Raw genomic sequence first — 72,089 nt, forward strand, 5'->3', positions numbered from 1 at the left:
ATTAAAAAAAATATTTTAATTATATTAAATTGAACTTTTATTTGTTTTGAACAAAAAAGAGTTTATTTAATTGAAAACCTGTTCTTAAAAACAACCACTAAAAAACTATTATTTTAATTGTTGGTTTTTTAACTTTTGTATCAAACAAAACAAAGCATTACAGTAATTTTATTTATTTCGGCTTTGTACGTTTGATTAGCGTATATTATTTTATAAGATCTTGCTAACAAATTTAAAAATTACTAATTTTTAATGTGTATAAATTAGCCTGAAGGCAGTAATGTAGAAAAACTTGAACAACTACAAAGCAAGATTTTTTAAGCATCATAGTCTGTTATGCGTTAAGTATTGTAGAATTATTTGATAAGAGTTTTGTAAGGTGTCACAGATTTAATCGAGTTTTTTGATGTAAAATTTTTATGCAAAATCGATAAAATCTTTGAAAATAACTTGCTTAAAAATTAATAAAATAGTTTTAAATAATTCGTTTTTACCAAAAAATAGATTACATGTTTTTGCTAAGAAATGTTATATTTTTTACATTTTTAAATTTTTTTATGAAAAAAAAATCTATATCTATAAAAGCTTTGAAAAGAACAAATGAACAATTTAACTGTTTTGTTAAATATGTTATTAGTGACATTAATAATTCCTATGTTATTCATATGATGTTATTAGGTATTTATTTTTTATTGAAATATATACATTTAAACCCTCATTAAAAAAAAATAATTTAAATTAATCAGAACCTTAGTACAATACAATTTTTCTTTTTTTGGATCATCAATAATATTACTCCGTATTTAAATTATATATGCTAGTTTAATAAGAAGAGAATATTTGTTTCATATGTGTTGTTATATTTATAAAGAACAGATTTGCTATAACTTATGGAGACTAACAATGTTTTTTTCAGTAAATAAATATTTTTTTTTATATAAAAGTCTCAAATAAATATAAAACTTTTTTATAAATGTTTTTATTTAAAATAAAAGTGTTAAATATTATTTTATTTTGTATAAGTAGAACTTTTTTATTATTTTAGTACATTTTCTTTTCATGTCTAATAAAAATTACAATCGTTTAGTTTTTTACAAAAAAAAAAAGTATATGTGTAGACAAAACATTCATTTTATGATTTTTGACTTTACAAAACCATAAAAGTAGAAATTCTTATATTAAACAGTAGTTGTAAATCTTAAACTGACTTAAGTATAATTATTAATTGTTAAAAAAATAGGTTATGTTGCAATGTTTAATAAAGTTATCAAAATTTGTACAGTAATCAAGCCTTAAGAAGTTTAAATTTTATTTTCAAAAGTGTAAAAAAGACAACATTAAACAGAGTTGCCAAAAAACCTTGAATTTGACAATTTAGGCTAAAAAACCTAGAAAACTTTAATTTTTAACAATTTTAACATTAAAGTAGTAAAATTTCGACTTAACTCAAAAAATCTATGATATAGATAAAAAATAAAAATTCTAGTCATTATATTTTTTTTTATTGAAAATAGATTTAAAGCAGGGTTGCCAAAAAAATTTAAAACCTGGAATTTGACAATTTAGGCTAAAAAGCCTGGAAATTTAAACAATTCTTACATGTTAAGCAATAAAATTTCGATTTGACACAAAAATGTATCATATAGATAATAAAATTTTTTATCATCCTTTTTTTTTTTATTAAAAAACATATTTAAAGTAGCTTTACAGTATGTTTTCAATGTTTTTATACCATTTAAAACAGTTATTTACCTTTAACTTATGTTTAAGCTAAAAATAGACCTAAAAATGTGTACTTTTAACAAGGTTGCCACTTGTTATTTCAAAAAAATTTCCTGATTTTCCAAATTTCTTCCAGGTTTTTTAAAGTACACATTTTTAGGTCTATTTTTAGTTTACAGCTAAGTTAAAGGGAAGAAACTGTGTTAAATAGTATTAAAATATTGAAAAAATACTAAAAAGCTACTTTAAATATGTTTTTTAATAAAAAAAAATTGATGATGACAAAAACTTTTTATTTATATGGTAGATTTTTTGAGTCAAATCGAAATTTTACTACTAAACATGTGAAAGTTGTTAAAATTTCAGGTTTTTTAGTGATTTTGTTCGAAATTCAAGGTTTTTCCAGGTTTTTTTTTTATAATTTTTCAAACTCCAGGTTTTTTTTTTTGCCTAAATTGTCAAGTTCAAGGTTTTTCCTGGTAAAGTAGCAACCCTGTTTTAAAAACCTTGAGGAAGTTTTGAAAACCTGGTGAAAATTTTCCAAAAACATTTGGCAACCCTGATTAAAAAATAGAGTCATATACTTTTATGAAAATACCAATTAAATTTCATATAAGTTTTAAATACTTACTGACAAGTATGATTAACATAATACTTTCCATTTGTCTGCAAGCACAGACTAAAAATACATAGTTTAGATTAGAGAGTCTCAAAACTTAATTACATATAAAAGATTAATTAATTAAATTTTTTAATAATTTAATTGAACAAATGTTTTTAATCTACAATTACTTATAACAGAAAGAAATATTATTAAGTATATATTGTTATTGTACATAAATTCCGTTTATTTTTCTACAATTTTTTTATGTTTCCAAATTAAATAAAAAACTTAATCATAACTTAATGACATTAAAAACTGAGGAACTTTAATTTTTTATGAAAACTATTTTTTAGATGTTAGATAATACCGTCTGATTAATTTGTAAATTTGTTTATTACATAAAATCTATTTTGTTTGAACTTATCTTAGACTTATGGTTCTTGTACAAATTTGGCTTTTATCAGTTTTACATTAACAAGCTGATAAATGTGCAGATCTGGTTGTTAATAATACAAAGCTTTTATGACAAGAAGAATAATGACAGATAATAAGGAAGACACAATTGGAAGTAATGCTGATAATATACCTTTAATTTCACCAAAAAAAGACACCATGGCAAAGACAAACACTTCATTAGCTGCTAAATACTTGAAAGTAGTTGGTGCTGTTTCACTATATTGGACTGTTAGCATATGTATGGTCTTTCTTAATAAATTCCTTTTAAAGGTTTGTGTGTAATTAATTTTGTATATTTAAACATTACAGTAAATTATAAGCTAACATTTTGTTAATTAATATTAAGTATTTAGCACCTCTTTAAAAAATTGAAATTTAACTTTTTAGTTGCTTGGATAAAAATTCACTCATATTAATTCTTTGAATTAAAAAAGCTTCATAAAAACTTAAAGCAGTAAACTTTTTTTAAAGTTTTTTTTAAGTATTATATAAACTGTACTTTTTCTTGATGATAATGTGTAGTAACAATGATACATTTAATTAGGAAAATGTAATTATCCAAACTTTATTTCTAAGGCATAGTACAGTGTACTTTTTTGTAAAAATTTTTACCTTAAAGAGATGGATTTTCTCTTAGTAAAACTTAAAGTAATAAAATATTTAGAAAGTTTGAGGAATTTTTTAGTTTAAATAAAAATATAATGAGTTAAATGGAACACAAGATTTAAAGTTGATAGTTGCTTACAATTATATGTTCAAAGTTTAAATTAATATTTACTAAGAATTTTTTTTAAAACCCAATTAATTAAAAATATAGTTAACATTTACTGTTAGTTTGTTTTTATTTTAAGTCATGTTTTTTCAATTATTTCACTCAAAATTGTCTAAATAAACATATAAAGCATTGTTTTTTTTGTAATATTTAATATTTGTAAGAAATGTATTAATTAAAAAACTTTTATTTTAAACATATTTAAGAAATTTAAAAGACTACAATCAAAACAAAATAAGCTCCTTATGTAATGTACTGACTTTTACAAAAATAACAGAGTGAATCTTTAAATCTTAATGCTCCCTTGTTTGTGACTTGGTATCAATGTGTAGTTACAGTTGTACTGAGTATTGCTTGTGATTTCATATCAAGATCGTTAGTTTCAATATTTTTTTTGGTTTATAAATACTTATTTTAAAGTTTTTTACTATTAACATGTTTGTAATAGTATATTTGTTTGATCTTTTTTTAAATATTTTATTCACTAAAATTGTTTTTCAAATCTGGTTAAAATTAGTTAGTTTTAGAAATATTAAAATAGTTCTTTAGACCTGCCGACTTATGTACTATATGAGACAAAATATGTTTTAAGCATAACATTAGACTAGTATAAAAAAATTCAATTTTGTTTTTGTTGACTCAGACTAATTTACTTGTTTCAAAGTATGGCAACAATCATGCAAATTTAAAGTAGTTGTTTTTTACATAAGAAATAAAGTTTTAACTTTTCTAAGGTGATAGAATAATAATTAAATAAGTTAGAGTTTATTAATTTAGTAAAACGTTTATGATTAAGGTCTTACTTGAATAATTGAAGTCATAAAGTTTTGAATAATAACAATAAAAGTTTATTTTATAACGAAATAATGTTTGGATACTTATTCATCATGCTTTTAACAACTTTATAGTATTTTGTATAATATTAAAATGCCTAATTTAAAATACATCATAAATGTACATAAATTAGAAAAACACTTTAATTAAAAAAAGATACAGTTCTAGTAAGAGTAGTAAACTAAGTTGTACTATTATTAATAATACAAAGAAACAACTAATGTTCTTATTGTTAACTAAAGTTTCTACGCTTTAGCGTTTTATCAGAACAATACAAAGCAAACAGTTTTTTTTTTAAGAATCACAAAAAAACACATTATGATGTTTCAAATGAAACTGAATAATTTTAGTTAGCTGATCTTTAAAAATATCTTCTGTATAAGTTAACTTATGTTTTGTTTTGCCTTGTTTGTTCTTGTTTTTAGTTTTATTTTGTTGTTATTTTTGTTATTTATTGGTGTTTTTTGTTCTTTTAAAATACAAACTAATTATACTATTATATTATATTTTTATACTAAAATGAGCTTACTTTTACTATTAACTTATTTTATTTTATAGTAACCCAAATTTAGTAACATTTCCATCTACTAAATTTGACATGAAATTGTCTCGTGAAGCAATGAAGCTCAGTTTTGTATTTGTTGGAATGATAACATTTAACAATTTATGTTTGAGAGAAGTTGGAGTGGCATTCTACACTGTATCTAGATCACTTGTAACAATTTTTAGCCTTGTTTTCACCTACTTCATTTTAAGTAAGTATTTTTGGAGCTTATATCATCCTATTTATTAACTTTAGCTTTAAATGAGTTTGAACGGTTTATAAGTGATGTAATTAAAGTATTTTTATTTGTAGTTAACTAAATCATGTTTAGTTTAGTCTTAGTTAACATCACACTATGATATCCATCAAAATGTATAAACCATCATGTAAGCCAAATTATTTAAAAAACATTAGTTCTATGTTTAATTTATAGGTTTATTTATTAATACTTTTTCAGGTAGGATTAAGGGGCCTTTTGTGAGGTAAAAATGTTTTGAAACAAAGTTTTGTAATCTATTCTGAATATTTAAATTATTAATTACTCACAATTTCTTTGAATTCAATTAATATTTTATTATATAGTAAAAAATTAATACTAGTTATTTTTGAAATACATTGTTATAACTAAAGTGTTGTCACATGCAGGGTTGCCACTCGGTCAGGAAAAGTCAGGAAATCAGGAAAAGTCAGGAAAAATTTAAAAAAATGACAAAAGTCAGGAAAAGTCAGTAAAAAATGGGGGGTTTTGAAAAAAAGTCAGGAAAAGTCAGGAAATTTGTTTAAAAAAAAAAAAAGTCAGATTTTGTCAGTTTAAATTTACAAAATTTTTTGTTTTCCAAAGCCTTCAAATGGTAAAAATTAATTAAAAGTCCTTTAAAGTCAGAAAAAAATTGCAAAACTTTCCTATAAATTTACAAAAACATTTAATTATATTTCCAATGCCTTCATCTGGTATGAATTAGTATAATATCCTTTACAAAACTGCAAAAATTTTCTACTAACATATTGAACAAGTACCCTACTTGAACAAGCAGATTTTGTAAGCTTTTTAGTATTGATGATCTGTAGCAAGGACACTTTTATAGTGAAACTGTGATTATGCACAATGTTTATCTAGCATAATTTTAGAATCAAAGTGTTTTTTGTTTAAGTAAATTATTGAGTTCTTTATAACTAAGCAGTTAGTATAGTATATTATGTAACAAGTGTATACTTTACCTCTTTACAATTTTTTCAAAGTTGTTTAAATTTATAAAAAAAGGTTATAAGAGAGGTATATGCCAAGATTAAGTTTACTTATTATTTGTATTTTTTGTAGAGTAACTTAAGTTTTTAAAGTAAATAAGGGTATATTTATTTGTTACAAATTTTATACTAAATGATAAGAGGAAATATTTTATAAATGAAAGTAAAAATAAATAAGTGCCAAAATAAAAGAAATGAAGCCCACAAGTTGTGGCTTGATTTAGAGAAAAGATTCTCTTTAACAAGTGTAGGTGCAGCAGATGAGTGCGATTTAAATAAAATGAGGCAAATGATTTTACTGCAAACAAAATGAAGCGGAATGCAGTTCAGATGAAGGAAACCATTAAATTTTAATAGACGAAGAGGTTGAAGTGCTAATAAAAAAACGGAGAAAATAAATTTTAGTACATCATTTAAAAAAACAGTATTTGATTAAGTTCTTTATTGTTTTAATGTTTTAACTGTTAAAGTTCATTATTGTTTTAAGGTTTGAGTTGTGAAAGTTCCTTATTGATTTAAGGTTTTAATTGTAAAAGTTCCTTATATGTCGTTTTGTTTATTTAGATACATTTATGCTAGGAAATTCTAAAAAAATTGTGTTTTTTATTGTTTTAAGATTTTAGTTGTGAACGTTTGTTATTTATTCAAGGTTTTAATTGTAAAAGTTCCTTCTATGTCGTTTGTTTATCTAGATACATATATGCTAAAAAATTGTGTCTTTTTTCAGACAAGCTGTGTTTATGAGGTAATAATACAAGTATTTTGCTGATAGAGCTGTTTATTACAAACATCAATCATACACAGATGGTTTAAGTGATGTACTGGAAGTTCGATGATGGAATTCAGCAAAAAAACTGTTGTATTTAACCTGTATTAAAATTAGATTGAAAACTTTATATAGTTTCAAGTGTTAGAATATGTATTTTAGAATAAGTTTAATTTAAGAGTTTGATTTAGAAAAGTCAGGAAAATTTTGGTAAAAAGTCAGGAAAAAGTCAGGAAAAGTCAGGAAATTTTTCTCAGCTTGATCAGTGGCAACCATGCACATGTCATATCTTTCTGCGTGGTGAACAGTATATGACCCATAGACTGAAGTTGATGTTGTAACTATTTTATTTTAACTAATTAAGTAGATCGTTTAATAAAGGACAACGAACTTTTAAAACTGACCGAAGCCAAAAAATAAACACTATTCATACTTGACAAACTTAAGAGGTCTTAAGATAAGTAATTTTGGAAAAAAAAGCATAAAACTTGGCAAAAATACAACACGTGATTAGTTTTTTACTTATTAGTATTCATAAAGAGTTGATGAGTTAAATTTATATTTAATGTTTATGCTTTTTTTTTCTATACAAACTTCTATGGCTGTAGTTAAACATCTTATAAAGTTGTTGTCATTTCCACTTTAATATTTTTTTTCGATCATTTTGTCTATCTTCCGTTTGCAATTAATAAATAAGTCATGAACTTGTTGAGAAAACACAGCATAAAGCTACTAAAAGTGCAACATTTGAACTATTTAAGGAGTTTTTTTTACTTGTTCAAAGATAAAAAAAATCATTTGTTCTTTGTTAATTTCTGTTTGTATATTATCCATAATTTGTTAAGAATTTGGTTTCTTAACTTGCAACTGGGACTAGTATTTTATTAATTATTTAGTCCTCATTTTTTCCTGTTTTGCACATGTTCTGCATTCCTTGCACTTTTTAACACTTTTTTACACAGCACAGTTTCAAATTTGATGTAGTTTTCCTTATGATTAACTTATTTCAGATCTTTGTGTTGTTTTGTTTATATTTTTTATAAATTTTTATTTTTATTTGCGGAAAACGAAATTGAATACTGTTTAAAATAATTTTTGTGACTTGAATTAAGACATAGTATTAAATTAGAACAACGACTATGTTTTGTTCAGCTATTTATAAGTTTTTAATTTCAATTAATTGCAATTTATTTTACTTTCTGAATTAGTTTTATGCTTTTCTCACTAGTCTACATAAAAGAACCAAATCGTATTTGTTTTTACTGTTCACTCAATGTATAAAATAGTTAAGCTATATTAATTAAAAGCAGTAAAACATACTTTTATCTTACTACATATTTTCCTTAGATGCTTAGTTGCACTGAATTTTTATAGATAGTAGAACTAAAGTGTATAAATAAAAATTTTTAACAGATAAAACAACAACAATGAGAGCAGTTGCTTGCTGTTCAATTGTTCTTGGAGGGTTTTTGCTTGGAGTGAAGCAAGAAGCATTAGGTTTGTAAAATTTATAATTAGTTTTGATACCTTTTAAACTTTAGTTTTTAATATTTAAGTTAAAAACTGTTTAAGTGTTTTATTTTAAGTTTATAAAAAGAAGAAAGTTTAAATGACTTCAATAATACTATAGCAATATTTTTGTAAAATTTCATACAAAATAAGTAAAATGTAGTATATTTTAAAGAAATTAAAATTTACACAAGTATATTATAGTGCACATAGTGTGTTACCTTATAATTATACATGTATATTTATTACACTATGTGAAAAGTATTTTTTTCATATTAGTATTTGATTGATATAAATAATTTTTTTTAAGCATTTTGTGTAAACTCTACATTAATCTCATGTTGTTCATATGATTTAAAAATATCCGTGTTAAATAAAATTGTTTGTAGTATATTTCAAGCTAATTTTATTAGTTTCAAAATGTAGTTAAGTTTGGTTGAGTATAGTTTTGTATTAATATATACTTTTTGTATAAACTTGATAATTTTAAAAAATTAACTATTTTTACTACACTAGAGCTTTTAAGACTAATACTTAATCAACTATCAATGTATTAGAAATATAAATGTTTTAGTTTTAATAAAGTCTTTCAAACTATTTGTTTTTTACTACTTTAGATAAAATTAATTCTAAAAGAAAGTATGTTATATGTATGCTGTTTATTGAACGATAAAAAAAGCGCTCATAAAGTTTGGTCTAAGGACCTGGTTGACGAAAAAACTTTCGGTTATCTCTTCGTACACCATATGTTTTTGAAAATAGCTTTAAAAAGTAAAAAGTTTTTTTCAAAGTTTGTATTGAATTATAAAGCATTACAGTTATAAATTGTACGGGGCAAACGGTATAAGTTTATAAAAAGTTTTTATGAGAAAACTAGCTTTCAATTGAATATTAAGATAAACTTGTAAATATTAGTAATTAAAAAATATGAAAGAAGTCAACAATTTTGCTACTTATCATGTTACTTTGGCTAACTAAATCAGCTTAAGTTTTTTTAGGAATATATTTTAAAACTAGGTAGAGTTTGGCAATTTTAAAGTGTTTTTTAATATTACTTTTCATAAGCTCTTTATATTTATAAATTTTGTACTTCTACAAATTACTTTTATTGGAATTAATTTAAGTGTTTTAGCTAGTTTAGTTTATATCACTAAATTTTTGATCAGTTTATTTAGTTCAGATATTATATAACTTTTCACCACGCGGCTAACAATAGTTAAGTATTTGCAATTTTTATTTTACACTACAAGTGTGTTTAAGTTGTGTAGTATTCTCAGTTATTAGAATTGTTATTAGTTAAAACCAGATATTAAAGCTCATGATTTAGATTCAGTTTGACTAAGAATTTTAATAAAAACTTGTGGAACAAATGTAACAACTATGTGATGTTGTGTAAAAAAAGCGTATTTACCATAGATTAGCTTTGAAAATATTTATGACTTTCTTAAGAAATTTCAATAAAAATGAATGTGTTATATTCTGAAAAAATATTTATTTGATACTTGTTACTTGATATTATAAATTTAGAAAACTTTAAGATATTTTTTGTTACTTTAAATGTGTAAAATGATAAATAAGAAAATATTTCTTAGTATTTTAAAGTGCTTAAAAAACAGCAGTATTATTCTTCTCAACAGTTACATAACAAGTAAAACAATCAAATATTAACTTTATAATAATAAAATACTCTATAAAATTTTATTACAAAAACACATCTTTATTTAATCAAACAGACATTGATGAGGATAATAGCGCGAAATATATTCAGTTGTTAATATCAGTGTAATTTATATATTGTTTAAGCGATTATATACTTACTTAAAGGTTAAAAAAAGTAACTGCTGTATAATACTTAAACAACGTTGAGTTAAGCGTACTAAACGTCATGTTTATATTGAGTAATGTATATGTTATGTTTTCGATAAGTAATATAAATAAATGTCTTATTCTTTATTATTTAGATTTCTATATTTGTTTGCTTAATTTTTTGAAATATAACAGGAGATATGTCAATAATTGGGGTGGTCTACGGAGTTATAGCGTCTGCGTTGGTTGCATTAAATGCAATTTACATTAAAAAGGTCTTGCCAGCAATGGGAGATAGCGTATTGAAGATGGCTTATTATAACAACATTAATGCTTGTGTCATTTTTCTACCAATGATTTTTATTTGGGAGGTTTGTGTTTTTATTTAAATAGTTTAGTTCGTTACTATTATGGTAGAACAGTATTAAGCCTAATCGATTAATATTAATTAAAAAGTACCATCTAATTCAACAAGAGTTTTTCAAAATAAGGTAAATGTTGTGTTTTTCAACGATGCATTTTTTTAAGTGCACTTTTTGAAAATAACTATTAAACATCTGAATTTTAAGTTGGTAGGTCTTTTCATAATAAAAAAACATACACAGTGTTTTTTTTACAACACCATTATTTTTGTCCTCATACCCTTTTTAAACCTGAATTTTACCTTTATTAACAAATAATTCCTTTAAATTTGTAGCATATTCTTATATAAAATTGATAATTAAAAGAAGGCTTTATTTTTTTAGCCCAAAAATTGTAGGCAATAAAACTAATGTTTAATTTTTTTTAATCGATACATCAACTGATGGCTGTGTAAAATTTTAAGTTGAAACTCTATTACCAGATAATAGAATAGAATTATAAATATTTGAACTAATAAACATTAGATTTCCATATTATTTAATCTGATACTGTAGTTTGAGTACAAAGTGTGGAATACTCATTTTTTGATATATTTTAGCACTGAAATAAAATAAATGTGTTTCGTAAAGTGGGCGATTTTGGATATCATTGGAAAAACAACTATTCAGGTAAAAAGTAAATGGGTAATTTTACTAATAAAATGGGATATTGATATTGTTTTTTATTTAATTTAAAACTTCAAAAATGAGTTTGGAACCCCCTGATGTAAGTAGTAACTTGTCCTTATGGTAACCAAGTCTTTTTTGTTGTATTTTTATCAACTGATTTTTTATTTCATGACATTTTCTTTTTCCAAACTTCCTGTCAAGTAATAAAACAATGCTAGGATGTGGAACACAAATCATCGAGTTAAAACTTGTTGTTTGAAAGTAGATTTTAAACGCATAATTGAATTGTTTTATATAAACGTTAGTGTTGAAGGTTTGCATTATTAGTTTTACCCTTAAAGTTAATTTATTTAAATGATTTAGGTTAAAATTAAAACCTTATTTAAAATTAACTGTTAAAACGTTATTGTTTTGAGACTCTTTTTCACTAACTTAATTAAAAATATAGTTTTATTGCTTAAATTTATAACTCAAACGAAACCTTTTTTGATTGCAATAACACAATACAAGTAATATTGAGTTCAAGAAATAATAGTTTTTTCAACCAAACTAAAATCACAACTTCTAATATTATTAAAGTTTTAGTAATCTAATTATAATCTACCTTCCACAAATTACTATATTTTGTTTTTTAGAAACATTTAATTTTGAAAGTTTTCAGTCTTCTCTACAATAAAATATTATTTAATTAAAGAGTTAACATAAATAAACAAGCCTTACAATTAGTTCTAAAGTTGTGCGTGGGTGCAAAGTATTTTTCATAATTTTAATTCTACACAAAGCATTTGAATAATAATAAAAGTATATAAAATCTTATTTTACACGCTGTTCTTTGTTAGTTCTAAACTATTATTGTTTTCGTTTTATACCAATGAAGACTACTAAGTTATTTTAACATAATGTGTTTTTTTGATTTTAAACCACAATATGTAGGTAAAAAATTTATTGATTAACCGCATGCAGTTTTGTATAGTTTTTATATTCAGCTTTATTTTTAAAGATAAAGTAGAGGCAAATCTAGGTGTTTTACGGCTAAAAATAATTCAAAAGGCGCTTAATTTTTTGAATAACTAACTAATGTTTTATACAATAAATATTTAAATTTTAAATAAGTCAATTAAACATGTTTTTGTATAAATATACTGAAATTTTTGAATACGAAGCATATATTGAAGTAAAAACACTTAATTTTACAAAATTGAAGACTGTCATGATCATTTAAAAACTGCTTATTGTTACTAACATTATTTGAAAAAATAAATCAACATAGAATCAAAATTGTAAGATGTTAATAAATTTAATAAAATATGTTTTTTATTATACCATGTTTCCAAAAAAGTTAGTTTTTTAATGATAAATAGAATTGTTACAGTATTCTGATAGTTATCCAAGTGTGAGACAGACACTTGATGTCACGGTTGAGTTCTTATTATTATCCTTATTGTATATTTTTCAATAAAGAACGTTGTTTAACTTCTTTTTACGCTTTTCATGAATTTAGCATAACAAAAAACATATAAGTCAAAATTACTAAAACTTTTTTTTATATATCATAATACATTAGTTAGTAAATATTGGGTATGTACTGCTTAAAAAGTTTTATAGTTTTGAGAAAATTTAAAAAATGAGATATAATCTTTAAACTTTTATATTCTTGCCAAAAACTGTTTTTGATTTTTAAAGTATTTTTATGATTAGTTGTTGCTAAATGAGTCAGCATCTAGCCTTTTTTTTCTGCTGACTTGTTAATTTTGTTTTGGTTTAAAATTGTTAGTCATTTGAAATAAAAAAACTCTTTATAAAAAATTCAATAACAACAAAAAAATTAGATAATTGTAAATGTAGTTTTATTGATCAGTTTAACGTACAACTCGAATTATATAGTATTTTAAATAAATAGTTCAATAATCCATTACAACGTCATACAGCTTACAGAACTGATGACTTTCGACAAGCTGTTTACCTGGTATTTCTGGACTTCAATGACCGTAGCAGGGCTGATGGGATTCTGTATGGGGTACGTGGCTGGACTCCAAATCAAGATCACGGGTCCCGTCACTCACACAATCAGTGGAGTTGCCAAAGCTTGCTTCCAAACTGTTATCGCTGTTGTGTGGAATTCGGAGGTTATTTTTTTAATAAATCTAACATACAACAAAATGCTACCCTTTAGTTTAACTGCGAAAAAAGTTTTCTTAAATTAATTATACTTTGAAACCGACTACTTAATAAATATAGTTTTACTAATACTATAAGCCATATTCAATTAAGTATATATATATATATATATATAAATAATATGGTGCTTTGAAAATTAAAACTTAGCACTTTATTGGAACTAAATCTACTTTTCCTAGCTTATATATATTATAATATAAATTTGTAATAATCATGCATCTAGAACTTTTTTAAAATTTACACTATGATAAGAAAAGCTTAATTATGCAAGGATGATCTTACAAACAATTATTATTTGATAGTTTAGAAAACTTACTTTTAATGGCAGCTGATCATTTATTACCCACCTGCCAAGTAAAATTCGTTAGTTTTTAGTTTAAACTTTGACTCCATAAGTTACCACTCTTAACAATCGTACTCAGTTTCTACTACACGACTCAGGACCATGACCGGGTCATCTATTTTCTACTGAAAAAAATTGGTACGGGTCTGTTTTCCACGAAGTCAATTTTGCACGGTTGACTTATTTGAGTCATCGCTACAATCGTCAACCGCCGCCCACCAAGCCCACAGAAGGAAGTGATTGCCGACTAAGAGTTAGGAGTAACAGTAGTAGTAAACCACCGGGTTAGAAATAATCGGGTTAGATATGGTGTGGCTAGAAATGATTGTGGGTTAGAAATAATAGTAAACCACTTATAATACTTTTTTTTTTTGTAAAGTGTTTTTAATTTAATTTAAATTCTTTAAACTTAGCTTAAGTTATAACTACGTTATAAGTCTCAATCATCAAAGTTTTTTTACTTAGTTCTTCAAGTTATAGTTGCTATATAACAGTGGCGTGTCTAGACTTTTTTCAGTGGGGTAGCACATTTTATTTTGTTTAGTAAAAAGAATTGCTGAAAAAAATGTGCAACTTTTGTAATTATGAAATTTTTACATAGTTTATACATTTATTTCTACAAAAAAGTTTAAAAAATAAGTCATTAGCTTGCTTTTTTTCTATAAAAAAAACTTATAAAACTATTTCATTTCTGCAAAAAATATAAAATATATTTTACTTGATAGCAAAAAGTTAACAGCTGGAGTTAAATTTACTATTTTAAAACTAAACCATAATCCATAATTAAACCATAATCAATTGCTTTTTTATTACGTTTATTCCAGTTTTTTCAGGGATGCACAGAAAACCACTCAAAACTATAGTAGGGGCAATCTTTAAAAATATATTCATTTTGTTTAAACTTTTTCTTTCAAATAGCAGTTTGTTATTACAGTTTTAATTTTGATCATAGATCATTATTATACATCAACAATCATGTTAGCAAAAGTGTTATTATGAATATTACTTACTTTTTATAGATGTTATGGTGTTTAATTTACAAAGTAAGAAAGGTATTAGATGTTTAGGATGTTTAATATGTACTTAAAATATAAGCTTATAAATACTTTGTACTAATTTAAAAAGTAAATTTTTTGTAAATGTTCCAATTTACTATTGTTTGCAAATTTAAAGTTTACAAACTTAGCTGTTGGAAATATTTAACTTTAGATAAAGAAAATTGTAAACTTTTAAACCTTCTTAAATTCTAATAATTGTCTATGAGCCATTTATGTTTTATAAATCGGATTTTTTAATTGAAACATTTGTAAGCGGAAATCAAACTAAAATATAAGGCTTAATTGTATGAGTAAACAATTTGTACAGATTAAGACATCGTTGTGGTGGTTTGCAAATTTGATGGTTTTGGGAGGCACTTGTTCATACTCTCTTGTTAAAAGTTATGACATGAAAAAGCAACATCAAGACGAAACCAACAACAGCATTAAAGAACGTGCTTAATATTTTGTTTTTTATCTTTGCTTTATTTATATTTGTTTAGTTTTCATAAGCTATTTTAATATTTAATGCATTTTTAATCAAAAACTTGGAATATATATTTCACTTCTAAGTTTTGAAATTACGCTATTGTTCAACTTTATAGAAAACCTTTTAACTCTCTAGTCTGTCATGGTAAAGTACATTAAATTTTGATAGTTTTAAATATGCCTGAAATACCAGATTGTTGATGAAATTCTAAGATTTTTTCATAGGAAGCATGTTTAACATTATCAGTTCTAATCTAATTTAAAAAATGTTTATGGAGACGGATAAATATTGCAAAAGTTTACTTGTTTTTGATTCTGTAAAAAAAAAGCGTTTTGTGAAATATTGTGCAAATAATTTTCACTACATGCATAATTTAGTGAAATAAAAAGTTTTTTATACAGATACGACAAAAAGTAAGAATGACAAGGTGTTTAGAAAGAGTAGATTAAAAATATAAATTTGAACTTTAGAAAACATTTCTGTCTGTAACAATTTTTGTAAAAACTAAACTTTTTTTTAAAGTATAATGATATGTCGTACATATTAGTCGTATCTTAGTTAGTAATATCAATTTTATTCTTTATTTCACATAGTTATTTTTTGTCACATTACCTAAATTCTCTATGCATTCATTTAAATTCAAATTATTTTAAATTATACTAAGTGTTTTTTTCTTTTATCCACTTACAGTTTTATACCTGTAAAATACTTATTTGTTATTGTACTTTTTAATTATTTTTATGCAGCTACCACTATATAGTACACAACTTTGTCGTTATACATATAAATGAAAAAATTTAAAGAACTTGTTTGTATTCTCTTAAATTATAACTAAATGTAGTTCTTGTACAAACTGTATAAAAGTTTTATATGAACTATTTTTACATTGTTTAAACTTAGCACCAAACCAATAGCCTCTATTTAAACAAAAGCTCCTGTAGAAACTTCTTTAGAATCAAATGATTTTCTTTTTCTTGGAGTTAAAGCTATGAATGAATTTTTCTTGTTTAATTATTGGCTAACCAAATTTTATAAAACAAAGTAGTGGATAAATAACTCAAGACAGGATTTGTTTAGATTAAGATTTTTATGAACAAACTTTCACAGTACTCTTTCTTTATTAAACTAACATACTTGTTTTGCTAGGATCTCTATTAGCAAACGATTAAATTTAAGTCTTAAATATTTATTTTTATTAACTACTTTTTAATCCACGAACAATAGTGTAAACTCGTTATCAGTTTTTAGGTGTTATCTTTTTTAAGTAATATCTAGCTCATGTCCTATCTCTGTCTAACATTTTTTGGTTCGAAAGTTTTAATTATCTATCAAAAATCGTAAACAGTATTGTTCTTTAATAGACAGACATATAAAAGCTAAAGCAAATAACTAAGTTATGTTGGTAATATTCTTAAATTACTTACTAATTATTAAAATCAATGTAAAAATACAGTAAATACAACTTGCACGTTGTCATTATTGCATTAATCCTCATGTTTTTAAGAAATATACCTCCTCAGTCGTCAATTGAGCACAAGGCATTTATTTTGCCAGATTGTGTTTTGAGGTAAAGGAATTATAGCAGGCGATTTAATTACTGTGTTGTACATAGCATGTAAAAATGTTTAGAATAAGGATAAAATACTAAACATATGAGTTAAAACTTAAGTTAGCCGTTTAATTAGATTAGACCAGGGATCTGCAAACTGCGGCCCTCGAAGTGTAAATCTGCGTTCCGCGAGCATGTTTATTATTTAAATGGAATGCGGCCTGCGAAAAAATAAGCTGCGGCCCGCAAGCATGGAAATGTGGCCCTCGAACATGTAAATTTTGCCCGCTAAACAAAACTATATTTTAAATTAAAATAAATTACTTTTTCGGAAGAAAACAGTATTTTTATTAGTTTCATTTTTAAGTTCCTGGATATCATTTAAAAACCATTTATTTTCTTCCTTGCACAAGGTTAAATATGTGAAAAAAGACAGATAGTAGTTCTAGCAGTTTTTCTTTAAAGCTTAGATTTTGCTTTTTCTTTCAAACAACAACATATTGGAGTGTATACAAAAGCTTACGTACTTGGATCTGAAAGTTTCTTAGATTCAGTAAGTTGACAATGAAATAAGTATTTTTATTTAGTATAAAGGTTTTTATGTGTACAAACACTGTGCAAACATTACAGTGTTTTACTAACATGTCAATTCTTTATAATTTAGGTCTTTGGTTTGACATGTGATTAAAAAAATGTTTCTTTTAAAATTATTTTATCACTATATTGAAATTTGCAAAGAAATCAAAACTATTTACCACAACTAATATTTTTTTATTTGTAAGTTATTTTGTTTAAATGGCAAAGTATTTCAATCTCGGCTTTTTTACATTTTTTTTATCTTTTAAAAACACTGAATGGTTTGATGTAACTGATTGTAACTTTTTTGTTCCAAAAAGTTGCACCAAGAAAATTTAAAATAAATTTTAAAGCATTTAAGTGTTTTAAAAGAAAAACTTGCGCTATTTAAAATGAAATTAATAGTATAAATTTTGGTTATATTTTAGTTAACTTAACAAAATAACTTTAAATATGTGCTGTGCTATGTATTGAATATATACAAATTATTTTCAACTACTTAAAATAAAATAATAAATAAATTAATAATGCACTTTTTGCAATTTTTTTTGTATTTTTGAATATTTAATTTACTTTGGATGCTTAATTATATTGTTTTACTTATCTCTTTAATTGTTTTACTAACTGATTTTTTTTTCTCTTAAATATTTACTTTTATTCCGATAGTTGTTAAAACATATAAGTAGTTTTGGTATTACGAAATTCCGCTAGGAATTAATTCTTATTTCGCAAAAAATGAAGATACATACTGCTGACTTTAAACACTTTTGCCGTGTAAAATTAAAGTTCTGTGCAAAAGTGTTGCCGTGCAAAATTGAAGTTTGTGCTAAAGTAAACTTTGTGTAAAAGTAACGCCGTGCAAAATTGTAGTAGTGCAAAAGTACCACCTTCGTGCTAATGTAAAACTGTCCCCTCGGTGTAAACTTTACACTCTGCAAAAGTAGAGCACATGCTAAAGAGACGCCAACAAAATGACAACCTGTGTAATAGTGACCCACAGTGCTAAAGTGACGCAATGTAAATATGACACTACGTGCTAAAGTGACGCAGTGCTAAAAAGACGCACTCTGCTAAAAAGTCAACCCGTGCAAACGTGCGAGGAAACAGAGTTTTTATTGTTATTTTATAAAGACCATTAGTCAAAAACTAAATTTTAAAGTTACTACTAAGCTTTTGTTTAAAAGATTTTGGGTTGAAATTTAAGAAATAGGTTTTGAAAATTAGAAGAGGGATTACTGTTTGTTTTATCTTAGTGAAAATGAATCTCCGTGTAAACCTGAAACTTACTTACCTTATCTTACCAATTTTTGCAACAAGAATTTATACTACCATTTCTAAGGTAAAAATAGTCAATTTTTATTGAGTAATTTTTTAGTTTATAACAATAAACAATACTGTCTAAAACTTTATTAGCTGAAATGCTTTTAACAAATCGTACAAAAGTTTTTCTCTAAAACTAGATGATAACAAATAAAAGTTTCCAACATAATTGCTTTTATGACAACTAACGATTAATTTTAATCAAACTATGTAGTTAGAAATTTTATAAGTACAGTGCTTATTCACTTATCCAGACTTCACTTATCCGGATGCTCACTTATCCGGACACTTTCAGTCAGAGGAAAATTCAAAGAAGTTTTAACATTATTCAATAAAATTATTGTATTATATACAAATACTTAAGGTTAACGCTGTAAGAAAATTTTAAGTGGTTTTATGATTTCTACAATTTTGTTTGTTATTATGATGTAACAATACTACTAAAGACTACATTCTAAATTTGTTCTAAACCAGTTAATTTATCAAAAACCTTTGCATGTAAACGTTAAGTCAGTCAGTTTAGAAACCTCAAAAGCAATGCTATTAAAACATCACTTGTAGTTTTTTTTTTATGAAAACTTTTAGGGCTTTTTGATAGTGAATTAATTTTCTAAGTTGATTTTTGTTTTTATTTCATAAAAGTTCTGTTTAATTTTTAACTCAAACAATATTACAAAAACGTATATCGTTGCAGAGGGTTAGTAAGTCTGATGTTTTTCTACCTTAAGAAAAAATAAAAATTAAGCTTTTAATATTTATCATTTTAATATCTTTTTCACAATTACTATGTATTTGTATTTATTGTAACACTTTAATTATTTATTGTGCATTGTATAAGAACAGCATTTGTAATATTTTATGAATAATTAGTTTTTGTAGTTATCCGGATTTTTGGTTATCCGGCAAGTTTACAGAAAAATCTTGCCCAATGTGTCCGGATAAGTGAATAAGCACTGTACATATATTTAAAGAAATAATAATAAACCTGCTATCAGCCGAAATCAACTATGAATAATAAAATAAACTAATATTTTTATAATATTTTTTTTTTACTTATTTTAATATTTGTGTAAGCGTTTCATTTTAAGTTTCAATAAAACACGACAATGCACGTCTTAAGTAAGTGTTTAATTAAACTGAACAATTGTGTTAAGTAATATATATTTAATTTTTACACTAGTATTAGTAATAGATTAGATATAACACTTATTTTAAAACTTATCACTGAATCTGTTATGTTTAGGGCATAGGGGGGTAATCACCTTTTTCAGAATTTTGTCTTATTTAATTGAGTTGTATTGTAACTAAGCTCTGAGTTGATTTTTGCAGATTTTTAAAGCTCAAAATATTTTTGAAATAAAGCTGGTTGAAGTCGGAGAATAATCAAGACCCCCCAATACCTAAAATGACTTCTATATGGGATTTTCCTTACTTTTAAAAGTTTCAGGCTAAATTGATCTCAGTCAGGCTAAATGAAAAAAAATTTGCGCACGAACCCTGAGTGTTCTTAAAAACAATAATTAAAGGAAAATGATCCGAAGAATTTATGAGAAGATTTATTGAAAGATTTTTACGTGTTTGGAAGAAGAATGGAAAAGATTTTGAAAATAAAATTAAGCAAAGAGGGCAGAATGAAAACACCACAAAAGTAAGTTCTTAAAAAGTGTATTAAATATCAATAAATGCAGCTTCTAATATGTTATTATTTAACATTATTTATTATTTAAGAATATTTATGGTAAAAGATTGTCATTTGTTATAAATTTATTAACAGGTGTGTGATTCAAAAACATTTCCATCTGCTGAAATTTTAACTGAGCAAGTTTGTTAATTCTTTTAACCAATGTTTATAAAATTTTTAAAGTAGTTTTAAACCTTTATCTTAAATTTCTACACTTTAAACATAAATTTTTAGTACTTAACTAAAAATATAAAAGAATGTTTAAATATTTAGTAGTTGTATATATAAATATATATAGTTTTGTGTAGTTATGTTAAATATTTTTTTTCAATCTTTAATATTTAAAAAAAAATTTTATACCTTTGTTATGCTAACTTGATAAAACAGAGCTATTTGAAGACATTTAAAAAATTTAAAAACGGGTTAAATGTTATGACAAAGAATGTTCTTCTGGTGATACTTTGAATGAGCAAGTGAGTTTACATTTTGTAGTTTATTTTATTTTAAATTTCTAATCATTATAAATTTATAAACAGGTGAAATGTTATTCAAAAGAATGTTCTTCTAGTGATACTTTGGATGTGCAAGTAAGTGTACCTTTTTTAATTTATTTTATACTTATAATTGTTATAAATTATAAACAAAAATAGATTGATAGTCACAAAGAAGAAAAAAAAGCCATTAAAGCATTTGCAGTTTACAGAGTTTTTTAATTTTAAAGTTTAAATAACTCTTTTCAGAAAAATTTTAGAAGTTTGAACAAAGTTATCAATCATTTTTCATGGGACTTGTCAGTTGCAGAAATATCATCACTTTTTGATTGGAATCAGAAAACAGTACTATTAGGGTACTAACCTGATAGTAAAAAACTACTTTTCAAAAATTAACTCATACTGTGTACTGAAGTTTGACAGCAAATGGTTTAAAAAATTTTATTCAAGTAGTTAATTTTTACAGAGTTTTATGTCGAAGGGGTAAAAGTCTCAATCGAAAATTCCTTCTTGTGTTATTTTTTCAGTTTTTGATGCTATTTGTTACTTCTGAAAATAAATTAAGTGTCTTAAATTAAAATAAAAGTTACTGTTTAAAGCAGTTTTTTATCAATTGCTTTAAAAGTTTCTTTACATTTTAAGTCAACTTTATATCTACAAAAAATTATTACTGATGTTTATTTTTCTCTTTATTTTTACTAAACTATAGCTACTTAAATTTTGTTTAATTTAAAATTCATTGATTTTTAAATGCTCAACTTTGATTGGTTTTAATAATTAAGTAAAACAAACCTATTTCCAACTACATACAGTAGACTACCGCTTAAGTACGCACTTACCTAGTAAGACAAAAAAATATTCTAAATTTTCTTAGACTTATATTTTTTCTAAAGACTTGTTCCATAGAGTCATTTTCTGACGCTTTTCATTTTTCTAAATCTCTCTAATTTTTTCTAAAATTTCTAAATTTTTTTTATTCAAAAACTTTCAGAATATCTGCAAAAGAAAAGCTAATTTTAATGTGACATAATACAAAACTATTAAACACAAAGACTAGCTACAACTTTTATAAAGTCAAAATAAACATATAAAAAGAAGCAAAAACAACAAAAAACTAAAGTTAAAAAATATTTAATGAGCATCTTATCAGTGTGCACTTATACTATAAATGTTTCTACTGATAAAACTTTCTTACAAAAACAGTCCTGAAACGTTTTTCTTTCAAATAAAAAAATATCAATCACTTTTTAGCTAATGGAAAATTATAATAAATCTATTGACTAAACTAAACTTAGCTTGACTAGCATTATGTAGAAACTTTTTACTAAAAAAAAAATCATTTTAAAATATATTAAAACACTTTGCAAATTAGAATTATGTATCAAGTGTTATTTAAAATAAAAAGACTTGTTTATTTGGCTTAATTATTTGTTGGCTAGTTGTAATAAAGAAAACAAACAACTAAATTTCTTATTATACTATGTCGTCAAAAAGTACGCACTACCCGTGCTAAGTACGCACTTTTTGGTCGGGTTCAATTTGCGTACTTAAGCGGTAGTCTACTGTAACTTATAATTAATAAATTTCTTTTAAAAGCTTAGTTTTTAAATTTATTATAAAGCCGGATGGTAGTAAACTATTTGTAACATGTATTTTGATTTTTTTTTATCTCCGAAAAAAAGTACTTAAAAGCAAAAAGAATTTATACATACTATATGAACAACAATATTGTGTAATAAATTGAAAATTTTATAGGTTTCAGAAACATTTATTTCAACTTGCTTAGACGAAGACGCCAATACCTCTTTTAAACACCAGATTTGATTCTTTATTGAGAATTCTTTGAAACAAGATTTAACAGCGAAAAATGACTTTTTTTGTGACGTCATTTTTGAAAAAAAACACGTCAAAAATTAAAAATCAAAGACTGAATTGCAAAACTACAGACCTTAAGGAAGACGCCAATACCTCTTTTAAAGACCAACTTTGACTCTTTATTTGAGAATTCTCCGAAACTATAATTTAAAGACAAAAAATGACTTTTTTTTTGTGACGTCATTTTTGAAAAAAATACGTCAAAAATTAAAAATCAAAGACTGAATTGAAAATCTACAGACCTTTAGGAAGACGCCAATACCTCTTTTAAAGACCAACTTTGACTCTTTATTTGAGAATTCTCCGAAACTATTTTTTATGACGAAATATGTTTTTTTTTTTGTGACGTCATTTTTGAAAAAAAAAAAGTCAAAAACTAAAAATCAAAGACTGAATTGCAAAACTACAGACCTTAAGGAAGACGCCAATACCTCTTTTAAAGACCAACTTTGACTCTTTATTTGAGAATTCTCCGAAACTATTTTTTTATGACGAAAAATGACTTTTTTTTTGTGACATCATTTTTGAAAAAAAAAACGACAAAAATTAAAAATCAAAGACTGAATTGAAAAACTACAGACCTTTAGGAAGACGCCAATACCTCTTTTAAAGACCAACTTTGACTCTTTATATGAGAATTCTCCGAAACTATTTTTTATGACGAAATATGTTTTTTTTTTTCGTGACGTCATTTTTGAAAAAAAAACGTCAAAAATTAAAAATCAAAGACTGAATTGCAAAACTACAGACCTTAGGGAAGACGCCCATACCATTTTTTTAGACCAACTTTGACTCTTTATATGAGAGTTCTCCGAAACTATTTTTTTAAGACGAAAAATGACTTTTTTTTGTGACGTCATTTTTGAAAAAAAAAAACGTCAAAAATTAAAAATCAAAGACTGAATTGCAAAACTACAGACCTTAGGGAAGACGCCCATACCATTTTTTTAGACCAACTTTGACTCTTTATATGAGAATTCTCCGAAACAAAATTACATCGAATACTTGGCGAATACTACACTAAATGCTACAACGTCAAAAGCAGCAACATTTTTAACAAACTACGACTGCCAAAATTAAAGGGAAATTATTTTTGATTTCTTTCGAATGGAAAAACTTAAACACAGTTTAGTACTAAAACTTGAAACGAGTAATAAAAACTAGAAAATGAATTGCCATTTTACGACTAAAAAGATAAAACTCATATAAACAAATTTTTTAAACTTCAGCAACATTCTGATTTAAAAAATACAATCTACATTTTAGAACAATCATTCAGCACATTAAAACAATAAACTAGTAGATGTAAACACAGAGGAAAATTTGTTTTGTAAACTAAAAATCAGACGTTGTCGAAAACAACTTTTCTGCTGTTGTAATTCTAAATTCCAACGCGGTTCTTATTATACGTTTTTATGCTTAAAAAAAGTAATACTTGCGCTCTTTTGGCGACTTAATAGGTTGCAATTTTGAACTAAAATACTGCGTTCCCTGACGACTTACGTTAGTAGCAACATCTTCAAAAAATCATTGTGCACTTGACTTAAAATATCGAAATTTTGCGCCTCTATGCGACTTATGTTAGTTGCAACATATATCGTGCACTTAGAAGTAGAAATATAATGCTTTTTCGCAAATAAAACTGTGCACCTAAGCACTAAAAATACATAGATAAAAGTATAAGTACAAATAACCGCAAATAAATTAGTTTTTTTAGCAAAACATTCCTTACATCAAGCATCTCTTTAAATAAAACTCAATAAACCACTACTACACACTTGTAATATAATTGTAGACTTGCTTTAACAAAATACAATTTTTCTTACTACTATAATAGTAAAACTTCGCAAAATAAAGCATTATCGCAATTGATATTGTCAAGATTTTAAACTCGTAATATATCAAAAGCAAATAAGATTTCGTTTTTTTTACTTTTTCATCAGAAAGAAATTAACTCCTAATTAATAAACAATATTGCTTTAAAACTTTAGAAAAAAGTTTTTAGAAATCCTAGAAAATATTTTTATTTTTACAAAAAACTCCTTTGTTTATTCGCAAGATTGAAAATTAGAAAACTAAATATTATTTACATATTTTGAATGTTTTAAAACCCTTAAAACACAGTTTAATACTCAGAGAAAGCTATTTTAGAATATTTATATTTAAAGGTGTTCATTGTTCAACTACTTAAAAATAAAATCCAAAGATACTTAAAAGTAGTAATGAGTGATTAAAAAAGACTTAGAATAAATCAATAAATAAATACAATTTCAAAAACATGTTGATTCTAGGCTGCAGCAGCAATGTTGTATGTATAACATCTAGTGCTTAATTATCTTAAAAGTGATAAATATATAAATGCGCATGAATGGTTGCATCAGACTCTTAATTTTCTCTTAACTGTTCATAATACTAATTTTAACTTTTTCATAAATTTAGGCTCCAGGACCGTTTATTTTGATTATTTGCTTTTAGACAAGTTTATTATACATTTTCAATACAGAGTTTTAAGTAAACATCCTAACTTATTAACTTATGTTGAATATTTTTTTGTATGTTTTTGGAAATTTAGGACTTTACATTAAAAAAATTTGTTTTTAACTGCTCGTAATAGATTGTTAAAGCATGTGATTTACGACTCGATAACTCAAATGTTTTTTGGTATAAATTTTCGAGCGATAACCTTTTGTCGTTTAAAAAACAGTAATAAAAAAACTTTTATGTTTAAACAAACTACTAGGTTAAAATATCAAACATATTTAATATAACTGGCTAGTTTCTTACAAAAGCAGCTTAACTCTGTATTTTTAAAAACTAGAGTTAAAACACACATGACTTAATCTTACAACGAAATAACTCTGTATTAAATTAAATCTTTATTATTTTTTAATACAATTCCTGATAATAATTAATTAAACGTTTAACAAAAAATAATAAATTTTATTCATTACATAAATATGAAAAGTCGTGAAACGTAAAAAATAAAAGTTTTGAATCCTTTTGTTTTTATACTATAAATTAAATTTTAAAGCATTGTATCATATATAGTTTTGAATGTATCAAGCTACTATAGTTTGGAAAAAATATGATAAATATTTTGTTAAACTAATTACTATCAAAATTTTACAATTAAAAGTTATATTACTGAAGAAGTTTAGTTTTCTTATAAGTTTGTTATAATTTTGTTTTATAAAACTGAATGAAAGCTTAAAATAATTTCTTAAATTATCGAACAAAAAGTTTCTACTGTTTGGTTAAGCTTTTTAGTTTTGTTTGTTTAATAAACTATCAAGTGTATATATTTACAACGCTGTAAAAACTATTTAGTACAGTTGTTTTTAAAAATAATAAAAAAAGTTCAAAATAAAGTTATATTTTAAGGTTTACTTACTTACATATTTAATGCGCGTTAATTTTTAATTTAGTTTTTAAACATGTGCTTTGAATACTACATTTTCGAAATATTTACAATTCGAATTGAAAATGTGTTACTTTTGGAGTAAAGATAATAACTAAAAGAATAATTGGTTTAACGCCAACTTCTGTGTTGTTATACTCACTTTTCCCAATTTTGCTTACATGTTTACAAGTACTATAGAAAAACTTTCAAATTAAGGTTTTGAAAAGTTTGGTTTGAGCAGTAATAACGCTTATTGCAAAAATAAAAAGTTGAAAGACGTTCAGAGCAAATATAGATGAAAAAAAACGGTGCCAAAATGACGCACCGTGCCTAAGTGACGCACCGTGTCATTTTGTCGCTGTGCCAAACTGACGCACCGTGCCAAAGTTACGCAAAGTATCATTTTGTCGCTATGCCAAAGTGACGCACCGTGTCGTTTTGTCGCTGTGCCAAAGTGACCCTCTGTGTCAAAGTGACGCACCGTGCCAGAGTGACCCACCGTGTCATTTTGTCGCTGTGACAAAGTGACCCACCGTGTCATTTTGTCGCCGTGTCAAAGTGACCCACCGTGTCATTTTGTCGCCGTGTCAAAGTGACCCACTGTGCCAAAGTGACGCACCGTGTCATTCTGACACCCACCCGAAGATCTTGAGTAGAATTAGTTACGAGTGCAAATTCTCCAGCAAAAAGAAGATTAAGTAATATGAAGTTTTTCATCTTTCGTTTTGCTTTCAGACGTGCAGAAATAAGTTTGAACATTTTTTTTAGTAAAAATCTCAACTTATAAAATTCAATTCAGTAAAATAGATTATTTACGAATAGTGATGCACAGGAACCAAATACGACTTTTTTGCTAAGATTTAGACCCGGCCGGATCTTAATTTGAAAAAAATAATTTAAAGTTAGACCGCATCACTTGTTCAAAACATGTTTAGAAGCAGGTTTAGCTTCTAATATTATGTTCAGTTTTTAATAATTTACTGTGTCTTAGAAAAGACGTAAGTAAATGGTATACAAGTGGTGTGCGAGTGTCGACCTTTCGTACAAAAAAACCTTTTGGTTATCGAGTCAGAACAGTTTAACCAGAACAGTCACACCAGAACAGTTTAACGTCATGCCCAGGACCTATTATTGCTTAAAGTATTTCCAAAGACTTAGATATCAAACAAGTAAATTAAAAATTGTAAGAACACAAATCTGCATGCAGTATAGTTATATTAAATAGAATGAAGTAAACATAAAATTAATTTAACTGTATTTGATTTAAAAAAGAAGCTTTTCGTTTAAATAATTATTCTTATATCGAATAACATCAAAATTAATAAAGATTAGTTTAATTTTTTAAAGTGTAAATAAGCGTATTATCATATTTTGTTATGCAATGCATACGTTAAAACTTTTAAAGTCATAAAAAACTATAAAGCTTATTTAAAACCAGATAATGTAGTTTAAAACCCTAAAATTGCTTTTACTTTATTAATCCATTTACTTTCTAAAAAATAAAATTTTGAATAATTTCTTGTGATGTCTGTCTACAAAAGTAATTGAAAACGCTTCTTTTAAATATATTTTGACGCATTGTGTTTTTTGGTGTAATGTAGTTTAAGTCCTGCTCTAAAAATAATATCATCTATCTGTGATCCTACTTTTTAGTTAGGTCTATGAGAAAAAAATATTTCATGTTTGTGGAAAAAAATTTTAAATGAATAGTTTTAACAAAAAAAATTTTAGTCGCTGTAGACGTACAGGGTTTATATCTAAACATAAGTCTTGTATTGGTAAAAAAATCCCTTTCAAATGCAATCTAAAAATCCACGAACCATAACAACAGATGCATAAGATTTTGGTCGACCTTACCAGCGTTGTTTAAAAGTTATAGTAGTGCAAAATGAAACATTTTTTATTCGCAAACAAACAGAGTTGTTACCGGAGATAATAATTCTGTTTTAATAGCTAATATTGTGCTTCATTATGTAATAATGATGACTTATACAAGTCACAACAACCTTAAAAGCATTAAAACTTTATAAACGTTGTATTGATGGTTATATGTATTTTACCCAAACAACACAGATAATATCAAAGAAGAAATAAGAATTGTGTTTAAAAGTATGAATCCATTCTTTTACTTAGAGAAATTTTTCCCAAAGTAGAAATAAAAAATTTGAGTTTCTAGACATTAATAACATTATAGATAGTAAGGAAAAAGATTAGATGAAACTATCATTATAAATGATACAATGTAAAACTTACCGCTTACCATATTATTTATATCAATAGATGATCTTGTTAGTGTTATATGTTTTTTACATAGTTTTAAGCTATACATTGCAAAAAAACCTCGATACGCTAAATTTACAGTTTTAAAATTCTTGCTTCTTTGGTAATTTTTATTTCTTTATATATAAAAAACGGTATTGAAACCAAAAGCTTCATTTTTAGTTCAAACACAGTTAAAAATAATCCTTAAAGCTACTTTTTTTATGTTTTATAACTTTACTGCATGAAAATTTCTGTACATGTATCTATTATTTACTTACTTGCTGATGAAGTTTTTATAAGTATTTAATCAATGATTAATGAGTTTGTAATGGAAGTTTTGTTAAGTTTTTGGAGTAATAATTTTTATATATTTAAAAACTATAAAGACAAAAATATCAGAATGAACAGTTTACATACCAAAACGATTTACAAAATTAAAATATTTAAACACTATTTATTACTGTTTTTAACAACTCAGATAAACAGTATTAAACACGTGTTAACTGAAAATCTTCTTTGTTTGGTATAAATTATAAAAAATCCTAAAAACATTTGTACTCAATCATTAACATGTAAACCAACACGTAGTAAAATGATACTTTAACAGTGGTAACAATTAAAAATTTTAGTTTTATAACATTTTTTGATCTTAAAACACAACAAAGGTTTAGTCACAAATATAACAAAAAATAATTAGTTTATTCACATTCTAAGTTTGAACAAAAAATAGCATACGTTTTTTACTATAATAATACTTTTTATACTTTTTAGAATTCTAAATAATAAATTTTAGATTAAATTTTCAAAACAAAAAGGGAATTTTCTCTACTTGAACTTGCTAATAAAACTGTTGCACGTGTAGCTCTTCCTCGACTACAGAAGTTAGCTTAACAAGTGTATCACGAGGCGCAATACGGAGTTAGGTCTAAAAGTTATGATATAATGTTTTTATTACTATAGCTGCAAAAAAACGCGATGAACAGAACGTTCCTTTGTATTGATGCATTCATTAATCTTACTTAAGCTTCCTGTTATATAAGTAGAAAATGACTGTTTGCGATATATTAAAGACCGTATGACTGCTGACTGAGTCTCTATAACATTATGAAGTATTTCAATAAAACTTAAGGGCAACCATCCAACATGATATTAACTAACGTTTTTTGTTTTATTTTGAATCAAAAGTGAGGTAAAGCAAGGCTGCGTACTTATTCTAACACTTTTTGAAATGTTTTTTAGTTCTGTTTAAGCGCTCTTTTGGATTATTAGCCAAGGTACTTGAAGTCTTTCTTACATCAAGTGTTTTTGGTGAAGACATCGAAAATGTTAACAAAGTTTTTATTCCTCGACTCAAGTATTGCGTCAAATTTATTATTGAACAAAGGTATACGTTTTTGCAATTCTAAAGCTTTGGGCATGTTTGCTCGACTAACTAAAAGATCATAAGATATCTGAAAATTAAGTATTCGCACAAATTCTAACGCCTACTGTACATTTGTACTCGATAGCGAAACGTGGACTATGTCCATGTCGATTGTGCAAGATAAGAAAAAACAACACCTTTTAATTACGGTGCCTCAATCATATTTCAGAGTTAGACAGTCACAAAATATCATCAACAAGGTATGACTGGTATGTATTGATGGCCTTGCTGGCTTGATATTCTTTTAAAGCAAGTTGATTGTTGGCAGAAGTAACTGTGGTCGGTCAGAACTAATACTTAGAGATAGCTGCAGAAGCGACCTAAAAAATTTAAGTGTTGTCGATGATTAGTTAAAGTAGTTGGTGGATGACCGCAACAAATAGCGACTTTTTATCAACTAAAGACTTAAAGAAATAAAAACTGATTTTTCTAAAACAGGGTTGCTAGAGTATTAATGATGCTATGTCAACTAATTAAACACTGAATACTTATAAGCATGAAATATGTTTGTTTTAGACTAAGATTTCAATAAAAAATTATTTTAATATATAAAATTAAAATGGCTAATCTGCTTAGGAACCAGAATAGACTTAGAAATCAGTCTTATTTTCCTTAATTGTATTAATTACATATCTAAATTTGTTTTTTTTTCTTGATTTTTGTACATTAAAACTATTGTTTTTTGTTGGTAAAGCCTATTTTGTTTATTATTGTTAACTATTTTTAGCACAACGTGCATAGCTGATTTCGACTGATAGCTATCTAGTATCTAATATAGTTTTTTTAAAGTTACCAAATGAAAAGTTAAAATTTATCTTCGAAATTTTATCATTATACAGTTTATAGGAATAACTATTTCAAGTAAATCTTTATCTTTACTGATTTAACTACCATAGTTGAATTAATTAACTTTCTTAAATAAAAGATCTTTTTTATTCTCGCCTTTTTGTTTGTTTACCAATACTGAATACTAGTTATTTTCAAATCAAAAGTTGTATAATTCAATGTACTTATTTGAAAAAAAAGCTATCTAATTGCAAATGTGTCAGCAATTTTTTGTTAATACAGTGCTTATTCACTTACCCGGACGCTCACTTATCTGGACAGTTTCATTCTAAAAGAAAAATCAAATATATTTAAATATTAATCATTATTTTTCTTTGATACAAGTATTTAAACTTTCATGGTGTAAGTTTTTTTTGTGTATTATGAAATATTATAAATTCTGTAATTTAGTTTATTATTATGACGTAATAATACTACTAAAGTTCACATTTTAAATTTGTTCAAGACTAGAGATAGGTTTACATATTTTTCATTTTGATCAATTTGTTTCTGTTTTGAAAAATAAACTTAACTTATTTTTTCTCTTAAACAAAAAATTGTCTTTTTTTAAATTATAATTAAGAGCAGATGGAATTACAAATGATTAATTTTACTTGCTAGACCCTCAAAAACGCTTATTGTTGCAGAGGGTTACTAAGTATGAATATTTTCTTCCTTAGATAAAATAATTAATTTAATTGAGCTTTTATTATTTATATTTTGTTTTCTTTTACTCATAGTTGTAATTTGTTTTTACTTCAACGCTTCTATTGTTTATTGCAGCAGTTATACTATTATATGAAAAATATTGTTTTTTTGTACTTATTTGGAATTTTGGTTATCTGGAAATGTTTACAAAAAAGTCTTGCTTAACATGTCTGGATAAGACGTCACGGACAAGTCTTAACCAGGACAAGATGTTAAAAGGTATCCGTGGTGTGCTATTTGATAACCAAAAGGTTTTTTCCTGCACCAGGTCCTAGGACCAAACATTTTGAGAGTATTTTGTCATTCAATAAACTATATAAGTGAATAAGCACTGTACCTAACTATTTTAAAGTCTCACTTTACTCAAATACAATACCATTAATATTTATACTAACATCACACTTTTTTTAAAGTTCTGTTTAAAAAACTTGTCATAGAGTAGTTTGAAAAAAATATTATTTACTCTCTTTAATGACATAAATGTCATATACATGATCTGATCGGTAATCACTATGTTGGTAACTCAAGAAAAGATTTTGAACAATTAACTTTAATTTATATCACCTGCTTAAAAGCAATTCTGCTTAAAAAAGGGAACGGGTCAAGATTGCACAAAGACAATTTTCCACCATGGGTCAATTTTGCACAAGAATAAAAAAACAGAAAAATAAATTAAAATAATCAGAAACAAACTAAAAGATAAATTAATATTAAAAAAAAAGTTACTGACTAAGTTTAAGGGTTAGGGGTAACAGTGATAGTAATAATAAAAACAGAAAATCATTAATAAGTATTATTATTTAAAAAAAACAAGAGAAATGAATAAAAATAAATTAAAAAGAAAAAAAAGCTACCAACCAAGGGTAAGGGTTAGGGGTAACAGAAAAAAAAATAAATAAACAAAACTAATAAAAAAGTTAAAAAATAAATAAAAAATTCAACCCCTGCACAAATGTCTGCTTGTGAAAAATGTCTACTTGCCCAAAAGTGTCTTTGTGCAAAAGTGACCCTTTGTGCAAAAGTATCTTTGTTCAATTTTGTCCGCTCCTGCAAATTTGACACTTACCCACTTACAATATGTCATTAAAACTATAAGGCATCAAAAAGCTTTATAAGCAAAAAAGTTAGTTTACTAAACAAAAAATAAATTAGTTCCTATGTAAAACTTATGTGATAGTATGATTTATAAGTATTTTTTTATTTCATAAACAAACTTTACTTAAAACAGGGTGGCCATAAACTTAGAATAACATGGAATTTGACAATTTAGGCAAAAAAACCTGGAAATACCTAGAATATTAAACAATTTTTACATGTTAAGTAGTAAAATTTTGATTTAACATGAAGTCTCATATAGATAAAAGTTTTTTGTCAATTATCAACAATTTTTTTAGTTAAAAAATACATTTAAAGTAGCTTTACAGTATCTTTTCAATGTTGTATACTACTTAACAGTTTTTAACCTTAACCTTAAACTTAACTTTAAACTAGAAATAGACCAGAAAACATGTAATTTTAAAAACCTAGAAAAAATTAAGAAAAAGTGAAAGAAATTTCTCAAAAATCAATGGTGATTCTGTTCAAATTTGAGATACATTCCATTCTGTAAAATTTTTTTAGTACAAACTTATAGATAACAATTTTTTATTTTCAACTTTTTTATAATTTTAAAAGTTCACTATAAATACACCTAATTTTTGTTTTTTTTTTGTCTAAAGATCATTAATTTTAACAATACTTTCTTGAAAAAAGTTATAGCAGTTAGTTTATTTTATATAAAAAACATTCTTTCATAAAATGATTTATAATTAGTAATGAACTTTTAAACATAAGTAATGAGTAAAAGTTTAATTTAAAGAATACTTGATAAAAATTGAAGGAGAAGTAAGTTTTATGAAATAAATAATTTTTGTTTTAAGCTTGTACCTTCTAAAAGGAATTTTTTAAACTCACCAACTATGTTTCCATACACTTTAGAATTACTTTGAGTTTTGTTAAATTGTGATAGTGTTTATTCTACCTGGAATTTAATACTTTTTGAAAAAAATCAGGAATTTTGAACAGTTTTTACTTGTAAAACAATAAAGTTTTGATTAAATATGAAATAACTATTATATACAATAAAAAGTTTATACACTATTCAGAGTTTTATCAATTGTAAAAGATGTTTTAACTATCTTAACAGTATTCATTACTAATTTTTTATACAAAAGAGTAACATCAAAACTTGTACTTAAAACTCTCAATGAAAATCTAAAAACCTGGAAGAAATATATAAAGTTTAGTGGTTGTTTAGTAGGTGCTATAAAACTCTAAAATTAAAAAAAACATAGTGTCCATCATTACCTAACTCTGTACAATAAAAATTTTCACATAACTTGAAGTATTTGTATAGTTTATTTTTTAGATAAATTTTAAGTAAATTAAATATTAAACCTTTTATAATATGCTAAAAATTTCGAGTAGGGATAGTTATGAACTTTATTTTATGAAGAAAGCTGTGACTTAAACAGTACAGCATTTACAAATTAGATATTATAGCAGCTTTGTTTATGCTTAAAAAACCACTCAAGTAAAATGGTTTACTGTAAAGTAAAATTTTTTGCTTTGATGTAACTAATGGTAATCTTTTAAAACTAGCACCTACCAATTGTTATTACTTATATTTGCAGAGCTTAAAAATGTCTTCTATGATGAAGTTAAATCATAAATTGAAAGTTTCTTTTTTGAACAATAAAACAACTCAAAACTTTGTAAGGAGTTTTAGCTTGAGTCCCTGTGCTAATCAGAAGCCTAAAACTGGGATTTTACTATTAAATATGGGTGGACCAGAAAAAACTACTGGTGTTTACGATTTTTTGAAAAACTTATTTTCTGATCCAGATTTGATACCAATTCCATACAAAAAACAGCTAGCACCTCTTATTGCTAAAAGGAGAACTCCTAAAATTATCAAACAGTATTCTGAAATTGGAGGTGGTTCACCTATAAAAATGTGGACTGATTTGCAAGGTCAAGGTATGGTTGAAATTTTAGATAAACTTAGTCCAGAGACTGCTCCTCATAAGCATTACATAGGATTCAGATATGTCCCAACATTGACAGAGGATGCACTTGATATGATGAAAAATGATGGAGTTGAAAGAGCAATTGCTTTTACTCAGTACCCTCAATACAGGTAATTATTCTTACTCACTAGTTCAAAGAAATTAATAAAGAATAATTTTAAATTTGGCCATAAAATAGGTAAGACAAAGTAAATAAAACGATTTCAATTTTCTATGACCTTCAAGAGTCTCTTTAATAAGGTTGCCACACACTTTTGATGGTTTTTAGTAGATTCATTTTTTATTATGTTTAGTTAGTTTATAGTTTATTATTTAATTCTTGTTAATTAGAAAAAAGATTTCAATTTTAAGGTATAGCTATTCACCTACCACTAGCTTACTACTTTATTTTAAAATTTAACTTTTATATGAGTGCTGAAATTAAAAATTATAGTGATTACAACATAAACAATAAATGAGAAAAACTGAATTAAGTTATAAATAAAATACTCTAGCTCATTACATTCTAATAAAATTTTTGTTCAAAATATTTAAAAACTTGCTACAAAAAAAATCATAAATAAAATAGATTTAAAACTGAGTTTTGCTGTATAAAGATAAAAAGTAAACATGCCTTTTTCTAAATTAATTATAAATAAACATTTTAATGTTTTAAATATTAGGTTTTTACAGTTTTACTCTCTTTTTGACATCTTTTATAGCTTATCTTTTTTACGTTTATTAAATAATCTTTTATTTTATCTAGCATAGTGACAACCTTGCATCAAATAAAAAAATATTTTAAATGTATTTTGTTTATCAAAAATTAAGTTTAATTTTGATAAAGAAATGTTTAATAAGTGTTTTTTTCACTTAAAATTATATTTTAAAAACAACATTAAATTAGTTGTATAATTATTTAGCAACTTTATTGCTTTTTACTCTACATTTTAACTAAAGTAAACTTTTTACAGTTTGTGCTTAGTTAAGCAAAAATTTCTATAAAAGTTAAATATATAAGCAAAGTTTTTGTTGAAGTAGTTACATTTAAAACTGGTCTTTTTTAGTAATTTCGAGATTTTAAAATGATATATTTAGATTTAAATTTGATATTCGTATTCCAACTCATTATATAAAAATAAAATATGTTGTATAGAAGTAGCTAAGTAATATCTTGTACAATTAGATTTTTTTTGATATATTTAAAGCTATGGTTAAAAATTATTATTAAGGTAAAGTTGTATTTAATTAAGATACTTGTTTTACACATAACTAGAAATATTTTTACAAGCTGAATTCTAACATATATGTATATAAATAACATAATGTTCTCATAAAAAATTGAAATTCTTTAGAAAATCTAATTAAACTAAATATTTTAAGTATAACTTTTTATGCATCAGCTTATCAACACTCTTGTTTTTACATCTTTATATTGCAGCTGTTCAACTACTGGAAGTAGCTTAAACGCAATTGTCCGCCATTACAAGAAGCACCCAGAAGGTGCAAATTCTATGGATTGGAGTGTAATTGACAGATGGCCTGTTCATCACAGGCTTATTGAAGCTTTCGGTGAAAGAGTTTTAGATGGATTAAAAAAGTTTCCTGATGAAGTTAGAGATGAAGTAGTTATTTTGTTTTCAGCTCATTCACTCCCAATGTCTGTTGTCAACAGAGGTTTGTTAAGTACTAAAACTTTATGCAATGATGCTTAATATTTTTTTTTTGACACACTTGCTTTACAGATACATTTAGTCTAAATACTTCTACTTGGTTTACTAAGATTGTATTGCTAATGATATTAGTAGAGTCTAACTTTTTTTTACGTTAAAATTGACACTTGTTAAAAACCCTTTTTGAAGTGTTGACTTTAAGCTAATTTGTAAGAATTATATGAGTTCAATTAACATTGAGACATACATTTTTGTCTTCTACCACTTATAGCAATTTACCTCAATTTTATAGATTTTTTTTTATCAATGTTGAATAAAACTAGTAAAAAACAGATTTTTAATTTTTCTTTGAAATATAGATTTATATAAAAAATTATACAGTATTTGTCTTTTATTACACTGACATATGTTTCTGTGTGTTAAATGAGTCAACACACTTCAACTGAGCTCTGTAAAAAAAAAAAAAAATACTGTAGGAAAGAATAGAAGCTGAAGTAAATTTAAATATTACACTGACATTATAACAATTATCCTAACTTGTTCAACACACATAATTTTTTTTTAATAATTATAAATATTATATAGTTTTATAACAGTAGGATTTAACATTAAGTATTTATCTATTATTAACCTATAAAAACCTATAGCAATTATTTTTATTTTTAATGGACACATGTATGTACCTAATTTAGCTTCTATTCTTTCCTACAGTATTTATTTTTTTACAGAGCTCAGTTGAAGTGTGTTGACTCGTTTAACACACAGAAACATATGTCAGTGTAATGAAAGAAGGATATTGTATAATATGTTATTGTTATATATTCCAGTGAAGTTGTTTCACTAGGATCTTTTGTTTACAAACGCTTAAATTTATATCTGAATAGTTAGATTTGCATAAGGTATTTTAAAGCTAAAAAAGTTTTTATTAATTTTCAAGTAATACACTGGTTTCTCTTTTAAACGCCTTTTTAATGGTGTAACTAATTATATCTCGAAGTATTTAATTTAGTTCTTGCTTAAAAGTTTTTAATGATTGTTGATCTACAATAAGTTTAAAATTAAACAAACTCTTATTTGGGGTAGGGAGTACTTGGGTGATGTTTGATGGACTTATGAGTCCACATGATTTGGATGTGTTTTTGCTTCACTAAGAAGAATCTGAAAAAAAAAATTGCAAAAAAAGAAGTATGCCACCCAAAAAACTAATTTTGACCCCAAAAATCACATATTTTTCGATTTTTTAACTTAAACAGTAATAAAATCACTAATACCTGTCCTAGGCTTATAATTTATATCTTAAATGAAAGCTTATACTTATTGACATAGATTTAGAGACATATTAACTGCTTTTGATGTATTATGACGTCATAATCACCCTAAATGTGCAAACTTTGTCTGTAAAATGGTGCTTTTTGAAAATTAAAACGCATAGCTTGTTAGTGATTTTATAAAAAAAAATTATTATAAAACAGAACATTTTAGGTATACTAACTTACCTTTAAAAATTTTGGTTATGTGTTATGTAAATTAGTGGGATTTTTGATGTCATAGTTCATTTAGCTATAAGTGTTTAAAAATCCTTATATAATTATTCAATTAGCATTACAACAAATTAGGAAATATTAAAAAGTTATGATTTATTATAGGCAAGATAATGTTGTATGGCATTGAACATTAAGTTAACGATTGCAAAATAAAGACTCTTACGAAGTAATAAAGAACATTGCAAAATAAAATGAACATTGTACTGTATCATATAGTATTAACACTTAACATTATTGCAAAATGACTGATACTTTTAAAAGTTTTAGTAAAAAACGGCTGTCACATGATTGATATAATCTAATGGACTATCTGTTTGATATAGTTAGGTAAACATAATACTCTTAAAGATTAAAAAAAATTATCATTTAACTTTCTGTGTAAGACACCTGTTCTACTAAAAAATCTATTCAGATATTGTTTCTAGATGAAGAAGTAATAGATCTTTCATTAGAAACATTCTATTCCCCTTCAATTTTACAATCTATAATAAAATATATATGTAAGTTCAGCAAATCACGTTTAGGTGGGTGTTTCCACCTCAAATTATTTCCATCTTGAACTCTCTACTACTGCTTATTTTTTTTTTCCTTATACTTGAGTTTATATTAAGTACTTTTATTTGTTTATAGGTATGTTTTGTTTATTTTAGGACTTATAGGTACAAAAGCTTGATTAAGGCCATAGGGTGAGTTTTTTTATTATTAAAAAGTAACATTAGCTCTTATATAAAAGCTTTAAGTATAAACTACAAGCCAGTTTTTAAAGAATTTAAAATTTTATTTAACTTTTGAGATATTGTAATTTTTGTAAAAAAGTTCTGGTACCAACGTATAAACTGCAAATTTCTGTGGGTCAATTTTCTCAGAAATTATAAAAATCACTAAAAATATATTTTCTTCTTCATTTTTCAGTCAAAGACCTTAAACTTTTAGGAAACAATCCTTCAATAATAAAAGTAAATAAAAATTAAGTGAAATTAAATCTTGCAGGTATCAAAATATTAAAAAGTAAAAACATAGATAAAAAAACAAAATATTTTTTTTTTTCAAAATAAAAATAAAATCGTGCATTTATTCGATTTAAAAATTAATAATGAACTTTCTGTGAAATTTTGAAGAATATTGGTTAAAAATTGAAGGAGAAGAAAGATTTTTTTTTAGTGAAATAGTCTTTTATTATGTTTTTAGTTTGCACTCTCCATTAGGAACCTATTGAGCACACCAGCTTTTATTGCTTATATCTCAAAAGTTTTTTGAGTTTTTTTAAAGCGGTTAAAATGTATGATAGATCAGATAAAACTCTACAAAATAAGATCAACTTGTAAAAATCAACCCTATGGCCTTTACAGTATTTTTTTCAGTTTTTGGCTCATAATAAGTTTTTTTATAATTTTCTTATAAACTCAGACTACTTCCGGCTGGATTTTTTTCCTCAAAAAGTGACAATCCTTTTATATATTGCATTCGGTTTTAAAAACCAAATAGTGGAGCTAAATTTAAATATATACCTCTGATAAAATTGTTTGATAAAATTTTTAATTAAAAATAAGCTCTTTATTCTTTTTAAAAATATCAAATTTCTATACTAACTTTTATTTTTTTGACGTCTACAAGTTAAAGCACTTGAGACTTAAAAAAATTTGTTATAGTACCTGAAAGTACATATAAAAGTATACATGTAAAACATATACTTAGTTTTTATTGTTCTAGCTAGTCAATCTATCACCTATATTTGCCAAGTTTCAAGTAGATAACCAAAAGGCTAATAATATCTTGAGTATATATATCCTAAGTAAAAAAAAATGAGTTTGCTTTATTTTCTACTTATAAATTTTACTTTAATTTTTAGGAGACACATACCCAGCGGAAGTTGCTGCCACAGTGAACGGGGTGATGAATTATGTTAAATGGTCAAACCCTCATAGATTAGTTTGGCAGTCCAAAGTTGGTCCAATGCCGTGGTTGGGAGCCCAAACAGATGAGTCTATTGAGGGTTTAATCAAAAATGGGAAGAAAAACATTTTGTTGGTGCCAATTGCTTTTACGAGTGACCACATTGAAACACTTTATGAGCTTGACTTGGAATACATTGGTGATTTTGAAGACAAATGTGATAACATTCACAGAGCTGAATCATTAAACGATAGTCCAGTTTTTATACAAGCTATGGCAGAAGTTGTAAAGTCACATTTGGACGAAAATGAGAAATGCACTAAACAGCTTGAGTTGAGATGTCCGATGTGTGTAAATGAAACTTGTCATCAAATGAGGAAATTTTTTATTGAAGGAAAGATATAACACATACATTCAAAATTTTGTTAGCTTAATTTTATCTTAATCATTTCAGTTAGAAAATTCAGTAAGGAAATAATTTATTTTTGTATAACTTTGATTCATGGAATAGTTTGTATATGAAAATTTCCATTTAATTTTAAGCTTTAGTTAAACATTTATAGTTTTTTTTTGCTGATAGAATTGAATGAAATTTAGGTAAAGATACTTAAATACAAGACATTAAGATTTAATTTAAAAAGCTATTAAACACAAGTTAAATTGCATTATTTATAAAAACTTGTTTTTTTTAAAGTTTAATGACAAATCTTTGTAAAATTCAAAAAAAAAAACTTCAAATGGTTTTATCTTATCTGTTAACAAAAGATGATTTATACTAGTGCTTAGTAAACTAGCATAATTTAAAAGTTTAATAAGTTTATATTTTTAAACCACACAAAAACCAAGCTTATATAACATACATAGCTTTCAATATAATATGGTTTAGTATTGTAATAAAATTATTTTTTTAAAGACAACCAGTTGATATATTTGTGAATTTTTTATCAGTTAACAAATAAAATTCAAAAAAAATCGTTAAATTAAATTTTAAGCATTCTTATTCTTCATTTGTATAGGCAAAAATTTTGCATTTATTGCTACCATGATGAATAAAAAAGATATTACTTTAAGTTTTGTATTTTGCTTATATTGCATATACAGTCGATTTTTTTCGATTGAGTATTTTAGGTAAAAATAATTTATTTGTCAAACATTAAACTATATTTAATATATAATGAACTATTTTATTTTTTACAGACTGTTTTGTATAATTTAATAATGACACACAAAAGTTTTGCGAAACTCTAATACCCGTTTTTTTTTAAATACAAGCTTAAAAACTTAAAATGATCTACATAGACATTACGATTAAAATATATTAAATATTGGCTATTGAACAATTTAACTAGTTCTCTACTAATTTAAAAAAAAGTAATTTTTGATGTAAAATAGCTAATGTTGTAACCATTTTAAGTTAAAAAAGGTTATTTATAAGAGTTTACGAAAAAATATTTCTTTTTAAAATATTAAAATTAGTTAAAAATATTATAATTTGTTAGACATTAAGAATTAAAGCGAATATAGTGTACTCAACATATGTAAATAATTTAATTTAATCATCAAATTGAAACCTAAAGGTTACGTTCGTATCGTAAGTTTTAGTATTCATATTATACCTTTAAATAACTTCATAGTTTCTAAATTTTTTGTTAAAAAAGTGTTGAAAAAATTAAGGTTCAATTACCATTCGAATGATAAAGTTTTATTAAAAATGGTAAAACTTTTTTCACTTTTCTACATACTACTTCATTGCAGTCATATTATGAGCCTATCTTTGCCAATTGTCATAAATACATGGCCGTGGCCACAAGCTACTGATGCAGGTTTACTTCAATTTGATTTTTTTATTGTCCTAAATATGTTTTCCAAGTCTATTAGTGTGTAAATTACATTATAAGATATTTTTTATTAAAAACTAGGTGTTGTTTGTCACAGATAGAAACTAATAAATTTATGTACTTTAAAGCATTAAATGATGAAGTTTTTTATAAAATTCTTTATGACCGTTTTATTAATAATATTTATGGTTTGAACTTGGCTGAGAACTTATATCTCTTTATTATTGTTTCTTCTTTCTACCTATTACCTACTAATTGTTGTAATAATAAGATTTTGGCACATTACCAAAATATTAAACCATACAACTTTAAAAATTTCAAAAAAATTAACAAAATTTCCAAAGAAAATTAAAAGAAAACATGAAAGCTAAGTGAAATTTTATTTTCTTATGTAGTCCAAGGTCTAAATAATAGAATTAGTTTGATTAAGGTTATGAGAGCCTGATAAGCTCCGGTGATCCAGTTGAAGCAGTTGTCGATGGATGCACGAAATGTGAAGAGGATCAGTGCGATGGGACTGTCGGTTTCGGTGGATCCCCGGATGAAGATGGAGAAACTACTCTTGACGCAATGGTGATGAACGGGTTAGTTGTATATTTTAATTGATCACTGGAAAGTAGATCCTTTCTATAATTTTTAATTAGCTAACATTTTCCTTTAGATTATCCGCCATCTTACGGTTTTCTTTTTTATATAGTAAAATTAAGATGCTTAGTTATTTGAACGGTCGTTAGCTGCTTATGAAATTTTTAGTTTATTAATTTTGAAATTTCTTTTTGCTACAGAGTTTTTAAAAACATCATTAGATATCAAAATAATAAATAAAGTTTTTTATTCTTTTTAAAATACTTATAGAAAGTACATTGTAGTTAAATATATGAAACGTAATAATAGTTTTTAGTTATTATTAATATAAATTAAAAGCCTATTAATGTTTATTTCGTTAAGTTGGTGAGTACATTAACCATTTTTGTGTTAAGTTAAGCCAGTTAACTATTCAAAGCCAACAATAAAATTTTTACATTTGCAAATAATTGAACTTGACTATTTTTTTCTTAAGGATTTTAAGAATTTTCAAATAATCCAATATAAATTTAGATTTTTACATAAGTGTTGTATTTTAATTAGAACAACAATGGAGATAGGCAGTGTAGGAGGTATGCGTAGAATAAAGCAAGCAGTAAAAGTTGCCAAGCATGTACTGTATAACACCAAACACACCTTGCTGGTTGGTGATTCAGCTTCAAAGTTTGCTGTCGAAATGGGGTTCAAAGAAGAAAGTCTTTCTACCAGTACCTCATTAAAAGTGAGAAATTTCTTTATTTGTAGTTATTTTTAATTTGTTTACTTAAGATGACAGTATAACCACACACTCAGGCTAGTCTAATTTGTAAAACAACTCTAGCTAGTTTGAATTTATAATGATTATTTGAAAGTTTCATACTGACTCAGGCTATTTAGTTTTTTCTAAAATATTTTCAAGCTAGTTGAAATATACTATGAAAAAAATTACACTGTTTTTTTTTTATTAGATGAGATTTATAAATTTTATGCTTTGTGGGTAGCTTTACTTTAATAATATTATAATATTTTTATCGGACTGCTGAAATAAAAACATACGATGATAACATTTTTTTATGAGTTAAGGTCATAAATGAAGTTAGTGCTATACAATTGCTCTAGACTGTTATATTTAAGTTTAAACAGTTAACTATAGCTTTAGATTTAAACTTTTTTAGTACTTTTTCAGTCAATGGTTATAGTTATCAGTAATCTCTTATTTGAAACTAATTAAAGTTGTATAAAGATTAGTTTTTTTTTTAAACTTTCTATACACACATACTGTTTAAAGTTTTAATGTTTTGACTTTTTAAGTTTTTACAGAAAAATAATGTCAAACATTGTATTAAAAACCAGAGTTTGTAAGCATATAATTACAACTATGCTATAAATAATTTTGGAAATTTATATATAGAAGCCCTAGGTAAGAGTAAATTGTGCAAGGTATAAAATTTTTAAAGACTTAAATAATCTCCGGTTAGTTTTTAGTCATTTGCCTGGGTAAACTGCAACCCTGGTATGTTATAAAATGTCATTTATTAGTTTAAAGAAAAAAAGTAATTTACATCTTTAATAGTTTGAATGAGATTCTTTAAATTTAACCTTAAAAAATTATACAACTTCTGTTTATTTAAAACAAACTAAAGTTCTGTTGACTTTATAAGTTCTAAATGCTAGCTGTATAAACTATCAGAAATGGAACGATTGGAAGACTAATAATTGCCAACCAAATTTTAGAACTAGTGTAAAACCAGATCCTACCAAATCATGTGGCCCATACAAACCTGATTATAATGTAAATACTGAAGAAAGTAAACATTTAAGATGGAACCGACCAACTTTTGATCAAGGTAATCATGATACTATTGGAATGATTGCTGTTAACAATGATGGGCGAATTGCAGTTGGTACGTCAACAAATGGAGCTAACCACAAAATACCTGGGTTTAGTTTTTAATGTTACATTTTAGTTTTACTGTGTTTAAGTTAATCTACAAACAAAAATGTGTATTGTTGAAGACAGTCTTAATAAAAAAAATACGTTTTACCAAAAACAATTTCTACTTCTTTTAAAATAGCCCAGGTCTTAAGTCAGTTTATTAATGAAAACTAAATTAAAAATTACATTTTTTAGATAATAGTTGTTAATCATTGTAATGTAATTAATTTAATCTGATGTTTTTTACAGATGAACTAGAATTGCTATAAACTATAAAAATATTTAAAATAAAAATTAAAAAGTGCTGGAAATTACATTAGAATTATTTAGTTTTGCAATATCTTTTTTTTCATGGTAAAAAAACAAGCTTGTTTTAAGTAAAATTTATTTTTTGTTCGAGCTAAAAGTTTTCAGCTAATATTAAAGTATACATTTGTATCAACTATTTTTTGAACCTGTTTTGAAAGAGTTGTTTTAAATTTGTATAATCACTATTAAATAATCTTTTATGTCTTGTTTACATGTTTTTAAGCATTAGTCTCCACAACCAAATATATTGCTCAATGTTCACTGCTGTTTTCAGTTTTACCATTGTCTCTATACATATTCCTTATCAGTTGCATAGTTTTGATTTCTCTGATTTTTCCTTCAACATTTTCTGATTGTGAGACTGTTCGTGTTATAATTACACATGTTCAAACATATTAAACTAATTAAGACAAAATATAATAAAACTATTTCTGGTGCATAGTTTTATTAAAACATTTAAAACACACGTTTCATAATAAATAGTTTTTTGTAAAGTTGTTTCGACTAAGAATTTTGAACAAAAATATCTTAGTTGAGTTAAACTGAAATAAACACATTTAGATATTTTTAGAATATATAATGACGTGTTAATCGAGTGTACAATTTGAATATATAACTAACCAAGAGCTAAAAACAGGGGTCGGAAGGCTTTGTTTGTCGCGGACCGAATTTCAAAAATAAAAGTATATGCAGACCGCATTTGTGTTTTTAGTTTTTACTCTTCATAACAGACCTGAAACATCTAGTTTAAGTTTTAAACTACCCTAAGTACTTAAGACCTTTTTTTATTTTTTTTCTCTGCATTTTGAATCCCAGAATATCTAGTGTAAGATTTTTTGTTCTACTCTTTGCTTAAATATAAATTCAAATTAAACACTCGAATATTACATTATTTTATTATCTATAAATTTGTTGATGTTTTTTTTTCTCAGTTTACTTTTAGTAAGATATTTCTGTTAAAAAAGTCTTAGTCGAAAGATCTTTACAATGTCACTAAATGAATCTATAAAATAAGATTTATGAAGTATTGAAACTTTAATATGTTGAGTTTAATTACTAAGTAGAATTAGTTTTAGTTTTATAGTATATATTGAAATTTAAATACTTCTTTAAATACTTATGTGCTGAGAAAGTTGTTGCTTTTTATAAACCTTGTATATTGATAACAGAAGAGTTGGTGATTCTCCAATTGCTGGGGCTGGAGCTTATTGTGATGATGAAGTTGGTGGTGCGGTTGCCACTGGAGATGGTGACGTCATGATGAGATTTCTTCCTACCTATTTAGTTTGTAAATTTACCTTTTGTTGATAAAAAGATTCAATTAATTAAAGTCTGTTGGCTTACCGTATTTAGGATTAATAAATGGGTAAATTTTTTTTAGATTGGTTGTTGTATATTTTTCTCTGTTTAAAAAAAACTTGAAAAGTAAAAAACTAATCATAGGGATATGGTAAATTTGTAAGAGAGTGTTGAATATCTTTACCTAAATATTATCATAATTTGAATAACTCTCTAAAAACAAATCTTCTATTACTCTCTAAAAACAAATCTTCTTTTACTGATTTTTAGTAAGAAAAATTGAATTTTGTTAATGTTTTTAGCAATCTTGTAAACATTAAAATAGTTTCTAATGATAAATTGTACACAATTCTATATTAAAAAGTATTAATTAACATTTGTTGTTTTTAATAAAAATAATAAAACTTTTATAATTAACTTAAAGTATAAAAGTTTTAATTTTTGACTAAGTAGCTACAGAAGAAGAACTAAAAATAAGTAAACAAATTTGTTATACTTCGTTTACTTTTTTGTGTTAAATTTTAGTTTTTTAACTTTTACTTTTACTCAGTAACTGTCAGTTTTAAAAAGGTTTTTTACAATCGAAAAAATTAAATTATCTAGTAAAAAATCTAATGGTCTTAATTTAATAATACTTGTAAAACTACTTTGGAAATAAATTAAATATTTAAGGTTTTTAAAGTAGAAAAAGTTAATTTTTACTTCTAAAAGTCATGTACAGTTTCCTATTTTATAAGATTTGCTTACAAAAAACAAAGTTTTGTTTTTTAAAAGGAACGAAAGTTTTTTAGAACAAATTAAAAAAAAATTAAGTCAAATAAAGTATTTTATTTTAAGGAAAAATTCCAAAGCCATTAAATATTATGTTTTTGTTTTTTACCAAACCATGAAATTTAAATTAAGCTAATTTTAAGTTTTGCTGCTGCTTGAGGAAAAACACAGTTCAAACTTTTTTGATTACAAGTTCCATTATTAAAACTGACTTAAGAAGTACATTAAAATATATTCTAATTAATTATTATTTTATTATTATAGGATCGATTGTTGGAAAACAAACCAAGATCTCTATTTCATAGAAGGTTAACAAATATTTTTTTGTTTTCTCAAAAATTTATTCAGCAAACACCAAAAGAGCTCGTCAGTGCTGCAAATAAATAAATTTTATTAGAATAAATTTTTGAGAAAATGAAAATGTATTTCTATTTTATATTAACACTGATATGTTTTGTGTCGTATGAATTTTTATAAACTATACACTCGTATAATTTATGGTATTAAGTCTTTGTATAGTATAGGTATTCTATATAAAACATTTTTAAAGTTTTCTGTTGCTAATAAAAATTTACAATTGTAATAAAAGTAAAAATTTTTAGATAGAAAATTGGTAACGACACATTTTAAGATTAGCTTACAAGAAAAATATTTTATTAAATTTATTTATTTGCCATAAATCTTAGCCAAGTTACTAACCAGGGTAATTGATTAACATCAGTGCTTGTGATTTTCATGTAGAAAAAATATAATTTAACATTTAAAGGTTGTTGAAGAAATGCGTAGAGGTAAGACTCCCATTGAAGCTTGCAAAGTTGCAATAAACCGAATAACTACAAAGTATCCCGAATTTCAAGGAGCTGTAGTTGCTGTTAATAACAAAGGCGTTGTTGGTATGTATTATGTCGATAGTATAATACCAGTTTTTTAGTATTTATGAATTTATTTAATTTCGTTGTTCATTGATATTATTAAAGGTTTATAAAGTGTTTGTTTTTTTCCCTATTTTTATTCAACTTTTGTGTATATTTTTATGCGCGACTTATTTTTAATCAACAGGGTCTGCTTGTCACGGTTTTAGTTCATTTGATTATTGCGTGAGGCAAGGTTCAACAACACAAATTATTCCTGTAACTTGTACAAACAATAACACGGTTGACTTACAAACTTCTAATCTCTTATAGTTCTACGATTAGAATGTTTTTTTATTAATCAAACATTATATTATTTTTATTCTCAAAAAGTTTTTATAACTAAACCAATTTAAGTTTTTTTTTTTAATGATTCCATAAATAACTTTTCGAACAAATTATTATTAGTAAGATTTTAATTATTTACACTTGTCTAAGAGTTTTTATATATACTTCATTATTGTTTTTATATGATATAAAATTTGAAAATTAAGGAAAAAAAGCTTAAAAGTTATCTTTTTGAAAGTTGTTATCAATTAAATGAAAATGTAAATATAAAAGTTAATTTATATTTGAAACCTCTCAAATGATAGAAACATTAATTTTTGCTTTAAATTTATTTTATTCAACAATCTTTTATTTCATACCTCATAAAAATTTCTTTTTAGCATTTGTATGTTTTAAAATTAAATTATTCTTCTTAAAACTGTTCAAAAAGTTTAGTATTTAGTAGTAATACATTTGACTTCTGCTTTGATTTGTTGTAAAATTATTAGGAAAAGTATTTCAGGAATAAAATATTTTTTACTGTATATTATTATGTACGTATAAAATTCTTAACTTTTTTGCTCATTTTGGTTTTATTGATTGTTTTGTCTAATTATTGAAAATTTAATTTGCTTAGGTATTTTTTAAATTATGAAAATGATGTTTCGATCAGTTTTATCGTTGGCAAAGAGAACTACTTACAGTAAAACATTAAATTGTTTCCAAACGAACGTTTGTAAATTTTCAACGAGCCACAAGTTTCAAGCTGGGCCAGAGTTGCCGAAAAGTAGCCAAAATAAAGATGGGTCCGCCATGGACAGAGCTTTTGACTGGAGAAAAGTTTTAATTGCAGCTAGCATAGGAAGTATAGGTATATTAATGATGAAACACTATAAAAATAAAAGGCTCAAGAAAATCGACACGGAAATGATAAAGTGAGCTATGGTGTTTAAAATATAAATTTTATTTTTACTGTTGTTCAAATATCTTTTGTTCAAAAATATTTTATATAAGTTAGCTTAATTAATAAAATAAACTTATAGTTTTCTTTTAATTTATTAGTGTCAAAACGTAGTTATTTTATTTAAATAGAATTGTTCATAAAGAATAGCTCCTTATTTAAATTCATTAAATTAGTAATTAATTGTGAAGTAATATAGATGAGCTATATAATTTTACAGTTTAAATATTATAATAACAATTTGCGAGGTACTAGGTCTACTGAAACTGACGTATGTTTCTCTGTAAAACTAGTAACATAGCTTCACGGAATTTTTAAAGAAGCTTTCTAAGTACTCTTTTTAGCAATCATATGTTTTTTGACATTTTAACTTTTAAATAACATTCAATAAAGCACATAGTAAATATGTAAATTGTTAATGTAACATTTTGATGATAGTTAAACTTGAATTTTAACTTTTCTTCTATGTTGAAAATGGATAATCTTTTATATTGTAGATATATCTTTTTGACTTGTAGATTTTTTTTATTGTTTAACTTTTATATTGACTTATATATTTACATATACATTTTTATTTTAGTTGTAATTTTTATTTTTGATGTACTTTTTTTTCATCTTAAATGAGATTTAATTTTTAAATCACAATTTTTTTTATAACAGAAATAAACAGTATGTATATTTTAAAAATTGAACTGCTTTGCTTTTTCTTCTCACATTGAAAGGAAGAAATAGTTTTATACAAATATTTATATTAATTAATATTAATTAATTAAAAAGTTTGCACAAATATTATTTGCTAGTTCTATTTCAAAACCACTACTTTCCAGGTCTTACGGAACTCCAAAACTAGGTGGTGATTTTTCTTTAATAGATCACAATGGAAAGCCGTGCAGTAATAAGGACTTGCTTGGAAAATGGTTGCTTATTTACTTCGGATTCACAAATTGTCCCGACGTGTGTCCAGAAGAGCTCGAAAAGATGCTTACAGCTATTGACATTGTGAACAGGAAGAAAAATCTTCCGAATGTTCAACCGGTTTTTATCAGCATCGATCCAGACAGAGACGATCCTGCAGCTATCAAAGAATACTTGGCTGTAAGTTTTCTTAAACTGTTTGAAAACTGGATTTTTAAAATCGGATTTTTAGTTTAAATGTCTAAAGTTGTATTTTTTGAATCAAACTGTAGATGAATGGTAAACTTTTAATCTAACTAGTATTTGATGACCCCTTATACAGTTATGTAGCTCATTGTATATTATCTAACACTATTTTTACAGATCGTTCACTATTTAAAACTAAATAAATAATTAAATAAAGTACTTAACAAATCAAATAAGGAGTTATTATTCATTTCTAAAGTAAAACTTTGCACAATTACTAATTTAATTGCTTCTGTTTTAAATTATACGTTTTTTAAGGCTTTTAACCTAACTCGTAGATAACGGTTTATTCTATTTGATTCAAACTTTAAAAGTATCTTCTTTGAAATCATAGTTTAAACATAGCGTTCATATTTATTATGTTTTTTAAATTTCAATTAACAGGACTTTTCTGAAGACTTCATAGGTTTGACGGGTACAAAAGAACAGGTCGACGATGCGACTCGAGCGTTCAGAGTTTATTATTCGAAAGGGCCTCTGGATGAAGACGAGGACTACTTGGTTGACCATTCAATTATCATGTACCTAATTAACAGCAAAGGGGAGTATTGCGAGTATTTCGGACAATCAAAGTCGGCTGGAGAAGTTGCCAGCAAGATTACGACCATCATGAAAAAAAGTGGTCTCTGAAAGGATCATATAAGCTATATCCCAAAAATACTTTTCATTAAATTTTCGTTATATTGAAAAAATTATAAGAAGCAGCAAGTTTTAACGCAGGTGTCACCATCGAAGCTATGTAATAGTTTTGAGGCTTAATTAATAATTTTTAAAATAGGGAATTAATATTTAAATATAAAGGATCAATAAATTTCAAATTTGATAAAAATTCTGGTTGAAAAAATTAACTATCCATAGATATTAAAAATTAGTTTTATAATTTAATTGAAAAGACACCAAAACTTTTTTAAAGTGTTAATTTTCAAGGTGTTACATAGTGAAAATTTAATTTTCAAATTTTGTAGAAATGCGATATTATGCGTACTTTTATATTCAACACATTTGTTCATTTCTTTCTTATTGATCTATAACTTTTGATATATTTTTAAACATTTTAGTACAGTATAGCTGTAAATTTTAAGTTTTAAAAGTATTTAGATAAATTTTTAAAATATTTTTCAGAGATTTTTTCACGTCGCTTTATTGGTTTTGTAATCGAAGTTTTTTTTCAATTTAAACTACTTTTTACCATTTATATATACTAGGTAATTTTTTTATTTAAGTTATTTATTTTACATTTAAGTACCACAATTTTAAATAAACTAGCTGCAATTTTCTAGGACTGTCCTTAACCTTAATCAAGTTTTTTTTATCATGAAGTTTTAAACATATAAATGTTATTTAGCATTAAGTTTGAAATTAAAGATTTCTTGAAATTGTCTTTTGTATAGCTTTTAAGTTCTTAAGTGTAAATTTTTACAGTTTATTGTATTTCAAACTGAAATAGCTTAACTTAGGCTTGTTTTACAAATATTTTAGTTGATTTTTGAAAGTTTCTGTAGTTTGTAGGCTTTCATTTCCAGCAAAACATTTTATAAATAGGCAATATGTTCTCGTTCTCATAAGCTTATTTGTAGAACCATTCTACTTTAAATAAAATATAAATCAACATCACTACATAAAGCTCATAACACCTTACTTGGTAACTTAATTAAAAATATGTTAGTGAAAGGTCAGAAAGAATCAAAATACTTTATATTTAGTGTTATTTTTTTTTTTTGAATTCCTAAACTATAAATTTGTTGACCAATTTTAAAAGTTTAGGGACTTATTTATTGTAGTTACGAGTAAAAAATCACGTTTGAATATTTTTAACCACAACTACTTTGCAAAATTCATACTAACAAAAAATTTCCCCGATATGTAAAATATAAACTGATGTTGCACTGTGGAGCCAAATTGCTTTTAACTGGAAATAGGTAATAAAACTTGATATTGCTCAACTGTCAATTGAATAGTTCAGTTTTAATTTAAAAACATTCTGTTTAATCAAATGTAAAAAGATTTAAAGTAGTAGTTTTTTAAAATGATTTTTATATTAGTTTGTATATTAAAAATAGGCTTGTTTTGAATGAGGCAAGATATACTCCCATGTTATTATTTTTTAGTTGTTGCAGCTTGTAAATGTTAAATAAAAGTTTTGGTAATGAGAAACACCCGTTCTTCTGATACTTTTAATGAACATTTAAAAGATAAGTTTTACACGGTGTTTTAGAAGAATATGTCAACTAAAAATAATTTCTAAAAACTTAAATTTTGTACAAATTAAAAAAAAATTGAAGTACAAACCTTGTATGTCCAATTTGAGTTTAAATTATCGTATTCTATGGAAATTTATTTAAGAAACAACAAAAAAAAATTTTTGTAAAAATTAAACTAAATAAATCTTTGAAGTTTCTTTTTTTAACTAAGTAAAAAAAAAAGAAGTTTTTTCTCTTACCGCTAATGTTTTAAGTTGAAAAGCATCAAAGTTTGGTGTAGGTAAATGACCTTCAAGACGATTAGAGTCAGCAGGTAAAGCTTTAGTTGAAGACAACTTGTTAAAATTTTATTGAAGCAATAAATGCTGCAGAATCTTAGTTTTCTAGCCAAAAATATTCCAATAGAAAATCTAAAACGATAATTTTTTCAATTGCAGATCCGTTGTGTGTTGCTAACATTAAAAAAAAAAATTACATGCCAATATATAACATGACAAGGTGTTAAATTAAACAAGCAGATGTCATTAGAAAATTAAACCAACTGTTTTTCTACGCAAATACTTATTGATCTACCCACAGCGTAAAAAACTGATTCCGTAAAGTTGTTCATATTTTATGACCAGTGAAACTCCGTAAGTCAATTAAATATTGCGTTAAAGAATATAATATTCCATAAAATTTTAAACAATAAGATTATAAAAAATTCTCAGTATGTTTTGTCATTATGTATTAGGTATTTTCATAACTTTTACAAAACTGTTTTCTTTTTGAAACTGATTCATAACTATTAGGAATTAACGTAAAGTTTGCATTTTAGCCTTTCTTTTTCGAGTTGTTATACAATAAAGTGATAGACAATTGAAAAACTCTATGGGATTTGAAAAAGATTACATTATAAGACAGTATTATAAATAAACTATAAAAAACATTTATACGATATTTCTTTATAAAGAAAAAGTTAAAACACTTATAAGTTCTAAAAGCTGTTTTTAACAGTATTGTTTGACACTTATGCAAAATTTTATTTTCCCTTATGTGTACAAATTTTGATAATTTAAAGAAATTAATGTTTTTTACTTGATATTATGTTTTTCCTTTAAAAAAACAACAAATAAATATAGTAAAACTAATTCCCAAAAAAAACTATTTTTCACAAACAAAATTAGTGTTAATTTATAATGAGTGTGTTTCTGATTTCTTGATTGAACTGGAAATAACTTGTTAGCTAAGGGAAATGAGAGAATCAAATGAGAGATTGCGTGATCTACAGTCCAAAGTCCATCGGAAATTCTAGAAAAAGAATCGAAAAACTATAGATACGCCCAATCAGAGCGTGAAGCGGGCATTCCACCTCGAAACAAGCACGAAGCGACACTCTGCTTCTCGCAAATTTGAGCGTTATTCGCAATCTTGGAAAAGCTAGCTGATCTCCGGGAAAACCTTCTCTTGGCGCTCTAAACATAAGTCGCCATCTTGGAAAAGCTAGATGACCTCCGGGAAAACCTTTTTATTCAACAACGTCGACGGGGCGAACAACTAGATTTGAGTTGTTAGCGTGCCATACTCCTAAGCCTACGCATACTGTAGCAGACAACTTCTTTGGATCAATTTGAACATTGAACTCCACGCTTAAGCCCACACAGACTGTGGCGTCAACCTTAGGTACACTTCTACGAACAAGTTGTTTTCGTACATTTAATTAATTCCGTCGTAACATTTATACATATTTATATTATCGTATCTACTTAATATTGTACTTGTATTGTAATATTTATACATATTTATATCATCGTGCCTATTTAGTATTCTATTTTATCGCTACGCTCCGATATCGGAAAGGAACCGAAAAAAGACCAAGCAAACATTCATCAAGATTCTGTACACGAGACGGACAAACGTCGAGTGCCAGAAACTGAGCGACCGGAGACCAGTGACACATCAAGGAGGGAATCCAGAGCACGTTTCTCTTCTAGTTACTAACTTTAACTGTTTAGACTTATTGTGAGCTGTCATTGCGTTTATTTGTACATAATTAAAAAACCCTACTTAGTTTTATTATATTCAGTTGTATAAATTATAAAGTTATGTCCTTAAAACCTCTAAAAAAGGCATTAATCTTAAAAGCGCCACGCACACGTTTGCGAACCGAAATGAGTTGTTCCGAGACTACTGCTAACCTGGAATCTGATGAGATTGTCGAGCCTGAGACCGAGGCAATTTCGAAGGAAATCAGTGAGGTTCCTAGTCTGGGTAACAATAGTATAACAAGAGTCGACTACGACAAGTAGATGTTCTGTAATAGTTATTATATAACTATAATTATAATACAACTATTATTATATGTATTACTAAAAATTATGATTACATCATTACTATAGTTGTGAGGGTAGATTACTAATATAGTAGTTTACATGACCAAAAAAGAACAACAATACTTTTCATATAAATAGTTATTATGTAAAAATTTGGTTACAAATGCTGTGAAAATTTCTGCAAACTATAAACAAAATATATATTTGTTATTTAATATCATACGAACTTTTTAACCGTTAAAACCAAAAGTTTTCTTTTTTATAGATTAGTAGCCTAATACAATGTTCTTTACCCTTTTAAAAATCTGTTTACAGTAAACTACTGGAAAATAAAGTCACAAAATTAATGGAACAAATTAAAAAAGTAGAAAATTACTGCACACTATATTATATCTAAATGTAGATAAAATATAGAAAAATATTAAAAATATGTTTTTTTAAGTCTTCAGTTCCTTATAATATAAAATAACTTGTTAAGAACAGATTCATATTATCATAAGTATTTTCTAATAGAAAAAGTCAAGCCAAACTTGACTTTAAACATTTTACTATACTAAATTTTCTGTGAACGCGGTGAAGATCACTGTACTATACTGTAGTGTTAAATTTAACTTGTTATCAAAAAAAGTATATAACTTTAGTAAATGTTTAATATACTTTAAAAGCATTTTTTATTAAACATTGATAAAGGCCTTTTTGCATCAGTTTTTGTATCAATTTTTAATAACATACTTACGACAATAACTAAGTTTAAAAATTTTGTTTATATAAATTAAGTTATTGATAGTAAAGCAAAAACCAACTAAATATTATTTAAATTGATAGAAAACAAATTATTCACATATATATTTAGTCGAACATTGTAAGTATTGTTTTTAACTTAACTTTAATATAGGGAAACAATCTTAATTAAATAGATTTTGAAAGTTAAGATCTATTTAACTTATTTGATAACATTTCGTACTATCATTAACAACAACTATGAGTAACTGAGTAAAATAAACTTTGAAAGTTATTTAGTTGAAATAGTTTACAAAAACCTTAGAGTTTATATTAAAAGTTTTTAAACATATTTTATAAAATAAAAATGTAAATAAAATTAAAAACAAATAGTTGAACGTTTTTTAGCTAAACTCGTATTTTAAAAAGTATAATAATAATCAAACACATTTTAAGATATTTGTTGTATTTTAAAATAGTTAAACCATAATGTCTGTAAATTACAAAAAAAAATTAAGGCAATTTAGTCCAAAATGAACTGCTTACCCTCTTTCGGCCCACACCCTTGCCCAGTCTACCTCCGCCTTCCTTGTTTGGGTGAAAACTCAATAAGACTGGCTAAGCAAGCTTCATTAGCTGAAAAATCCACCTTTAATAGCATTTCTCTACTTTTTGTGTACAACACCAACCGCCGCTTAACGGAATTGTGAAAGATGCTACACCTATCCATGAGTTAAGTAATGTAGGATACATATTTAAATGTCATTGCGGAAATGACTACGTAGGTCGAACATCTCAACGTTTCCACGTCAGGCGAAAGCAGCATGTCACGAAAAAATTAAAAAGGTTTATTTTTAATGACGACGTTAAGCCGAAAGGTGAACAGTCATCTATCCAAGAGCACCTCCTCAACAACCCTGTTTGTGCTGAGAACTACCTGGATAGTAGGTTTAAATTTCTACCTAGAGCGAGAAACACTTACCATCTCTCAGTTCTAGAATCTTTGTTTATTAGAACTCGTGAACCGAAAATTTAAAAACAAAGATATTTTTACAATTTAAAACTTTATAAATAGCGTGTTTATAGTAATATTGTTGTCGTTTATTGTTGTATTTTTGTAATGTACTTTTATTTAATTTTGTTTCAGGTAAAACTTCTACTATCTTAAATGTTTTTGTTTTAACAGTTTTGTTTTATAAACAAGTTCAAGTCAGCTAAGTATAACTCAACTCCAATTTAAACATTTTAAACATGCTTTCATGCTCTTTGACGTAACAATTTTTAGATAGGTATTTCAAAATTACTTTTTATAACTAAATTTACACTATATTAGTATAAGTTTTTAGCAAGTTTATTCTGATGAAGAGCTAAACGAAATTAATTAGTAAACCTTTCTTTAATTAGTGACTCATGTTTAAATTTTTTAATTAGAAAAAGATAAAAAGCCTGTTATATATATTTAAAAATAAACTTTTTTAAATCTTGTTTACTCTGTGGAACTGGCTAAACTTGTTTATCATAATAAAACACAAGTTAGTTAAATAAAGAAAAGTGCTGTGAAAACTATTGTTATCATCAGATTTTTTTTTAGTTTGGCAAATAATGAAACTAAACAACTACTAAGTTTACTAGTTTCAAAATATATGTAAATAGATCTTAAACTATCAACTGTATAGCTATTTATTGTATTTTAACTTCATTGTCCTGGACAACTGTATTCAAGTTGTATATAGTTTATTGAAGGACAAAAAAAAAGACGCTCAAAATATTTGGCCCTAGAACCTGCTGCACAAAGAACATTTTGGTTGAGAAGTCGCACACCACGGACACCTTTTAACGTCTTGTCCAGGTTATCGAGTCTTACACAAGACTCGATAACCGAAAGGTTCCTTCTTACACCAGGTCTTTTGACCGAATATTATGAGCAACTTTTTGTCGTTCAATAAACAATATTTATATATTATAAAATATTAGCACGTCTATACCTTAACAAAAAATAGAGGTAAATTTTGTTTTAGAAAAAATATAAATAAAAACTAGATTTTAGGTTTGATATACAAAAGAAAGTTTTAATCAGTTTTAATATTTGCAGTTGCTATACATATTAAGCTGAAATATGTAGCAATTAATATTTTTAGACTTTAATGCTAAAAGAATAGATACATTTTTAAGACACTATTTTAACTCTAAGCCATAGAAAGTTTTCAGTTTGTAAAACTTTTAATATTATAATAACTGATTTTTTTAAATATCATAAACACGTTCGTACCATCTTGTATTGAAATGTCCATTCATAAATCCAATGTATTTAAAAATTAAAATGATGGAATGAAGGTAGTCTGCCTCTTTTGATTTTGAAAATTGGACAGTTTTTGAAAGTTTGACCAATTAATAGAATTCTATTTAATTAAGAATTGGTTATGTTTATTTAATAAACGAACATCTTTTCAATGTTAGTGTTTTGTAAAAGACTGAGACAGTAATTTTTTAATGGTTCCTAATCATTTATTATTTTCATTTAGTCCAATGTATTTAGTTATATTATTAAAAAATACTGTCGTTTTATATTTATTTTTTATTAGCAAGCATGTGTTAAAGGGCAAGACTTTACACTCGACGAGAAAGTTAGACATTTTCTACTCATTATTGATTTAATAGTTAACTATCATAATATTTTGCAATTTTGCCAATTAGTTGTTACTTTTATGTCACGCATGCAGCTTCACAGTACTTAACAATAGTTTTTTTTTGTAGTTTCTCACCAACTTTAAAATGCTTTTAAACTGGTTGCATTTTTTCAATCCTCGTTTTAACGAATTGACAATACGTATTACTTAAAAATAAGTTATCAATTTATTAATTTTGCTATACAGTTTGCGTGGTTTTTGTTTGTTTAATTTATTTTATACTAAAGTTGGATATGCTCAATTATTTTTGATATACTGGTACTGTATCTTAGAATGTATCACCACTTTTGAAAATTTAATTAGTAATTTAGTAAAAATTATAAAGTTTATAAAAAACAAACAACCAAGCTATTTAACATAAGAACCTAAACCAACTTGATTAGTAAAGATATTTAATGTTCGTATCTAAGATACTTGAAGAGACATTTAACGTTTAAAAAATACTTTATATAAACATTAAAAATATTTTTACTATTAGTAAACTAGATTAATGAACACATTTAAAAAAGTTCTTTATAAGTACATATTTTTTATTTTTTACAAAGCCATAAAACTTTTGTTTATATAACTAGAAGTATACTGAAAATGTCAAATCAGTAGTTGTTAAACAAACTGAACATAAATTTTTTTTTAACAGCAAAACTTACTAGTATTGTTGCACAATCGCAATAAAACTAACAGTATATATGTAAATTCTTTTTGGATAGTTTGTTTTGTCAAACAATTTAAGCAAAAGTTATATAAATTAAGATATAAACTGTGAGCTATCACTTTCTACTTGACGGTGCGTAGTTTGCCAACCCTTTTACTTATACTACTAGAAAATTGTTGTTAAGTTGTTTAAATAAAAAAGTAGGAACGCTTCACGATTTTGCGTGTCATCCTTGCGCAGGGGCCATGCTAATCTTCTCTGTATCGTTCCAATTTTAGTATATGTACTGCCGAAGCAAGTACGAAGAGTAAGTGTACAAACCTCGTATATATACGCGTCAGTTAAGCTTAACACAACGGTTTGTGCGCACAGCTTGTGACGTCATCAATCGAGAGTAGTACTATTACGTTATACACTTTCTAATCTCTCCTATTAACCAGGATAATTTATTTAGCTTATGTTTTCCAGGCATTCATTTAACTTTTACACAATTATAAACTTCGTCTAGTAATCAAGTTATTGCACCTAAATAACCTTTTAAGAACTTTGGTTTTTTTTATGAGCCAATAGAAGAAATCTTTCAAATAAGGAAAGTGCTTTTAAAGTAAAGTCTATCAAAGTTGTCAAACCTTTTATAAATAAATACAAGTTGCAATGAACAAATCTTTGTGAGTAAAGACTTTCCTTTTTAAAACAAATAAAATTAGTTACCAAATGGTTTGGTTAAAACTTACTTAAACTACATATCAAAAATACTAACTTAAAAGAAATTAGTTTATAATAAAATACAGTAGACTACCGCTTAAGTACGCACTTTTTTTGGTACGCACCCCGCCTTAAGTACGCACTTATCCAGAAAGACAAAAAAACATTCTACTTTTTTTATATATTATTAAAAAAATTTTTAATATATTTATATCAAATTATTAGATGTTATTAAATGTTTATAAACTAAATACTTATGTAGTCGTTGCAGAAAAGTGAAAAGAATAATGATATTTGAGCTGTAATGCTATAAAATAAATAAATCTAGATGAAAAAGTTATAAAAACCTACAAATACAGCATAGTTAAGTCATAATTTAATTTAAATGTATGTACACACATTGATGTTTTGAAAATGTTTGGTAAATACAATGTAGTTTGGTACTTTCCCTCTAACAAAACAATATATGGAAAATATGACTTAATATTCTTTTTTATATCATTGACTGACATTGACTTTCTATATTAAATGTATGTATTAATTATGTAAAAACTTTTTATAGAAAAAATAAATCATATTAAATTCTATTAAAAAATTTTGCAGATTAAAATTATGTATTAAACGTTATTTAAAATAAAAAGACTTGTTTTTTTGGCTTAATTATTTGGTGGCTACTTGTAAGAAAGAAAACAAACAGCTAAATTTCATATTATACTATGTCGTCAAAAAGTACGCACTACCCGTGCTAAGTACGCACTTTTTGGTCGGGTTCAGTTTGCGTACTTAAGCGGTAGTCTACTGTATTAATAAAATATTTTAAAAAAGTTTTTCTTTCGTAAAAACTAATGGTTGCGTACACGACTACTCAAGTTTTGATAGTTTAAATTCTTAAATAAGTTTAAAGGGCCACAACTCAAAAAGTCTTATATATCTGAAAAAAAATACAGTTATATATTAGTCTTATTAATACCTACATAATTTTTTTTTTTGTTTTCCATAACTTCAAATATTTTTTGAAATAAGGCTAAATTCAAAATATGTTTTAAAGTATAGTACTTTCAAATAATTTTTTATATTGTTTTTTTACAATTTTTTTTTAATCAAAAATTAAAAGTGATTTTGGTATTAGTGAGATAACACACGTTTTTTTTTCAAACATATGTTTATTTTTGAGTTGTTGACCTTTAAATTTTTTTCAAAGAATTTGAATTGTCCGAACTCGAATTGTCATGTAACCAATGCTGACTGTTGTTTAATTTTGAATGTTATAAATTTAGTAGGTGAACTTTTTCTTAAAATAAAGTATAAGTATTTTATAGTAAATAAATAAATATATATAATAAAGTATTTTTTGATTTTTCGTTTTCTTCTACATTTTTAATACAAAACATCAAATAGTTGTTTTATTTGTTAGAAACAAACTTTTTCAAAAAATAAATTAACTGTAAAAGTTTTTTGAGAAATATTTAATACAATTTTTGACATTTGTACAACTAAACAAAATAAAAATGGTAAGAACCATTAAAAAAATCAGTCACAGTCTTATACAAGCACTTTAAAGACAACTAAACTGAAAACTTAACACAACTGTCCCAAACCGTGGTTTGTGTTTTTGTGCGTCTATGTACTTTATTTTGTACTATTGTTTTTAAAGTAAGTCAAAGTCATCTTAAAGTTTTTTATATTGAAAAAATGCGAGACATAAGTAGTTTATGAATTTTGTATTGTTATTATTATACTTATTAATAATTTCAATTAGAAATAAACGTTTTTTTACTCTAGATTTAGGTTAAGTTTGTTTTTAACTTATTAGTTTTTTTTATAGATTGAAGTTTTTGTGCGTAATTGAATAGTTAATAAATTACGATGTAGTTTCAGATTGACTTTTATTAGATTTTTATTTAGATAGATGAAGTTACAATTCTAATTAATTTAAATTGTTTTTAGTATATACTTTTTATTTTCACAAAGTTCACCTATGCAAAATTGTAACTAGTGCTAAATTGACGATTTTTTCAAAAGTGACGCCATGCAAAAGTGGATAACCGTGCAAGTAAAGATCCCTTGCAAAAATGACGCAACGCAATTTTGAAGATCTTTGCAAAAGTGAAGATCAACTTGGATAGAAATTGTTTGGGTGGGAAATGATTGGATTGGAATTGATCGCTTGTAGAAATTGTGAGTATACCGCTAAAATTAAATAAAGTGATGATTTGCTTTTTTGTAAGCTTTTGTAGAACAATTTAACTATCTATAATAAATGCTAATAAAGATTACGTAAAAACTCTTTACAATATGCATAATTTTAAAACAAAATTTTCTTGTTTTTCAGATATTACTGATACATTTTGTGTTTCTAGATATACACTTTTTTTGAAAAAAACTTTAGTGTAATTCCTTTCCTTATAAACTTACAGTTAACTGTTTTTGTTTTTTTGAAATAATATTTAAGCAGCTTGTGTATTTAGTAGAATTTTGGATAAAAAATGTACTTAACGATCTGATACTTAACTTTCGTTCTAGTGTTAATTTTTAGTTTAGGTGTTGTTAAGCATTTCCTTCAAGATTTGTGTTGCTTTTTTTTCTCTCATTTTTTGGCTTTAAATTTTAATATTTTCACCTCGTAATTTCTACCAAATTAATTACCATCAACGTTTTTATTATAATTTAAAAATACATTATTACAGTAACCTCTCGCATCTTTACGCACTCGTGACGTTGCGCACTCTCGTTTAGTTACGCATTTTAGAATTCATAAAAATTCAAAAAACAGAAATTTTAATTTTTTTTCAATATTGCACAAATTAGATTTATTGTTTATTTTTATTTTAAAATATGTTTTTAAATGCTAATTCACCTCACTATATATTTAGACTTTGTAAACTTATGTTCCTTGAATAATTGATAAACATTTAGTTATACCACAGTATATCAGAAATTTTGTTAACAATAAGAGATAAACTAAAATTCTGAATTATTTTTGTAAAAGGCTATAAAAACAAATTTCAATATAGACACCACACCATTTCTTAATTGTAAATTAATGCTTAATTATAAATTGAATTTGAAAAGTAGAATAGAATATAAATGTTAAGTATCAAATAAGTCATATATGAATAAAGATAAAATCAACTCATTATCAAAATTAGTAAAAATTTTCTACAAGTATTTTTATTTAAAATAAAATTAAATATTTTTTTTAACATATGTATTTTGTTTTCATAATTATAAATAAAGTAAACAAATTGTTAAAAGTGGGAAAGTTCCCAGTATGCTTTAAACTAGAAGCAATACCAAAAAACAGCCATTATAGTAAGTATATTTGGTACCTCTCGTATCTTTACGATATCTCGTTTCTTTACGCATTTTTTATATGGACACAATGTGCGTAAATAAGCGAGAGGTTACTGTACCAAAAACTTCTTTTTTGTTTGTTTTTGGATAATTAAGTATTAGTTTTTCAAGTTGTGGTAAGGCTCCTTCAATCAAAATTCATAATTCAAAATTGATAGTTTAAGTTTAATTGTACAAATGACAAAAATTGTATTAAATATTTCTAAAAAAAAGTTTAACAGTTAATTTATTTGTTAAAAAAGTTTGTTTCTAATAAATAAAACAGCTATTTGATATTTTGTATTAAACTAGTAGAAGAAAAACAATTATCAAAATAAAAGTAGAAAAGTTTTGTCTGAAAAAGTAAAAATAAATTAAATAGTCTATTTCCTGAAGCGTGCGTTTTTTTTCTAATAAAAATCAATACATATTTTTTTGTTCTTCTTTCAGTAATTTTCAATGAGCTTTAAATTTATTTTAGTTTTATTGTAACTTATGTAAAATTTAGTTTAATTTTCATTTGAATTAAGTTTTACAATAATACGTAACTAAATTTTAAACAAATTAGCTTTAAATACAATACTGTTTAAGCTTAGAATTATTTTTATCTAAATTTACTTACATAATTTTAGTTGCACGACAGTTAAAATTCTGACAGTACAATTTCAGATAATTCAAATTCTTAAACTTCTCATAAACAGCCACAACTTATAAAATATAAATTATTATAACAAAATAAAAAGGAAGGAGGTATAATTAATACCTACTCACCATCTTTTTTTTTGCAAAGTTTTGAATATTTTTAGAGACATGGCTAAAATAAGATATAAAATACACATATTTTGTAAATTTCTTCTTTTTGAGTTTTTATTTTAAGCTTATTTTATAATATCATAATTTTAATTAATAGAACTACAGCCGCTTTTTTACTTTTAGAGAAATGACCTATCAAACATATTTTTTAAGGATTTTACTTGTCGGAATTTGAATTGTCATGTAACCCATCTTTTTCGTCAACTTAGTTTAATCTTAATTTCAAAAACTTCAACCATATAAAATGGCGACGCACACAAGTGATGACCTGCGCATCAAATTGCATCGGTGAAAAAGTGACACAATGCAAACATAACACTTCGTGCAAAAGTGCAGCCGTAAAAATGTGATGATTCGTGAAAAAGTGATTGGTGCAAAGCAAATGTTAAACCTATGCAAAATTGACGGTGTGCAAAATAAATCTCCGAGCAAAAGTGATACTGTATAAAAATGATGAGCAAAATTCATTAGGTTGAAGTTAAAATGGCAGGACTAAAAATGGAAAGAAGTGATTCGGGTTGCAATCGTAATCGGTTGTAATTATGTAAATATAATTTAAAGTTTGGTAAATAATAATAGCTTTATTATAATTATAGTATTATAATAACTATTATAGAACATCTACTTGACGTAGTCAACTCTTGTTAACACTGTTAAAAAACAGCTTTAATAACTTGTAAGTGTTTAAGTTTTTCCTTATAAATAGAATATAAATTTTATTTATACTTTATTTATAATAGATCAGCAAAGGTAGAATTTTAGAACTCCGACAAATCAAATTCATTAAAAAAATTAAAGGACTACAAGAAAAAAAACCAGCATATGTTTGAATAAAAGCGTATGTGATCTAACTAACACCTAAAATACTTTTTTTTATAAAAAAAGTTGTTAATAAATTATTTGAGAACACTATACTTTAAAACATATTTTAGCCATATTTCAAAAAATATTTGAAGTTGTGGAAAACAAAAAAAAATTTTGTAAATAATAATTGGACTTAAATGACTATTTTTTAAAAACTTTTTAATTGTTGCCCTTTAAATTTATTTAACAACTTAAGTTATCAAAACTTGAGTAGTCATGTACGCAACCGTTAGTATTTACAAAAGAATAACTTTTTTTTAATAATTTATTAATCATTTGTTATAAAAATAACTTCAATTAAGTTAGTATTTTTGATATGTAGTTTAAGTAAGTTTTAACCAAACCATTTGGTAACTAATTTTATTTGTTTTAAAAAGGAAAGTCTTTACTCACAAAGATTTGTTCATTGCAACTTGTATTTATTTATAAAAGGTTTGACAACTTTGATAGACTTTACTTTAAAAGCACTTTCCTTATTTGAAAGATTTCTTCTATTGGCTCATAAAAAAAACCAAAGTTCTTAAAAAGGTTATTTAGGTGCAATAACTTGATTACTAGACGAAGTTTATAATTGTGTAAAAGTTAAATGAATGCCTGGAAAACATAAGCTAAATAAATTATCCTGGTTAATAGGAGAGATTAGAAAGTGTATAACGTAATAGTACTACTCTCGATTGATGACGTCACAAGCTGTGCGCACAAACCGTTGTGTTAAGCTTAACTGACGCGTATATATACGAGGTTTGTACACTTACTCTTCGTACTTGCTTCGGCAGTACATATACTAAAATTGGAACGATACAGAGAAGATTAGCATGGCCCCTGCGCAAGGATGACACGCAAAATCGTGAAGCGTTCCTACTTTTTTATTTAAACAACTTAACAACAATTTTCTAGTAGTATAAGTAAAAGGGTTGGCAAACTACGCACCGTCAAGTAGAAAGTGATAGCTCACAGTTTATATCTTAATTTATATAACTTTTGCTTAAATTGTTTGACAAAACAAACTATCCAAAAAGAATTTACATATATACTGTTAGTTTTATTGCGATTGTGCAACAATACTAGTAAGTTTTGCTGTTAAAAAAAAATTTATGTTCAGTTTGTTTAACAACTACTGATTTGACATTTTCAGTATACTTCTAGTTATATAAACAAAAGTTTTATGGCTTTGTAAAAAATAAAAAATATGTACTTATAAAGAACTTTTTTAAATGTGTTCATTAATCTAGTTTACTAATAGTAAAAATATTTTTAATGTTTATATAAAGTATTTTTTAAACGTTAAATGTCTCTTCAAGTATCTTAGATACGAACATTAAATATCTTTACTAATCAAGTTGGTTTAGGTTCTTATGTTAAATAGCTTGGTTGTTTGTTTTTTATAAACTTTATAATTTTTACTAAATTACTAATTAAATTTTCAAAAGTGGTGATACATTCTAAGATACAGTACCAGTATATCAAAAATAATTGAGCACATCCAACTTTAGTATAAAATAAATTAAACAAACAAAAACCACGCAAACTGTATAGCAAAATTAATAAATTGATAACTTATTTTTAAATTATACGTATTGTCAATTCGTTAAAACGAGGATTGAAAAAATGCAACCAGTTTAAAAGCATTTTAAAGTTGGTGAGAAACTACAAAAAAAAGCTAATGTTAAGTACTGTGAAGCTGCATGCGTGACATAAAAGTAACAACTAATTGGCAAAATTGCAAAATATTATGATAGTTAACTATTAAATCAATAATGAGTAGAAAATGTCTCACTTTCTCGTCGAGTGTAAAGTCTTGCCCTTTAACACATGCTTGCAAATAAAAGATAAATATCAAACGATAGTATGTTCTAATAATATAACTAAATACATTGGATCTATGGCTGGATATTTCAATACAAGATGGTACGAATATGTTAAGTATGTTAAAAAAAAAATTATTGTTAGAGCAAGAACTTCAAAAAAAATTCTATAGTAAAAACATTCAGCACGTAAAAAAACATAAATGACAACGATGAAATAGTAAAATGAGAGCAGCACAAATATAAAATGGCCGGAATTAGTGCGATAATAGAGGGTTGATATAAAATTTACAAAGATTATAGTTGCTAAGAATCATTACCATTATTCTTATTTGATAAAAAAATAATTAGCGTTGGTAAAACGAACATTATTAACATCAGGCGTAATCCTCAATTATCTTAAAGCACCAAAACTAAATCGGATAAAACTTGGTCAATTAAAAAATGGAGGTAAATTCTGATGTATATTAAAAAATCTTTATTACACTGCTACAAAATTTACCGAATTAATTTGACTGTATTATAAGAAACTATAATTTCAAAAATACACAAAGCGATGCGTTTAATTCCACAACTTAATGCAAAACGAGCGACGAAAATTTTCGCAAAACTAATTTAGCATGACGACGCGTCTTCGAAGCCATCGTTAGTGGGTGATTCCCCTGGTGTAAATTTTTGAAAGGAGGGAAGGCGGAGATAGTAGAGCTGTTGGGATTTTTTTGGAGGGACGACTTCTTGCTTGGCAACTTTCTGCTGATGGGACGGGAAATTGGCCTCGGCGGTTTTGTAGGCGCCTTTCAAAATATCGGCTGCTTTTCTGCTTCATTTTTTTAAACATTTAAATCAATTAAATCGTTACTAATAGATCAGTTCAAGTAAAACAATCTTTAATTGAATGACTTGTGTAACTAGACTTACTAGCAAATTTATTTCTCGTTTTCAAAAACTACGAATATTTCATATAAAAAAATGTAAAACTATACGTTAGTGGTAAATTTAAAATAATTTAGTCTTTTCAATGAAACTTTGCTTCTATACACATTTATTCTTTTTAATTTTAAACTTTATTGCATATTGTATTAAACTAAAGTTGGTTATTATCATAATGTTTATCCAATTTTCACTTAAAGAACTTTCGACACATTTCAACTTATAAAATAAGTTTTAAAGATTATGTTTTAAAATGAAATAAAGATAAAAAAATTAAAGGATTTTATAAAAAGTTCTTAATATAATATAAATTAATAAACTGTTTTCATGGCAAAAACTGTAATGATTTATTATGACGTGTACAACTAATTATTTTTTATTTTTTATTTGATAAAAAAAATATTTCAAAAATACGTTTTTCATACATACAAAGTTTGAAAAAGATTTACCTAGTGGCTTTTGGCAATTAAGTTAAATTAATTGTCGTTATTAGCAGTTTTAACAGACAGGTTGTTTAAAGAACTATAAGTTATCATAACCATGTCAAAAACTAATAAAAATGATCAGTTATTGGAAGCGGGTGAAACTTTCAAGTCAAACGAATGTTTTCAGTCCAGACTAACTCCACCTATGCAATTGAAACTAACCAGCAAACTTCCAAAACTAAAGTCTTATCTAAGCAAGCTTGAAGAGAACAAACGAGTGAGAAATTCCATTTTGGAACGGGTTAGCTCCAGCAACGAGCTTTTAAGTACAAGCTCTAAATACTTCTCATGTACAAAAGGCATGTCGCACCACACCGAAAGTGAAGTGAAAAAGGAAGAGCTAAAAACTTCACCATCATTGGAAGGTTCTCATAAAAGAAACAAAAAAACGATGCAGTTTTTGGGGACAATTAGTCAAGAGTCTAGCTTTTCGCAATCCCAAATACGATCTCAAGTTAAACAGAAAAGGAAAAAGTTAAAGACTATTTTTAAAAGGGATTCTATATATTTAGATGAAAGCAATGAAACTAACGATGTGTTCATGGATCGAGTCAGCTCAAAAAACGAACACTCAGGTCTTGATTTTGAGACCGTAAATAATCAACATTCACTCCATCACTTGGAGTCTGAAGTGAAACATACGGAAAATTCACTATCATTGGAAAGATTTTTCAGAAAAACCGAAGAAGCAAGACCCATTTTAAACAAAATTAGCGAGAAGTCTAACATTTTGCAATCCCAAATAAGTACTCCAGCTAGAAGGAATAGAATAAATAGAACAGCTGGTTCAAAAGTTGAGCATAGACTTTCGGAAAAAAGTAAAAACACTCTAAAAATAAAAAATAATGTTATGCCAATAAGTCGAGTCAGTTCAACAACTGAAAATTCAAGTCCCAGTTTTGATAGCTTACTCGAAGAAGCCGAATCTGAAATGAGAGAAAAAAAAATTAAAATTTCACCATCGCTAGAAAGTTTTTACAGAAAAAGTGGTGCAACTAGAAAGCTGTTGCGGACAATTAGCGAAGAATCTAGTATATCGCACCACCAAACAAATTTTTCAGATACAAAGAAAAAGCAAAATATATCAAGTATTTCAAATAGGAAGACTAAGCTCTCAGTAAAAAATAAGGATGCTACACAAATAAAAAACAATTTCGTGTGTATAAATCATGTTAGCTCAAAAAACGAAACGTTTAGTTTCAATTTCCAGCATACTTCGCAGTACCAAAGTTTACTCCAACAAGCAGAGTTAGAAATGAGAGAAAAAAATCTGAAAATTTCACCGTCGCTTGAAAGTTTTTACAAAAATAATGAAGCAACAAAAAAACTGTTGCGGAAAATCAGTCAAGAGTCAAGCATTTCACAGTTCGAAGTAGCTTCGTCAGCTGGGGATGCTAAAAAGAGACTAAATACAACCTCAACAAGCGATTCTAGATTTTCAGGGCACAGCAACGACGCTTGCAGAAGAAGCAATCATGTGGAACGCGATGACAGCTGGAAGCTGATCAAAGTTGTCAACAAGAAGTATAAAGACGGAACTAAAAGAAAAGAGATTGTAATTGAGGAAGACAAACTCAGCTTCGAACTTGAGTCGCTGGACAGCGAGGACGAATGCAGCGAAATGATGAGATGGATTTCACGTTTGGACGCGTGCGTGGCCGAGGAAGAGAAGCACGCTGCAGAGTGTAGGGGGCAGCTAAGCGTTGTCGCAAAACTGATGGAAAAGCAGATGTTTGCGAGGCTGCAGGGGCAAAAACAGCTGGAAGGTTTTTTAGCAGAGATGAAGAAGCAAAGAAACAAGCTGGCATGCGACCTGGGGAAAGTGCTTAGAAATGAAAAGCGCGTTGCAATGAGGCAAAAGAAAAGAGAAGAATCACGTCGCAATAAACAAATTAAGTTTAAAAGCACAGTTGTGGAGCTGGTTGGAGCTGGATTGATGACTGCAGCTGCTTTTGCTTTCAACTTTATATAAACTATCTTTGAAATACAAATACTTTCCTTTAGTTTTCTACAAAATGACAAAAAACACAATCGAAAGTTTAGTTTAAAACTTACAAGTTTTATTTTTACCGAATATGATACCTCGTGATGCTAAAACTATGGTTTCAAAAATATAGTAAGTATTAAAGCTATATCAGCTTCATATTTTTAAAAAAGAACTAAAAAGTATAATAAATGGAAGCGAAATAACCAAATAATCTCCTTTAGTTACAATATATGAAAATAGAATAAGAAACACTGGACAATTACTTTGATTCTGTATCTTGTAATATTTTAAATAAGAATAAATGAATAAAAGTTTAACTTGTGTTGATGTTTTATTAAACTAAGAAAATACTATACCAATTTTATAACTTTAGCAATTGCCTTTAAACTACTGGTGCTTTGAATTCAACTAATAATGTGCTTTCTTAATGAAAAAAAATTTTACAACTAAAAATATTTTCAACAATTGATTTAAATAAAACAATTCACTAATTCATACATGAAATAAATACCTTCTAAAAATAATTTTCTTAACATACACTCGCAGTTAATTTAGATGTTAACCTTGACTAAAAAACCATGTAAATCAGGGTTTCCCAAAGTGGGCCAAATGACCCCCTTGTGGCCATGAGGTCATAAATTGAAATTTACACTAGATATTCTGGAGTTAAAAAGAAAATGGGGAAAAGAAAAAAAAGATCTTATGCATTTTTAATGGTAGTTTTGAAACTTATACTAGATATGATGGAAAAATTTAGGAAATTTAAGGGGTGTGAAAGGGGGAGCCACAATGCCATAATTTGAAAAAAAGGTTTTAGGCCTTTTTAATGGTAGTTTTTTGAAAAATCTTGTTGGAAGACCCATAGCTTTTTTAATTCCTTTAATGGAGGCGTTTTGAAAAAAAGCTTGGGAAACTCTGATGTAAATGATGCAATACTATATTCCAAGAAACATATTTAAAGATTTTAATGTATTAACTCAAAATACTAATAATAGTTATTGGAAAACAATTATTAAAAAAAAATATTCAGTATAAAAAAATGCTTACTTTAAAATGTACTCCCTAACTCAGCTTTAAGTTTCATATTTTTAAAATCAAACAAACGCTTTAAAAATAAAATTGCGATTAACTATAAACTTTTGGTAGAAAGCAGGAAGTACGTGTGGAGTTGGGCTTTGGAGCAGTTAAAATCAACATAAAATAACAAATGAAAAAGATAAAAAATTTAAATGCTTTAGTTTTTGAAGTTGCCTTCATATAAAACTTCAATTTAGAATATGACCTCTTTGATCAAAAATCAAAAACTGTTCTATAAAATTATGTGCTTTACAGTAGAAATGAAAAATGACGATGCAAAATTTCGATAAAATTTTTTGCATAGATTTAGAATGCGCCATAGTACATACACTATGACAGAACAACATTAAGAAACTACACACACTTTAAGCTAATGTAAAACATAAAAATATTCTTAATACTAAAAATATTTCATTCTGTAAAATATTATATAAACTTTTATATAAACAAAATATCCTAAATAAAAACAAGAATAAGTATTCAGAAATAGTTAAAAACATATTAATTATTAATGATAAAGCAAAAGAGTTCACTCATGAAGAAGAAAAAGTGTTCCAAACAGTATTTTTTAAATTAATTTGAAAACTAAAACAGCATTGTGATTTGACACACTCAAGCTAGTTAAATATTTTTTTAAAATCTAGACTAGTTTCTATGACTTTTAAATCTTTTTACTTTCTTTAGTTTTTAATGTTATTGTGTCTTCTTATTTTTATAACAATTTTTCAATTATGCAAACCTACAGTCTTCTTGTCAGAGCGTAATACGACTAAGAATGTAGTACTGAATAGTATTCCACTTACATTTTTGTTAAATTTTTGTTACCTAAAAACAATTTTTGCTGTTACTTTATGAATGCTTAAAAAACTTTGATAACGTGAAAATAAATTTTGAATACTACGTTGATAAACTTTTATAACTAGTTGTGTATAAACTTTAGAAATAGTTAGGTTTATAGATGAACAATAAAATATGCTCTTGCCAATTATATTTTTTTTTGCCTTAAAACTATTTTTGTTGTTATATCATACATACTAAACGCATTAACTTGAAATGTAATTAACATAAATTAAAGATTGTTATTAGTTAGTATAATAATAACAAATTATACAGTATCCTTTCTTTATTACACTAACACATGTTTCTGTGTGTTAACGGATTAACACACTTCAACGGAGCTATGAAATCAAGGAAGTACACTTATTCATAGCTCCGTTGAAATATTATTCATAGCTCCATTGAAGTGTGTAAACCGTTGATACACAAAAACATGTGTTAGTGTAATAAAGAAAGGATACTGTATAATTTGTTATATATTCAATTGGACTTGTATTTTTGAATAGTTATTAGTTAGTATAAAAATTTTCATACCTATAAATTTCTTTTTCAACCGTTTATTATCAACAAAACAAATAATAAATTAAAATAGTAATAAACCGAACTTTATATAACAATAATAATATATAGTTTAAATAGTTCGGTTTATTACTATTTCAAATTATTATTACAATTTTTAATTTATAGTGCCTGTAAAGTTCGTAAAAATGTAACATAAGTATTAAATTTGTACTTAAGTTTTGTTTTTATTAAACCACAAGTTTTTAAATCATAAGTTCAAAACTTTGGTTTTAATTTTGTTTTACTTAATACTTTTACATAACTTTCATTTATTTTGTTCAAATTTTTTTTTCTGATTTATACAACAACTGATGATCTCCTATACCCCAATATAGGAGTGAAACATTGTTTCGTTGATAATAGACTGTAAAAATAAAAGATATATAAGAATCACCTTAAAGCTAAATAACTCGGGAACTTTGAATTTTTGATTTAAAACAAGTTGCAATAGTTTAACTACGAATATAGTAATTTTGAAAATAATTTGATATTTAGTTTA

General features: G+C 25.7%; 4 protein-coding genes and 2 non-coding genes across 7 annotated transcripts; 5 read left to right on the forward strand and 1 right to left on the reverse strand.

Annotated features, from left to right (window-relative positions):
• Window positions 1-2,826: 2,826 nt before the first annotated feature.
• On the forward strand, window positions 2,827-16,116 carry LOC145840282 (GDP-fucose transporter 1-like). Of its 2 annotated transcripts, XR_014370105.1 has the most exons (8): window positions 2,827-3,052; window positions 3,832-3,929; window positions 4,947-5,143; window positions 8,357-8,440; window positions 10,454-10,629; window positions 13,218-13,415; window positions 13,890-14,094; window positions 15,176-15,306. XR_014370105.1 is itself a non-coding variant. In XM_082947480.1 (7 exons), exons 1-7 carry the CDS (start codon window positions 2,849-2,851, stop codon window positions 15,308-15,310), a joined length of 1,092 nt encoding a protein of 363 aa, XP_082803606.1. In that variant the 5' UTR covers window positions 2,827-2,848; the 3' UTR covers window positions 15,311-16,116. The 2 variants fall into 2 exon arrangements, 1 of the variants encoding a protein (XP_082803606.1); XM_082947480.1 differs by lacking the exon at window positions 13,890-14,094 and having other exon boundaries at window positions 15,176-16,116.
• Window positions 16,117-34,123: 18,007 nt separating this feature from the next.
• On the forward strand, window positions 34,124-40,589 carry LOC145841768 (ferrochelatase, mitochondrial-like). The gene is made up of 3 exons (XM_082949123.1): window positions 34,124-34,625; window positions 35,936-36,171; window positions 39,561-40,589. The coding sequence occupies exons 1-3, from the start codon at window positions 34,129-34,131 to the stop codon at window positions 40,007-40,009; spliced, it is 1,182 nt and encodes a 393-aa protein (XP_082805249.1). The 5' UTR covers window positions 34,124-34,128; the 3' UTR covers window positions 40,010-40,589.
• A 699-nt stretch (window positions 40,590-41,288) lies between these two features.
• On the forward strand, window positions 41,289-47,594 carry LOC145840383 (N(4)-(Beta-N-acetylglucosaminyl)-L-asparaginase-like). Its single transcript, XM_082947629.1, has 7 exons — window positions 41,289-41,427; window positions 41,873-42,026; window positions 42,571-42,748; window positions 43,697-43,947; window positions 45,421-45,535; window positions 47,088-47,214; window positions 47,381-47,594. Exons 1-7 carry the CDS (start codon window positions 41,316-41,318, stop codon window positions 47,503-47,505), a joined length of 1,062 nt encoding a protein of 353 aa, XP_082803755.1. The 5' UTR covers window positions 41,289-41,315; the 3' UTR covers window positions 47,506-47,594.
• Window positions 47,595-48,142: 548 nt separating this feature from the next.
• On the forward strand, window positions 48,143-50,754 carry LOC145840499 (cytochrome c oxidase assembly factor SCO1-like). The gene is made up of 3 exons (XM_082947783.1): window positions 48,143-48,434; window positions 49,288-49,555; window positions 50,006-50,754. The coding sequence occupies exons 1-3, from the start codon at window positions 48,151-48,153 to the stop codon at window positions 50,249-50,251; spliced, it is 798 nt and encodes a 265-aa protein (XP_082803909.1). The 5' UTR covers window positions 48,143-48,150; the 3' UTR covers window positions 50,252-50,754.
• Window positions 50,755-58,388: 7,634 nt separating this feature from the next.
• LOC145841773 (U6 spliceosomal RNA) lies at window positions 58,389-58,495 on the reverse strand. Its single transcript, XR_014370150.1, has one exon. It is a non-coding gene; the product is annotated as a U6 spliceosomal RNA (small nuclear RNA).
• A 6,173-nt stretch (window positions 58,496-64,668) lies between these two features.
• On the forward strand, window positions 64,669-64,775 carry LOC145841774 (U6 spliceosomal RNA). The gene has a single exon (XR_014370151.1). It is a non-coding gene; the product is annotated as a U6 spliceosomal RNA (small nuclear RNA).
• The last annotated feature ends 7,314 nt before the right edge of the window (window positions 64,776-72,089 follow it).

Source organism: Thalia democratica, chromosome 7 (assembly GCF_965202585.1).
Source record: "Thalia democratica chromosome 7, ktThaDemo2.hap1.1, whole genome shotgun sequence".
NCBI classification, from domain to species: domain Eukaryota; kingdom Metazoa; phylum Chordata; class Thaliacea; order Salpida; family Salpidae; genus Thalia; species Thalia democratica.

Excerpts from the sequence above, each read along its gene's own strand:
- LOC145840282 (XM_082947480.1), top strand. The coding sequence starts at position 2,849 with ATGACAAGAAGAATAATGACAGATAATAAGGAAGACACAATTGGAAGT. Across the intron at positions 5,144-8,356 it reads TTTCACCTACTTCATTTTAA|ATAAAACAACAACAATGAGA; the intron begins GTAAGTATTTTT and ends AATTTTTAACAG. Across the intron at positions 8,441-10,453 it reads AGTGAAGCAAGAAGCATTAG|GAGATATGTCAATAATTGGG; the intron begins GTTTGTAAAATT and ends GAAATATAACAG.
- LOC145841768 (XM_082949123.1), top strand. The coding sequence starts at position 34,129 with ATGTCTTCTATGATGAAGTTAAATCATAAATTGAAAGTTTCTTTTTTG. Across the intron at positions 34,626-35,935 it reads ACTCAGTACCCTCAATACAG|CTGTTCAACTACTGGAAGTA; the intron begins GTAATTATTCTT and ends TTTATATTGCAG. Across the intron at positions 36,172-39,560 it reads AATGTCTGTTGTCAACAGAG|GAGACACATACCCAGCGGAA; the intron begins GTTTGTTAAGTA and ends TTTAATTTTTAG.
- LOC145840383 (XM_082947629.1), top strand. The coding sequence starts at position 41,316 with ATGGTAAAACTTTTTTCACTTTTCTACATACTACTTCATTGCAGTCAT. Across the intron at positions 43,948-45,420 it reads GCTAACCACAAAATACCTGG|AAGAGTTGGTGATTCTCCAA; the intron begins GTTTAGTTTTTA and ends TATTGATAACAG. Across the intron at positions 45,536-47,087 it reads GATTTCTTCCTACCTATTTA|GTTGTTGAAGAAATGCGTAG; the intron begins GTTTGTAAATTT and ends TAACATTTAAAG.
- LOC145840499 (XM_082947783.1), top strand. The coding sequence starts at position 48,151 with ATGAAAATGATGTTTCGATCAGTTTTATCGTTGGCAAAGAGAACTACT. Across the intron at positions 48,435-49,287 it reads ATCGACACGGAAATGATAAA|GTCTTACGGAACTCCAAAAC; the intron begins GTGAGCTATGGT and ends ACTACTTTCCAG. Across the intron at positions 49,556-50,005 it reads CTATCAAAGAATACTTGGCT|GACTTTTCTGAAGACTTCAT; the intron begins GTAAGTTTTCTT and ends TTCAATTAACAG.